Source organism: Lytechinus variegatus, chromosome 2 (assembly GCF_018143015.1).
Source record: "Lytechinus variegatus isolate NC3 chromosome 2, Lvar_3.0, whole genome shotgun sequence".
NCBI classification, from domain to species: Eukaryota; Metazoa; Echinodermata; class Echinoidea; order Temnopleuroida; family Toxopneustidae; genus Lytechinus; species Lytechinus variegatus.
In genome coordinates, this window is record NC_054741.1 from 69,519,597 (window position 1) to 69,591,685 (window position 72,089).

At 35.5% G+C, this 72,089-nt stretch overlaps 3 protein-coding genes and 1 long non-coding RNA gene across 4 annotated transcripts in view; 2 read left to right on the forward strand and 2 right to left on the reverse strand.

Annotated features, from left to right (window-relative positions):
* The window catches only part of LOC121408824 (ankyrin repeat domain-containing protein 13D-like), a 20,493-nt gene extending 11,912 nt beyond the window's left edge, over positions 1-8,581 (reverse strand). The window contains exons 1-4 of the mRNA XM_041600478.1: positions 8,384-8,581; positions 5,526-5,661; positions 4,212-4,382; positions 371-514 (exon numbers count right to left, since the gene is read on the reverse strand). Of these exons, the coding sequence (XP_041456412.1) occupies positions 371-514; positions 4,212-4,382; positions 5,526-5,661; positions 8,384-8,482 (550 nt within the window). The 5' untranslated portion in view covers positions 8,483-8,581. The remainder of the gene's footprint in view (positions 1-370; positions 515-4,211; positions 4,383-5,525; positions 5,662-8,383) is intronic.
* A 181-nt stretch (positions 8,582-8,762) lies between these two features.
* LOC121408825 lies at positions 8,763-12,797 on the forward strand. The gene is made up of 2 exons (XR_005969089.1): positions 8,763-9,031; positions 11,788-12,797. It is a non-coding gene; the product is annotated as an uncharacterized LOC121408825 (long non-coding RNA).
* A 6,848-nt stretch (positions 12,798-19,645) lies between these two features.
* LOC121408827 (structure-specific endonuclease subunit slx1-like) lies at positions 19,646-28,141 on the reverse strand. The gene is made up of 6 exons (XM_041600481.1): positions 27,875-28,141; positions 26,231-26,282; positions 24,653-24,898; positions 23,392-23,553; positions 21,888-22,085; positions 19,646-19,712 (listed from the first exon to the last, which is right to left on the reverse strand). Exons 1-6 carry the CDS (start codon positions 28,045-28,047, stop codon positions 19,650-19,652), a joined length of 894 nt encoding a protein of 297 aa, XP_041456415.1. The 5' UTR covers positions 28,048-28,141; the 3' UTR covers positions 19,646-19,649.
* An 11-nt stretch (positions 28,142-28,152) lies between these two features.
* On the forward strand, positions 28,153-51,479 carry LOC121408826. Its single transcript, XM_041600480.1, has 13 exons — positions 28,153-28,659; positions 34,730-34,826; positions 35,341-35,484; positions 35,972-36,079; positions 36,370-36,504; positions 37,384-37,478; positions 38,881-38,950; positions 39,080-40,882; positions 42,117-42,227; positions 42,546-42,623; positions 43,257-43,314; positions 46,499-46,607; positions 50,848-51,479. Exons 1-13 carry the CDS (start codon positions 28,649-28,651, stop codon positions 51,077-51,079), a joined length of 3,051 nt encoding a protein of 1,016 aa, XP_041456414.1. The 5' UTR covers positions 28,153-28,648; the 3' UTR covers positions 51,080-51,479.
* The last annotated feature ends 20,610 nt before the right edge of the window (positions 51,480-72,089 follow it).

The following is a 72,089-nucleotide window of genomic DNA, read 5'->3' on the forward strand; positions in this document are numbered from 1 at the left end:
GAAAACTAAAAGATTTACATATTCATAAGCATAAACAATTTACCTTAAGAGGTGTCTCTTTGTAATCTTGAAATTAATTATTGTAAATGTTCTTGTTGTTTGTTTAACTATTTTTATTTTGTTATTATGCCTTTTGCTTCTTGTTCAATGTAATCATTTCTCTTTGTTATTTGTCTTAATTCATACATATTTTATGCTATGCGTGGGCGCCTGGTGAGAAGCTCTTAGCTTTTAAGGGGCCCACACCTTATGTATCAATGCTTGATTTAATTTTACACATTGTAAGTATACATTTTTATCATTTTTACACATGAAGGTGAAATAATTGAAATGAAATGAAATGAACAGACAGCTAGAAGTGGCTACCCACCTTCATTCTTGAAGACATAACTCCTGCTACCTCTGACCCAATTCATATTATCAAATCCAATGAGGGTTGTATCAATCCTAACGTTTGGACCACTCTTCCACACACGATAAGTATCACTGGGACACATCCTAGACATCAGAGGAACTGTCAACACCAAAAATATATTTGTTGTTAAAGGAGAATCCAACCCAAATAAAAAGTTACTTTTACTTTTAGAAGGAAAAGAAAAAATCAGAAAGTTCATACATGATAGTTTGAACAATATTGGACAAACTATAAGAAATTTATGAGTTTTTAAAAGCTGTAAAAATCAGTAATCACTATACCCATATAAATTTCAAATTGGCTGCATTTGTGATGTTATAGTCATGTGAGACTAGGACTACCCTTCCACTTCCTCCAACATATAAAATGGCTAAAATGTCATTTTTTCAAAAGTTTTACTTCAAATTATATTTTTCATTCATGAGGACATAAAACGATATGCTATCTGCATTATATTTTGATTACTGCCCTAGGGGAATAGGTACTTAGGAGAAAACCACAAAATCCTGATTATTATTACATGGACTATGGGAAAGTTGTCCTAGCCCCTTGACATAATTTACTTACCCAGTTGCAAATTTGAAAATTTACATAGTCTCAGGGATTTCAATTTTAGAGCAGCGATAACTATCATATTGATGTGGAAGAGGTTCATCGTGGTGAAGGATTGAGTAGAAGAAATAACCAGTTGTCTCACGATGTAGCAAACGTAGTAGGAAAGCGACGTTTCGTCTGCAAGCTGCTAGACTTCGTCAGGCAATGAGCAAAGACGCTGCTGCGCACGGGTTATATAGCGTCGGGAGCTATTGTCTGGCTCCACTCGGGCGTGAGCCGCGCTGTGATTGGCCGAAGCCGCTGGCCAATCAGCGTCCGCGCTGGTGTCAGGCACCCGCTGGTGCGGGCGCCGCGCGCTGTGAACCGTGGATGCAGTATGCCGTCGGATGGTAGGTAACCATTCATCAGGGATCTCAATGCCGCTGTCCCTGTTGATATTGCTCGGGTGCAAACGGATCTGGATCGCTTCCTTAATGCGCCGCGTATACCAATGCTTATCATTAGCGATGCAGCTGACCTCATCCCAGTTAGGTGGATGATCGGAGTCCCAAGCATGTTCTGCAACAGCAGAGCTATCGGTGCGCCTAAGCCGAACATCACGGCGATGTTCCTTCATGCGTTCCCCCACAGGTCTACCAGTCTCACCGATGTAGACTTTGTCGCAGGTCGAGCAAGGGATCTTATAAACAACCCCATCGCGTCTGTCGGGGATCGGGCGGTCTTTCGGACGGACCAGCTGGCTGCGGATGCTGTCGGACTTAAATATAACTCGGATGCCATGCCTCTCCAAGCGCCGGCGGAGAAGATGCGCGATACCATCAACAAACGGGATTACTATAGCGGATTTAAATTGCGCAAGCTGTTCGGACGGGGCGCTCTTCTTAGCGACGCGGTTAACGAAGGAGCGCGGGTAACCGTTAGAAATAAGAGCCGAGGTGATGTGTTGCTTCTCTGTAGCTGTGCAATGGGGCTTAGTAACGATGCGTGAAGCTCTGTCGTAAAGACACTTCACTACCCCGCGCTTAACGGACTTCGGGTGATGCGAATCATAAGCAATGTACTGATCGGTGTGTGAGGGCTTCCTGTATACGGTGGTGTACAGTCGGCCGCTGGTGTCACGGTGCACCAAAGTGTCTAGAAAGGCAATGCGCTCGTTGCACTCCATCTCCATGGTAAAACGGATGGAGGGCTGCTGCGAATTCATGTGGCTCAAAAGGTCATCGGCGGCGGATCTATGCGTGATGATAAACGTGTCATCTACGTATCGCTTCCAAACTCTAGGGGCGCAGTCGGGCGGGCAACTACTCAGCGCACGTTCCTCAAAAGCTTCCATGAACAGGTTAGCGATCACCGCGGAAACAGGGCTGCCCATGGCTGCTCCTTCTTGCTGTTCGTAGAAATTGCCGGCAAACATGAAATACGTAGATTGCAAAACAAAACTCAAAAGCTCAGTTACCTGGGCCGGAGATAACTGTGTGCGCTCGGGTAGGCTCTCATCACGTTCGAGCCTGCTAAGTGCGACCTTGCATGCGGCGTCGATGGGTACATTGGTAAACAATGATACCACATCAAATGAAACCATGACCTCATGTTCCTGTATGGTTTCGCTGCGCAGGAAATCAACAAACGACGCGGAGTTATGGACAGCATGCCCATTGGAACCGACTAAGGGAGCAAGAATATCAGCGAGATACTTAGACGTGTTGTAAGCAAACGAACTCACACATGACACAATCGGACGAAGCGGGATGTCAGCTTTGTGGATCTTATGCAGTCCATAGATCCTGGGCGGTTGCTTCTGCGACGGTTTTAGCTTACGGTAGGTAGAATCATCGATGTCACCATTCTTGTGAAAGCCGCGAAGAATAGTGGAAAGCTTGCGGGAGAGGCGATCGGTCGGGTCCTTCCCGATAGCGTGATAGGGGCCGGATTCGATTAACTCGGACATCTTGGCGCGGTAGACATCGGTGTCCAGAATAACACTGGCGCGGCCTTTGTCTGCTGGCAAAATCATAATAGACTCGTCTTCCTTGAGCGATTTCAAGGCTTTGCGCATGCCGGGAGTAATGTTCGATTTAGGCGGTTCGGCGGAGGAGAGGATAGCATTTATCTCTCTTCTTACGGAGCCGATGGTTTCGGCATCAAGCGAACGGATGGAGGATTCCACCTTCGCAACAATCTCGGTAGCGGGAACACGCTTCGGGGCTACTGAAAAGTTAAGTCCCTTGGCGAGCAGCGCACTCTCATCAGAAGTCAGTTTGCGTTTAGACAAATTGACGACCCGAGAGCTAGAATCGGCACATACGGAAATATCCTTACCCTCTGAACTAATCTTGAGATACTTATCCTGTTGTCGGGACTTGCACTTCTCAAATTCGTGGCGACGCTATATAACCCGTGCGCAGCAGCGTCTTTGCTCATTGCCTGACGAAGTCTAGCAGCTTGCAGACGAAACGTCGCTTTCCTACTACGTTTGCTACATCGTGAGACAACTGGTTATTTCTTCTACTCAACTATCATATTGCTTGTCCAATTTCTTTCAAACTTTCCCCATTCTGATTTATTTTCTCTTTCCCAAACAACATTTTATGACCAAGGTTGGATTTCCCTTTAAAAATTTAATCGTTTTAATTAGTACACAGAGTCTTAACACTATACCAAGATAAAATATCCCCCCCCCCCTCTACGCCATGTAAGGAGCAACATGAAATTTTGCATGAAAGATATTATTTTTGGCAACAATGTTTGTGAAATAATACATGCATTTCAATTCTTATCATATTTCCCAAATTATGTTTATTACTGCTAAATAGTTTGAAAAACTAACTTAGAGGATGACATTTTCATTATCTACATGTACAACATAGTTTACAGCAAAACTATGAATCAATTAAAAATAATTATATCAGTAATTCAATGCAACAATTATATCTCAAAATTATACAGGGTATAAAACCAATTAGATTGTTTTCTAATACAGCAGCGAAATCATTTAATTCAATGCTCATACTTACTTAATGTACAAAGTCATTTCCCATTTCCAAACAAAGTGTCTGCAGGTTCTATGGAAGTGAATTATCTATTTTTTTCTTTATGGTTTTCTGATAGATAGTGTATAACCATGCATTGTAAGATTCTTTTTTTGAAATGTTAATTGTTTGTAGTACCACAAAGATCCATAGGCCTGAATGGGACTACCCTATTTTTCTTACAAAGGAGACATACTGTAAGTTAATCTTACCCCAACTTGTGAATTCCCATCGCATTTCAACATAGAAATCTGGAGCTTGTCTAAGCTTTTCTAGAAGTTCAGGAATCCCTCCTATCCGAGCTGTGGCTCGCTGATGATCTCTATGCTGGAGGATCAACTGGACAAGTTCAGGATCCCCAGTACTCGTGGCTTCCTGGATCACTGAGGGTAAAAATGGTTTTATGAACAAACAATACTAAATAAGAATAGCCATTAGGATGCTAAAGTTAATGTACAGTAGTATGTCTTGCAATAAAGTTTGAAAATTTGCATACATTGCACACTGGCAAACAAGAATCAATGTTCTAATCTGGGGGGGGGGGTGTATTGTAATGTATTGCTGTACAAATGCGTGACCAGATTATTTCCAAACACCCCCTAAATGAGTTTTTCGATGGCTGCAAAATAACCCCCTAAACAAGTTTTTCGCGGGCTTTATTAAACACATTTTGGCCCCTAATCAAGTTGTCGCCAGAATATGACCCCAGGGAGAAACTTGGGGAAAAAACATACCCTAAACACATTTGGCTAGTCTTGAAAAAAAGAAAGCTTTGAAAAAAACTATACCCTAAATACGTTTGACCCCGCGATTGACCATTGACCAGTCTTTCAAAACCACCTTTTTTTCTTAAAAATCTGTGTTTTTTATACCCTTAAAGAGTGCATGTGTGGCCCAAAACTTAAAAAATACCCCTCTAAACAGGTTTTTGTTCTTGGATGTGTACAGCAAAATATTTGACTGCCCCCCCCCCCCCCTCGGCTCCTGGATAATAGATATAATGGTTTGGACAATACAACCCTCTGAAAGTGTATTATATCTTACCCAGCTGGATCCATTGCTGGTTTAGATGTACTGAGCATATATATAGGTATATCAAGGCAGAATGTTATAAGCATTTTTATCATCTCTCCTTAATAATTTCATATCGAAGAAAAATTGTAAATAAATCATGTATCTTCCAGTATACAATGCCAATTAACATTGAAAAAATACATGTCATGACTGAGAATTATATCAAAGGTATGTCTAATCATACTTAATTATTGCTGCTATTGCACAGTAGATTTCACATCTAATTCAATAAATGTTGTTATATAAGCAATATCTAAAAACTGCTGAGAAATTATAATCTAATTGGAGACAATTTGTAAGAGACTTCTAGCATTGTAACTAATAGCCCAGGAGACAAAGTCAATTTAAAAGTCATTATTTTAAAGTGAAGTGAGATTGCTTTTATTCAGAGTATGTTGTCCCTTTTTTGTTCCAATATTTTAGGATCTAATATTCTTCGTTGAGAAACTTACCAGTCCATCCTCCTTTGTTTTCAATTGTAACATCTGCATCATATCTTAGTAAGACTCTAACACATTCTATATGTCCCAGGGTAACAGCTAGATGGAGGGGTGTCCTACCCCGTGGGTCTTTCTTTTCTTTATCATTCTGCAGAGGATGAGATCATGTAGAAACACTGTTACAGTTGATTTTGTAGTATCTGACTGCTATACATTTGATTTCATCACTTCTGTGCATGTGGCATGTTCCATATCATAATCTCACCCCTTCATTCCATCTCAAGCTCTCAACATAGATACTGCATTAAAAACTCACACTCACTACATTTGACCTATCACAGAACATGTTTTCTCCACTCCATATATGCTCCACTGTTTACTGCTTTAAGTACCGTAGGCCTACATGTAGATCTAGACATATCTCATGACATGAGTCAATAGTATGCATTTGGTTTTCGCTTCTAATTCTCGTCTGCTAGTTTGGTTGGTCCATATCGTTGATGGTCGTGCGAACCGTCATATCTCTCAAACGACAGCGCAAGCCCATTTCAGAGAAAATCGACTTCAAAGGTCACTATAATGTGTGTTATAGCTTTTTTCCTGTCTTCTCATAATACATTTCTCATTTTTTTAAATGAATGTTTGCTTAAAAATGAAGTCAATAATTTATAAGTGTCGAAAAGGAAATTCTAGCACATTTACATGATTAAGGGCTAGAAATTTTACAGAGAAAGTAGAATTTGGCATGGTGAAATTTGGAATTTTGCCCGTCCTGTGCACACATGATATAGGTTCAATCCCTGGCTCCATGGAGAGTAAGCAAGTTAACACATCCCTAACATGACGGCAGGTATTCTGAAAACATTGTTATCTGCGTGTTATCTCATTTCATGTTATCTCCAGCTCCTCCACTCTGCATCTATTTAATCCAATGAAAAGCACTGTTAAAGAAAGGATCACACAGAATTTCCAGGGGGGGGGGGGGAAGAGTGCATGCGCATTGAAGCAAAGTCTGCATTGTGACATCATTTAATTAAAGTTAGAGCTACATGTAGAGAGTAATACAATGGGTAGTGTTGATTGTGGAAATTAAGAATTGCTTATTTCAGAAAGCACGAGTATGAAATTATAAGAGACAGAGGCCTTGATCAATTATGAAGGGGACAAGTGGCAATCACCCCATGAAAATATGGGGGAACACATATCTACTCAGGGAATAATTTTCCTGGTATCGCATCACAATTTGCTTCACATTTTTGAAAGACTGTTATGTAAAGTCTTTTGTATAGAATATTTTTACATACATGTAGGACTGTACATTACTTAGTTGAGAGGTCTTCTCTTATAATCAAAAATGCTTTTCAAATTTGTAAGGCAAACCATTCCCTGCTATTTGCCCCGAATAATTTTGAAAACTTGAAAACAAAATTATGCAATGCAAATTTAAGAAGCACAAAAAGCACTTTTAAAAAACATTAAACTTGACATAGAAATATTAACTTTCACACATACAAAATCATAATTTTTTTCGGTGCTCTTCGCATGCAAAATTCTTTATAATTGAGAGTGCAGCTAATGAATAACTATTCACAGAAAACACTATTATGATAACAAAATATATGTCAATTGATCCAAAATGACCTTTGACTTTGATCATGTGACCTAAAGATATGTGCAAAACAATTATCATTCATACTTGATTACCCTTATGTCGATGTTTCAAAAGCTAGATCCATAAACTTTTTAAGTAATGATGCCAATTCAACACATACTCCCAACACAGCCTGAGTTCAATGATCTTTAATTGACCTTTGACCTTAACCATGTTCCTGAAACACGCTAAGGGTATTCAGGGATACATTGCTGCTCTTATGTCCAAGTTTCATGAACTAGATCCATAAACTTTTAAAGTGATATGTATGACAATTCCACTAAATACCCCCAAAATTACCAAAGTTTGTTGACTCTAAACGACCTTTAACATGTTTAACCTTGGTCATACCATCAATCATCGTGTTAGCTCACACCGCTTTTGTGTTGAAGTCACGGTTTTCAATTTCAGCTCAGAAATACTCAAGCCAGGTGCAATCAGAATCGTAACTAGAATTTTAATTCGTCTTGAGGACAAATGTCAATGAGGTGATCTGTCTGTGAATCTCATGATCATGATCACAATCTAATTTTTTATTATGATCATCATGTTAATGCAGATCAATATGACCATCATGATAATAAGCATAGTTTTATTAATGAAAGGACATGTTGAATACTGTTGAAAGACTATATTACTAGTTTGAATACTAACACACAGCCACAGGCGACCAGTTCCCTGTTTTCACAAATAATTGTAGCTCCGAAGCCTGTTCCTCCTTTTTACAATAGAATAACTCAATAAGCCCACTCCACAGCAGAGCCCCCGTTTTTGTCTCGCCCACGGCACATATACCATGTATATATACCCAGTTGCTGGGTGGGTGTCCGGACAGGTTGTGTATCGTCACTCGTGTATCTCTACTCTAGTCTTAAATCATGTTTAGCACAAAAATTAGACAAAATTATTATATAGGGCCCTAGGGGCCTAGAGAACAAATATTAGCACTATTCATGCTAATCAATGCAGTTTTTGTTTAATCCAAAGACATAAAAAGAAGGCTTCATTTTTGTTACGTGTCCGGACACCCAACCCCCCATCCTACCTACCTACCATTTTGGGGTCAAGTACCCCCCCCCCCGACCCCCGTACCGTCAAAAGTCCCCGCCCGGCCCCGCCCCCGCCCCTATGCCGGAATTGCCACCCACAGCATCTCAGCCTCAGCTAAGAGTAAGACTCGGTCTGCAAAATATAGAACCCCCTACTCAAAATACTGTACCTCTTTTTTTGACAGCTCTTTATTCAAATCATCCAAGTTGTTGTGCCAAATGGCCCAATGAATTGGGAATTCCGTAGCTACACTGGGAATATGAGACATCTGGCTAATCTAGAAAAGTACAAGCGCAAGCTTCGTGAATTTGTGACACTATTCACCCTAATTCTAAATTCGATAAATATCGCAAATGCAAAATGATATTGATCATGAGGGCACGACATTAAAAAATTTATCAGTGATAAATTATTGTATTTCACTTATGTTGGTACTTTCTTTGTTATTAAAAATTATTTATGGTATATATTATTTTTATAAATTAAAAATAATCATTAACAAAAAAATTACATAAAAGTTGATAAAACTATATTTTAACTTTATTCTTTGACCTTTATAGACCTTCAACGCAATATAACTCGCCGGTCGATCAACGAGAAGAAGTGAGCAAAGTATCGTTCTTATTTAACAATTTATCCAATAATTTGAAGGTCATTGAAGTTTATTATTGAAAATATGTCACTAACAAAGACTGTCTACAACAATCTCTTCAGGAGATCTTCAACATTTGCACTCACAATCCTTGTTGGAGCATTTTTCTTCGAGAGAGTATTCGACAGGACCGCTGATGGGTTGTTCAATAACCTCAACACAGGGGTAAGAACCAGCAGACACGTTTATCTCCGCCTCCCTAAACTCTCGGGTAACTCCGTGCTCAAGTTACGTTAGGAGCTTACGCGACTGCCGCGGAGCTCAAGATCCAGGACCATAGGCGCTAATGCAGTTTCGCACCGGCCGACTTTGAGAGAATTAATATACCGTCAGAACTTCTTTGCAAATGTCATATGAAATCTCTCAATTACATTATATTCCCACTTCGTACGGTATTGCGATCAGGAACAGCTTCCTGATCCTGGGTATTGCATTTGCAATCCAATGGCATGCGGATGATGTGCTTGCGCCCAAGTTTAATGTCTTTGAAGAAAAAAATAAACTTAAGAGGGTAGGGCCCGCTATGTTATCTCCGCGACATTGATTTCACCAATATGAACCCCAAATCCATGTTGACATGAAAATGAAAAATTATATATTTGAGAATTCCTGTACAATCAGAAAGTATTTCATAAGACTTGTTTTGACTAACATTGTCTTTGAAATGATGCTTGAAAAGATATAGACTTCGAAAAAAGATTAAGAGTATTGTCCTTTTTGTTAAAAAGAAATCTCTGTAAAGACACGCAAGCGTATTTGAAGTCAATAAATTGACGCAATCTCACCCCTTAACCCTTTGCCACACCTGGCGGAATGGATTTGAATTGGTTGAGTGACACCTTTCTAATTGGATATTGATTAAAAAGTAGGTGTGTCTTGTAAATTAAAATGAAGATATGATTGTTCTCAGAATACCAATTCGGAGTGATTTTAAGGGTATTTCATCTCACTGATTATAACGGAGATAAAATATTTTATCTCAGATAAAATGGATCTCAGAATACCACCCAAGGACATTAAATCTTGATGATGGTAAACAGCTGGCATTGTACGACTGCAAATATTAATGTGCTTGATTACAACGAGAGATGGAACTGAGAAGGATTTTTAGAAGAGAGAAAAAAGAGGAATTAATATGTAGGGCCTTACTACTTGGTATAGTGAGTGATTGTATTACCGACAGGCCTTGTATTACCGACAAATGCGTCAGAAATCAATTTCATCACTCAAAACTTTGCAACATCCATCCCAAGGGAACTTGAATAGAAAGATGATGAAGAATGGTCAAAAACACATTTTCAAAGTCTTAATGTTTTAAACATAATAAAATTTGGTCAAAATAGCTCATCAGTGATTTTATTTATGAAAAGTGTTCAGTAATACAATCCACTACCATACTTGAGGCTTGAAATAAATGTTTGAAAAAAGTCATGGATGATCACTCATTCAATGAACAAGGTTATGATATAACCTTGTTCTCAGTTACATCTCCATGTGTGGCAAAATAAGGGTGGCAATATTGGCTTGTTTTCTCTTTTTCTATGGGACAAATGCTTGATTTTTTTACACTGTCGGTTTCCAATACAGCAATTTATCATATAACTTGGCTCTTCTGTAAATTTGATTCTTTAAATTATTTTTTCTTAATTGAAAGTAGAGATTGAAAAAAGAAAATTTTCTTGCATATCACTTTCCATCAATAGAGGGCATACAAAAAAATATGCCCCAAATTCAAGTTTTTGAGCGATTTGGTGAATACAAAAATTATTCCCAATTACTAATGAAAAATAAATCGCAACTGTATGGAAATTAGTAATTTTGGTCACAAAAGTGATATTTTAATGATTTTTTTAAAGTGTGTGCTATGTACAGCATTGGCATACCATAGTCCTACCTGTAGATTCCCCACAGGCAGGAAGGTTGCAGTGAACAAGTGTGGATGATGAGTAATACCATCTAAATTAATCTAAGTAATATTGTATGCTATCTAAGTAGCTTGACATTAAGTCGGCCTGGTATCGGGATAAGGTACTAAAAGAATGACTGCAATACCCTGTCATAAATTTAATCTCATCTTTTGCTTGTATTGGGATTATGCGCTTAAATTATGAAACCACCAGGGGAAAAATACAGGGGGGCTCGGGGTAATTTCACCCCTGAAATGCTTAGAAGCACCCTTGAAAATCTTCAATGATAAAAATTCACCAGTAAATTCCCATCCACTGCAATGTCAAGCTTATCCAATGTTTCAAATCTAGTCAGTAGGTTGTGATAAGTAGCTCCCCCCCCCCATTTTTTTTTTTTTTTGCATGGAGACCATATTCTTGTATGCACTACAGAGAAGAAACAAAAGACAATGTTGATGCCAATAGTTAGTACATCCACCAGAATACAATTCTTTCATATCTCTGAAAAAAGATTAAATTGCGAGAAAAGACATTGTTGAGAATACCACCCCAGGACCCAATATTGTATTACATTTTCAAAAATCATTCCTGCATGACCACCCATGTGTCATTTCGTTTATTTCAAGTCGATTTGCATCTTCATTCTTTTCCTATCTTCTCTTAGCTATTTCTTCCTCTCTTTTACTCGATTATTTTTGCTTTTGGAAAGAGAGTAAACGTTTCAATTAGAAAAAGTGAGGTTTTTTTTACCCGATTGGAAATAGGCTCTCTACATGTACCTTTCATAGATTTATCCTGACCAGCCTTATGAATTGTTATACCTTATGTATTTGTATAAACTTGGCAGATTAAACAAAAATAACAACCATCTCAAGTGGACTTATGATATCCCCAAATACCACGGCCTAGTTTGGGTTAAAAGTAATATTTTGCCCTCATGGTAGTAGGTGATAATGTGGGTCATATTCTGTTTCCTGCACTGACTCTTACCTCTGCCTTTTTTATCCTTTACAGAAACAATGGAATGATGTGAAAGGACCCATTCTAAAGAGACTAGAAGGAGAGGATGATGAAGATTAGACCCTTATTCAGAGCCACCCCCCTTTGACATCAATGCTAGAGATATTTATACATCAGTCGCTCATCACATATTCACATGGCCCCAAAGGTGATTGGAACTCTTGTCCTGGATGATGAAAAACAGAAGAAACTGTCTTGCAGTTGTCCCAACCAGCTATGGACAACTGAGAAAATGCTGTGCTTGTTCTGTCAGTCGTTGGAGTAGTTTGTGCCTTTAAGCTGCCAAGAATCGCACTCAGTTTGATGTTGAACAGGATTTTAAACAACCTTGAAAACAAGTCATCCATGTCCTACATCCATCATTACTTCAAAAGGATAGCATCATATTCCAGAGTTCAACAGTTAATTCAAGAGATGAACCGATTTCAGATGGAGATTCAGTCGATGAAGTTTAGATTTGATGCATGAATCAGAATTTGAAACACACATGCCATATAATAATTTAAAAGAAATAGATTAAGAGGCTATGCAAAAACCTTTTTGCATGGTAATATAACACCATAACACCACCATGAAGTTCTACTTTTGAGGGAGTTGATTCATAAAATGTGTACATATACTCAGTATTTTACATTGAAGAATTATGAAAGATTTAATATAAGATCAAATTGTTAATCTCTTATTATCTCTGTATCCAGAAATTAGCTCCTTTTTTTTAACTTGTCCCAATACTTCCAATTAAGGTTGAGTATACTTTATTGCTATGAAACAAGGAAAAAAGGAGTCAAAACTGGGTAGAAAGGAACCATTTTGTTCTTTTATTGGGGCCATGTTTCTAGATTGGGGCATACTTATCTCTGTGTACAAAAAAATGTGATGCAATGTATTTAGATGAACATGGAGATAAACATTTATTAAAATGATTGTTCGAAATTAGACAAGTTTTCACCAGATGATTTTTGTTGTGTACTTTGTGGTCATGCCAATAAATCTTTTTAAAGGGATGGCTATTGCATGTACTGGTGAAATTTGTTATTTTGAGCTGAGCAAATAAGAAGTATAATGAAGAAACTAGTCAGTGAATGTTATGCAGACTTCTGACTGAAAATGACAAAGGTTTTTGAATAAAAGATGAATTTATTAGCTATTGCATAATCTATAATACAAATTTACCTATATTATCTCCTGTAGATTTTGCATTTTTTAGTAATGAGGGAATGGGAGGTGAGCTCAATGTACAGAGTTGCTATGAATCTGGATATCCAAATTCATAAGTTCCCAAGTTTCAGTCTAAATTTCTGTCAGAAACTTTGCCCAAATTATCTGCACTCTATTAGCTACTGGTACCTCATATTCAAACTATCTTGGTTTGTAGACACCTTCTATGCAGAATTGCAGAGTCGATACTCCTTTGCAGAAAGAGTTGCAAATTGAAATCAAATGCAAATTGATTTTCAATGAATCAGAAGCGTGTTTGAAACTCTCGATTGGTTATTTGAGGTTAAAGTCGGGTTTTTGTCTCACCTGCGAAGCAAAGTGAGACTATAGGCGCCGCTTTTCCGACGGCGTCAACATCAAATCTTAACCTGAGGTTAAGTTTTTGAAATGACGTCATAACTTAGAAAGTATATGGACCTAGTTAATAAAACTTGGCCATAAGGTTAATCAAGTATTACTGAACATCCTAGTAGAGTATCATGTCACATGACCAAGGTCAAAGGTCATTTAGGGTCAATGAAGTTAGACCATGTTGGAGGATTCAACATCAAAATCTTAACCTGAGGTTAAGTTTTTGAAATGTCATCATAACTTAGAAAATATATGGACCTAGTTCATGAAACTTGGACATAAGGTTAATCAAGTATCACTAAACATCCTGCATGAGTTTCACGTCACATGACCAAGGTCAAAGGTCATTTAGGGTCAATGAACTTTGGCCGAATTGGGGATATCTGTTGAATTCCCATCATAACTTTGAAAGTTTATGGATCTGATTCATGAAACTTGGACATAATAGTAATCAAGCATCACTGAAAATTTTGTGCAAGTTTCAGGTCTCATGATTAAGGTCAAAGGTCATTTAGGGTCAATGAACTTTGGCCGAATCGGGGGTATCTGTTGAATTACCATCATAACTTTGAAAGTTTATTGGTCTAGTTCATTAAACTTGGACATTAGAGTAATAAAGTATCACTGAACATCCTGTTTGAGTTTCAGGTCACATGACCAAGGTCAAAGGTCAATGAACTTTGGCCGAATTGGGTGTATCTGTTGAATTACCATCATAACTTTGAAAGTTTATGGATCTGATTCATGAAACTTGTACATAAGAGTAATCAAGTATCACTGAACATCCTGTGCGAGTTTCAGGTCACATGATCAAGGTCAAAGGTCATGTAAGGTCAATGAACTTTGGCCATGTTGGGTTTTTTGTTGAATAACCATCATATCTCTGTAAGTTTATTGGTCTAGTTCATAAAAAGTGGACATAAAAGTAACCATACATCACTGAACATCTTGTGCAAGTTAACAGTAGTTTTCAAAGTCAGCACTGATGCTATATTGAACCGCGTGATGCAGGTGAGACGGCCAGATGCATTCCACTTGTTTTCTCAAAATAACAACTATCAGCAAATACATGTAGGTAAATCATTAAATGTACTAATGTCCATCCGAACAAGTTGAATTAATTGAAAAAAAAGGTAAACCAATCACAAGCCAATAGGCTGAAATCTTCTGAATTTCAGATGAAAGAAAAAAGTTTTCACTCAATTTCATAAAATGGGGCTTACATGATGCTGCCCACTCACTACTGTATTTTCTGTGTTTTGTCATGGAAACTACATGTACAGCATATTAAATGTTATACTATTTTCCCATCATGATATGAAACCTACTTTGATTTCTCCCTAAACGTGGAATTGTCATTGTAACATCGTGATTAAATCAACGACTCAATTTTTAAATCTTCATAAAGTGAAATTTTCTAAATACAAAAGAAACGGTGCATCATCAAATCTATCTTTCAGAGGTCATGTCCACTCCAATATTTTGAAGTTTGACTTTTTTTACAGAACAAATATGTGCACAAAACAAGCAATATATATACAAATGCGAGAGTAAATTGATGTCACTATATTTATTTTGTATTTTGTTGTATGAAATGTAGAACATTTATTTTTGCAGGTATGATAAAAGCTCTTCATTGAACCACGGTACATGTAGATTAAAACAGATGCAATTCCAGGGCGAAATCAAACCGTTTCCATTAGTGAATGCCAGAACCCTTTAATTTTCTCCATCCCCCACCCCTTCTCTCTCTCTCTCTCTGTCTTTCTCTCAATCTCTCTCTTGCCTTCTCCGACTCCCTGTCTCTATCCCCATTGCCTCTTTTTTTCTGTCTCTCTTTGCCTCTCCCTTCATCTGACAAAAATATATACAAATAATCAAGTCAAAGGATAAGTATTTCTAAAAATGTATCATCAGCTGCACAAAATAAAAAAGAACACAGAATAGAAAATTAATATGGACAAAAAGATCAGTGTTTCACTGACAAAACCCAAACAAACTATCAGGTATCAGTACACTACAGCTCAAATATTCTTCCATACCACTAAAACAAATGGTTTAGCATGTCAAACAGCCACTTTGTCTTTGTCGTAATTAGAATGCTACAGTATAAATGCTACTATCAGTTTTAAAGGCCAGTGAAAGCCAGGAAATAATTATTAAGTATTTCTCATCCTTCCAAGTGAAAATATAAACATTCAAAATTAAATGTTTTCTTGAACCACATTTTCATATGAATCTGTGACTGTTCATTCAGATACTTCACTGAATTTATTGAATATAGTGCACTCTTATGTAGAAACCTAGAATAGAACTGTATGTCCAGTTTGTTGCAAGGAGACTGCATTAAAAGCACAGTGAACATTGATGTTCTTACACTCCAATCATGTACATACTGTACTTCTAAATCAATTACCTGGGAAACTCTTGTATACCCTCTAACTATACAGAGGTTTTTGAAAAGCAACAAATTTGGTTGCTGTAATATCATTGTCAACTCCAATGGGAACCTTGATTGTGATTGGCTGTTGAGCCATGGTAGTTGCCGTCTACGTGAAACAGGCCCCAGACCCTAGTCCAACTAACTTAAAGGTCAAGTCCACCTCAGAAAAATGTTGATTTGAATCAATAGAGAAAAATCAGACAAGCACAATGCTGAAGATTTCATCAAAATCGGATGTAAAATAAGAAAGTTATGACATTTCAAAGTTTCGCTTATTTTTAACAAAATAGTTATCTGAACGAGCCAGTTACATCCAAATGAGTTGATGATGTCACTCACTATTTCTTTTGTTTTTTATTGTTTGAATTATACAATATTTCAATTTTTATGAATTCGACGATTAGGACCTCCTTACCTGAAGCACAAAATGTTTAGATAATGGAATTCCACGTGTTCAGGGAGGAATGAAACTTCATTTCACATGACAATGACGAGAAAATCAAAATATTTCATATTTCAAACAATAAAAAACAAAAGAAATAGTGAGTGAATGACATCATCGACTCTCATTTGGATGTAGCTGGCTCGTTCATATAACTGTTTTTGTGAAATGAAGCGAAATTTTGAAATGTCATAACTTTCTTATTTTACATCCGATTTTGATGAAATTTTCAGTGTTATGCTTGTTGAATTTTTCTCTTTTTATTCAAATCAAGTTTTTGTTGGGGTGGACTTGTCCTTTAACTCCCAGAAATCACAGTGATAACATTGCAACAATGTCCAGACAACCCTTATTTTAAGACTCTTGAGATGATACATCTGATAGTTTGACAAGGGATGAATAGAAATTACCTCTTTCAGTTTGACCGAGTCTTATTAACAAATTACATTGCCTTTTTTATAAAGAATAGTCAATCACATAAAACATAGTCAATTTTAAATGGACATCAAAGCTCTGTTTATCCAGCTTTCAAACTAAAGCAAATAGATATAAAATCAGTCATCCTTGATACTTATCGCCAGCCTTTCAGACCACTTTTTAAAACATGCTGTAATAGAGTGTTTGTAAATTTGTGATGTTGATGGCTTTCATTCCATCATCTTTGCATATCTGCACTATTTAGAAGATGCATGATTTCTATTTCTTCCATTTCCAGGCACTCATTAATTGTATATAAATCAAATCAATTTCCCTTCTGCCCCCGGAAGAAGCCATAAATTTCTTCAAAATAATGGTAGATAAGAGAGCGAGAATAAGCCAGTTCATAGTCGGCTCATGATCAACTTTTCCCAAGTAACCTTTCCTATTTTTCATTACCGCAAGCACTAAAACTTTTAAATGAAGATGTTGCATATAAAGCATTCCAAACTTAACATCCTCTGGTGTTCAAATTCAATGAAACAAAGACCACGTGACCAGAATAGTAAGTCAGTGGTCAAGTTTGGAAGTTGTTTCTGGTATTGTTTGCTTATGACATATTGACTATTTAATATTTGGGTTACTGTCAAATACTAATAATTGTGAGTACATTGTTTACCCTTAAGTGGATGTGATGAAAAGAATTTGTTAAAAGGAATATATGAATAATCATCAAATCACAGATGCTTATGTCACCGAATTTGAAAAACACCTTGCTGGTTTATTTCAAACGACCTTTTACTGCTCATGCAAAGTTAGAACTGTGATAAGGCTTATACATAAATCTTTGATGTTATTTTATTCAATTTTCATATTTGATATGCTAATTTTTCATACTATTGTGGACAAAACAAGCATACATGTATTGCATCAGTTACGCATCAGCACACCAACAAAATATTTGTAAATCGTGATGTTTTGCCAAAGCAGCAAAAAATCAGCCAATCCGATGTCTGATCTTTTTATCATTTAAAGGGGAAGTAAAAAAAAAAAGTTTATTGTAAAAATAGCAGAACAAGTGGAATGCCTCTGGCCGTCTCACCTGCATCACGCGGTTCAATATAGCAGCAGTGCTGACTTTGAATACTACTCTAACTCGCACAAGATGTTCAGCGATACATGGTTACTCTTATGTCCACTTTTTATGAACTAGACCAATAAACTTACAGAGATATGATGGTTATTCAACAAAAAACCCCAACATGGCCAAAGTTCATTGACCTTACATGACCTGTGACCTTGATCATGTGACCTGAAACTCGCACAGGATGTTCAGTGATACTTGATTACTCTTATGTACAAGTTTCATGAATCAGATCCATAAACTTTCAAAGTCATGATGGTAATTCAACAGATACACCCAGTTCGGCCAAAGTTCATTGACCTTTGACCTTGGTCATGTGACCTGAAACGCGCACAGGATGTTCAGAGATACTTGATTACTATAATGTCCAAGTTTAATGAACTAGACCAATAAACTTTCAAAGTTATGATGGTAATTCAACAGATACCCCAATTCGGCCAAAGTTCATTGACCCTAAATGACCTTTGACCTTAATCATGAGACCTGAAACTTGCACAAAATGTTCAGTGATGCTTGATTACTATTATGTCCAAGTTTCATGAATCAGATCCATAAACTTTCAAAGTTATGATGGGAATTCAACAGATATCTGCAATTCGGCCAAAGCTCATTGACCCTAAATGACCTTTGACCTTGGTCATGTGACGTGAAACTCGTGCAGGATGTTCAGCGATACTTGATTAACCTTATGTCCAAGTTTCATGAACTAGGTCCATATATTTTCTAAGTTATGATGACATTTCAAAAACTTAACCTCAGGTTAAGATTTCGATGTTGATCCCTCCAACATGGTCTTAGTTCATTGACCCTAAATGACCTTTGACCTTGGTCATGTGACATGAAACTCTAATAGGATGTTCAGTAATACTTGATTAACCTTATGGCCAAGTTTTATTAACTAGGTCCATATACTTTCTAAGTTATGACGTCATTTCAAAAACTTAACCTCAGGTTAAGATTTGATGTTGACGCCGCCGCCGTCGGAAAAGCGGCGCCTATAGTCTCACTCTGCTTCGCAGGTGAGACAAAAAAATATGAAGATATATTGCTGAAGGTTTCAGAAAAATACATCAAAGAATAAAAAAGATAACAGAACTTTAATTATTTGATTTTTTTATGTCACATGTGAGCAGCCTTCCTACATACACTGTATTATATGGTAAAAAAATTAAATTGAATGTCATTTTTTCAGAAAATTGAAAACGGTTATTGCTGTACCTATAGCATATCAATCGACAAATAATTTCACACCCATTAAAAGAAAACAAAACTAAGTCATCACGAACCATAAAAATTGAAATTTATGTATTTTACATTACATAACGTAAGGGGCAGCTGCTTGTTTATGACGTACCTCACATATCCAAAACATAAAATTCTTATAACTTCCTTAAACTTTCATGGATTTTTCTCAAACGTTCACCAATATTTTTTAATTATTTTTATGCTATTTTTACAAAAACTTTTCTTCAGGGCGAACTTCCCCTTTAAGGCCTAATAGTTCATGGGGCTCCAATCCAATAACACCCGAGTTAAGAATGTTACCCTGCCTTTTTTTGCCACAACAATGTCATGATGGTGGCACAGGCCAAACAAGGCCTATGAAAACAGAAAACCCAATGTACCGCCATGTTCAGGAAATCAATACAACCGTTCATAAATAAATGAAGATTGTTAGAGAAAGACAAACGCAGTTCTACAGCACTCTTGCATCACTGAATGGCCCCATACATCACTGGCGTCATCTCCACGCATGACTGAAGGCTCTGCAGTGCAGGTAAATGAGCAAAAGAGCCTCATGTCCCCACAGACCAATGACACATGTGTATTTTTCTTCAGTTTCATGCTGTGTCTGTTGGTCTAAGCTCTTCAGCCCAGTGGTCGGATTCACCCTCTTCTGATATCTGTCATGAATGGATAACAAATAGGTTAATATTAACTTGGTATAAAAGCAGTTGTTCTACTTCTCTATGACACCGTTCTCACTACGTTCCTAAAACTAGTTTACTGGAAACTAGTTTAATGGTGTAGTGAGAACGGTCGAAGCGGTCTTGGAAGCGATTTTCCATACCAGTTCAGAAAACCACCTTGCGATGTAGTTTTCAAGATCGCTCAACCTCGGTAAACTAGTTTTAGTACAAGTGAGGACACAACCGTTCTTAGTGAAGCGATCTTCGCACATTTCAAGCCCGCTACTCCACACGACAGGTGTAGAATGCCTACACCACTGTTTCGAATTTCGCGCGAAACGTGTCACCCCACTAAGAGCATTTCCATTGCAACAAGATCGCTTTAAATGAAATGATTTTGAAAACCACATTTGTATGATCAATTGGGAACGCAAGCAAAGTGGTTTTCCAAACTGTTTTCCTGAACCGGTTTCCAGTAAACTAGTTTTAGGAAGCGCAATGAGAACGACCTCTATGGCTGCATTGACTAAACCCATTTGGTCTTCTATCAACTTGGTTTACCTTATACTTGGTCTTATACCAAATGAGTCTTATACTCATTTAATCTAATTGGTCTACTTTCTGTGTGGTCTTCTTATCTTTTAAATGAATATTTGGTTCATAAACAGTTAATCTTATCATTAGACCAAGTGAAGCAATAAAATCTGATAAATTCCACAAAGGCTTACAGTAAACCATGCATATTGCATGGTCTTGCAAATAATGATCATAAAAAATAATAATTGTCATATCAGATGGTTTTCTTAGTATCATGGGATACCAGATATCTTGCACTCGTTCAGGCCAATATAGCACCACCACATTGGCTCAAAGATCCTAATTCATCAAATATTACCGTCCGACCTCTCTTATCCGGATCTCTCTCTTTTCGAGATTTATTTTTTTCAATTCAATCTAGTACGTGTGAGAAAATGAGGTGGCAATCTAAATTCAATCCTATGCACAAACTTTGATTTTATATATTTTCCAAGATAGTCTACCTAAAACAACATTATTTTTCATGAAAATATCTCACCCAAATCACCGAAAGAACTTAGGTAGGATAATTTTCCAATAAATCAGGGTGCAGTGCAAACATTTCATCACATTCTTTTTTTGTTCCCCAGGAAAAACAACACGTCTCACTAGCTAACACTAGGCCTCAATACGGACAGCGCCATCTATCATGTTTGAGCCTACAGTCAGTATAACAATGGCTGACATTGCGAAGCTGCGATACCCGCCGCAATGATCTAATTGTAAAACTTTGTTTCATCGAGTCATTCTCTTTCTTTCGAGGTATGCTCGATTTATACCTCAATCATTTTAGCAGGTAAATTATCCAACAATTTTGGCCATCGCTCGATTTTATTTCCGTAAAATACAGACTAATTTGCACTGACACTGCAGTGAATATTATCTGTATGCCCACTAAAAATAGATAATGTGAAGCTACCGCCGTTGCGGGGATCAAGGCAGCAGCTGCGTGTATTTAATATTGATTCTCCTAGGTCCGGATAAATCCCTTTTCTGGATTGGTGCTGGTCCCAAGGTGTCCGGAGGTAGGACTGTACTGGTATCCCATTCTTAGGAAGCCATTGTAACATTTATTATCTTAAAATCTTCATTTTGTTTTAAGAAGGAAATAACCAATCACTTTGAGATAAAACTTAACATGCCTTGTTATTGTATTGTTTATTAATTAATTGTTTATTAATTAATTGTTATTTGTATGTTAAACATATGAAATATTTGTTCCAATAAAATTACTAGTATTGAACACCATACTTTGATGAAACTGTCATTAGAGGGGTGGACACCACACTTGTACATGGACATTTAAACAAGTGAAAAATCCTGTCATCTCAGAATATCAGAAGAGTATTTGTCGTATTCTCCCCAACCTAGACAATGTCTCAATGCCTAAATGTAAACTCTACCCTTTTCATGTATCTAGGTTGAAAAGAATATCCTACTTTTCCTGATTTTGGCAATTTTTATACCATTTTCCCTGTACACGCATGTATGCATCACCCAGTCACAAAAAAAACATTTTTTATGTGCTTTTGTAAATGAGTGTGGTGTCCATCTTACATGACAGTGCCCCCATCCCCCAATTTTATTTCTCACCTCTGCCAAGTTTGCATAGCAGCCTTGTTTCTTCCTAATCAGGTCACCCCACAAGACAGTCTCCTTGCAGGATGGACAGGAGCCCTCTACTGGCAAGAGTTGGTCAGGCTCATGTTTCAGGAAGCACTTTGAAAGGCAGGTCATGTGATACTCTGCTTTGCATGATGGGTAAAGACAAGTCAGCATGGTGTCATCATCCTGTGTGACAAAGAAAGACACCTTTGATAATTAAGAAGGAAATTGGTCACAAGGACTACACAACATCCTTGTATCCACAAGATCCTTGTATAAAAATATCACGACTGAACTCTCATAACTCTGAAAACATTAAGAACAAATTGTATGGGGCAATTATCCCTTCTTAGAATATAAGGAAATTAGTGGCTTGCATAATTATATTTGTACTTGCTTATGTAAAGTGCTTTACTTACTTTATCAGAAACCCCTAAGAACTCTACAGTAAATGCAGCATCATTAGTAGTTACCATGGAATAGCATAGCAGATCTACATTTCAAGGAATGAAATCCTGCCAGGTCCCCATTTATTTCCTTTGAGATGATTGCAGCACAATATGGATGACTTTGTTTGAGAATTCAAACTAGCTTTAATTTAAATCAACCAATGACAATAGGCACTAAGAAAAAGAAATCAGTAATCAAATAAAATCAGTAATTTTATTATCATCTATATTGCAACATATACTCTCATCTACCACAGCTTGTTACAATCAAGTACCCAAATAAACCTTGCAACCCTAAAACTCAGTATGATCAATGTATCCAATTATATCAACTTGTTCTTAATTCGATCATACATCCATGCTTCTAACTGTCTTTGAAGCTCTATTGCTATTTTCTCTGACATTTAACCCTTAACTTCACTCTTTTATTAATCTAGATCCCACCTGAACCAGGTGTATTTCAATCACAATAAATTTTTTAAGCCCAATTACATTCAAAGCTGGCTCAAAAGACATTAACAAAAATATCTACATTGTTTTGTCCTGGCCCAAACATGCAACACTCAGGGGAATATTAAACTTTCCTGCTTTATGCATTGCAATTTGCTACACACTTTTTATGACATCAAAAAATGTCATTTGTGTGGCAATTTTTTTACATAGGACTGTACAGAACATAGCTGAAAGCTTTTCTCTTACAACCAGAAATGCTATTCAAATCTGAGAAATAAAATTATTCCCTGTACACATTTATGTTTTCTATTATTTCCCCTTTTTGAAATAACTTTCTATGGAAGAACCTTGTGTGATTACGTAAGTGTAGATTACTGGAGTCAAAGAAATTGTAGGGGTCAGAGGGTCAAGCAAGCTCACGTCATGTGCACACATTCTTTGTTAAATTTGTAATGTGATACATGGATTTACCAATTATTGTTTTATTGACAATCAAAATAGTAGCGATTGTTGCGAGAGCAAATGTCAGGTCCTCAAGACTAGTAATTACATCTATCATCTTTTATACTCATGAAAACATAGATATTCACCATAAATCTCTTTCCACAAATAATGCATCGTTTGCCAGCAGTCTGACTTGAAGGGATTGCTACTACATCATCGTCTTCATCAGGAACCTCCTGAGAATCTGAGCTCTTTTCCTTCTTTCCTTTCCTTTTCTTCATCCGCCTTGGGTTCCCATAGCCACTGACCTAAATAATAGAAGCAAATTATGAGTTAGACAGAAGTGAGAGAAGAGAGAGAGAGAAAAACAGAGACAGAAAGACAAAGACATGGAGGGTTGTATAAATATATATATTATCGGGTTCAGGAGAAGGTTTACTTATTGAAAAGGAAAAACATCAAATGGTAGTCATATATTCTAACAATACATGTATATTGAGTACACAAACAAATATTTATTAGGTTACAAGTAATGAAAAATTTGGTTCTAGGACCCTTGATAGAAGATAGGCTTGTGAGCAGGGGCCCGGGAATAAATAACATGCAGGGTGCTATATAAGCACTTGCCCGATTGCCCGGGGCAAGTAAAAGTTAGAGTCGGGCAAGTATTTTGAAGTAAAGACCAAAACTACTTGCCCGAATTGGGGAACTTTAAACTTTTTTTAAATGATTTTTTTTTCGGGCAAGTGAAATAGATTTTGGGCAAGAATATTCCAACTATTTAAAAATATACTTGCCCGACTGGGCAAGTGCTTAGAAAAAGTTATGTAGCACCCTGAACATGACTGATGGAAGTTACTAATCCACAGAATAAAATAAAATTTAAAAATATCTAAACAAGTAAATAAAAACCACACAGATATGGAGTGAATAGATAATAAGTTACAGAAAGGGGTAGAGAGGGATCACTTGGCCTATTTACAGTAAGATTTGAGGTTTTTAGTAAAACATTGTTTGCCACATTCATCTCTGAGTGACCCTATAGCATCCCATAGACACTCTTCTTCAAACGAATCATTGACCTATCAAAGGCCAACCAATTATTAGATCAGCTTTGGCTCATTTTTACCAATAATGAGAATAACTAAAGATGAACATTACAGGTACGTGGGAGACTATCATCTCAACCTTACAAATCTCATAATTCATAGGAGCCTCAAAGAGACAACAGAAAGTACACAAAGTTGTGCAATAAGTTACTACTAGTATTTAAATATTGCAGAAAAAAGGGAAACACAAGAGAAGGAAAATATCAATTTAAAAAATATAAAATAAAATAAGACCTGAAAAGATAGCAGTGGGGAATAGATTTAGGTGTAATACATATCTAACTTTTCTTTTTTTTACCTTTGTACTGGTCACCTGACCGTACGATATGGGCATGTGACTTGGGGGTTGCAGCCTGACATCAAAGTCTTGCTTGTATTCTTGCATGAGCCACTGAATTGTGAGAGGAAGACGACACCAGGGTCCAACACGAAGCATGTTGGAGACAACCCGGAAGCGGTACTGAAATGCTGTCTCTTTATGGGTCTTACGAGAGATGTGCCGCAGTCGTCTTGACTTTGTTGGATGTTGCCATGCCCATTCAAACTGAAGGTTTTAAAAGGATATGGTATATTTTTGTTCAAAATACACAATAATTTGGTAATTTACAAAAATTGGTACCCAGCTTGTGATACTTTAGATATCCCAGTTGCACTTGAGGATCGACACAGATTAGTTTTTAGAGTACCGAATCTGTCAAGGGGGTAATTACATGTTTCATCCTTCACTAACTAATGACCATATTAAATGTATATTTGCTGCAAATAATAAAAATCTATCAACCTTAAATTTGAAGGTCATTATATTTCAGGATTGCAAGTTAGTCTCCTATTTGGTAAGATCAACTATGGATACACAGATACATTTTGTAAGAGTCCATAACATTCATGTTTATTTGTTAACTCCTTTACATCCAGTGCCAACCACACAGAAACGTTGTTAGCCATTAAACAGTGCTAATCCGCTAACTGTAAGCCCATTCACATCTTTTGGATTGTGAAGTCAAAACTTTTATTTCAATGTGTATGTAATGCATTGTTGAATTCATTTGACATCACTGCCACATAAACAGGGTCTCTGTTAGTGCATCAATAGTTCAATAACATTCTGTGCGGTCAGTACAGGTATATTGTTTCATGATATACCAGTAGGCCTACAATATTAGAGAATATTGTTTTATGGAATTGGAAAGCTCACCCAACGAAACGTTGAATACATACAGGTAGATATGTATTCATTTTTGTTTTTGAGGGCTACTTTATAAACCTACTGCATAAATCTGGAACATAAGATGAGGTTCATCATTTCAGTGAATAGGGATTTGTCAGGGCTCTTTCAAGCATTTCTGGCAAAATTGCTCTCATTTTCCCTGGTATAGACAAATCAAACAAGCTTAACACTGAAATTTTAATGTAAAAACTAGGCCTATTTTAAAGAAAGTTATGTCATAATATCTTACAAATTTTACCCAAAAAAATCTTGGTAAGTACGCAAATATAGGAACTGATAATGTCACCCACTCACTATTTCTTTTTGTACCATATCATAGCTTGTGTTATTCTCATCATTAATTGAACATTTATTTCCCATAAATTGTATTGTTTTCAACCCCATACTATGGAAAATTGATTTTTTTTCTCTCATCATAGTGTGAAACAGAGTTTGATTCCTCTATGAACACTGGAATTGCTGCTGATATATTCTACTGTAAATTAAAGACTCTCCCTAAAGACACTAATGTCTAATATGAATAAAATTGTGAAAATGTATAATTAAATATAAATAATTTCATACAATATAATAAAAAAGAAATATTAAGTGAGTGACATCATCATCTCTCTCCTTTGCATATCACATATAAGAGACACATTAACTTACTCTTAGTGCTGTTATTTCATTTGGAAAGCCAAATATGATCAGTACCATATCCCTAAACAAAAAAGAAAGAAAGTAAATCAAGTTGAAATAGTATTTTCATCATCACTTTATAGAAGTAGTGATGTAGCAGCAGCAGAACTAGTAGTAGTAGTAAAAGTAATAAAAGTGGTAGAATTAGTAGTAGTGGTGGTGGTGGTGGTGGTGGTGGTGGTAGTAGTAGTAGTAGTAGTAGTAGTAGTAGTAGTAGTAGTAGTAGTAGTAGTAGTAGTAGTAGTAGCAGCAGCACCAGCAGCAGTAGTAGTAGTTATAGTAGTCTGGTAAGAAACAGGTCTCTCATTTTTCTTTTTTTTCGGGGGGGAATTGTCATACATTTATACACATTAGGTATATTAAGGTATGCAATTTTAATAAAATTTTAGTCTCAAAATAGGATCGATATTTCAAATGTTAAATATGAAGGGAATTCCCTTCTTGTGTATCATCTTCTCCAGGCACAGTCCCATATGCTTGTCTAGGCTGCATGATGAAATGACAATATCAAAATCATAAAAAATATCACGGAGTCCTCTAGGCTATATCGGGACCAGGGGTGGTATTCTAAAAAAGTTGTTATCTTTGTTCTCATCCATATCTTATCTCATTGAGATAAGAAGACGCTAATGCAAATTGGTATTCTGAAAATCTTCTTAACGCGTTATCTCTGTAAGGACTGCCCCGTTTTAAGATATTACCCAATCAAAATGCCCTTTATATTGGCAGTTTAACCAATCCTTATGTACGCTGCTTGTACACTTTTTCTGGCGCATTGTGCGAAATAGGCATTTTATACGCAATGGCTGATTATTGTTTTGAGACACATGCACAAAATAAAGAAAGTAAAGAAAGAAAGAAAGAAAGTAAAGAAAGAAAGTAAAGAAAGAAAGTAAAGAAAGAAAGAAAGATAGAAAGAAAGAATGAAAGAAGGAAATAAAGCAGGGAATGAACAAATACAACAGGAAGATAGATCTAAGTAAAAAAAAGGTAGAATGAAGCAGAAATAAAAATAATGAAAGGAAAAGAGCAGAAAATAATTAAAGAAAGAAAGAGTAAACAAAAGAAAGCAAGCAGAACAAAAAAGAACTTACAAGAAAGTAAAAAAAATTAAAGGAAGAAACAAAAATGAATAAAAGAAACAAAAAAGAGAAAGAAATAGAATGATTATCAATGATAAAGTGAGGAAGGATAAAAATGAAGAATTTACTCTAGCTATCTTAAATATTGTCATAAGCAGATAAGGAAGGCAAAAGATAAGAACGTTTTCAGAATACCACTTATCTAAAGCGCGCTTTTATATGCACAAGTTATAAATTTACGCACTCACTCGTCTAGTAAGTGACTGACTCAGCGTACTACAACTAGGACTAGAGTAGGATGGAAAGCAAAATAAGAAAAAGATGGGAACAAAAGAAAAGAAAAAGATAAGAAGAACAATGTCAGAATACTAATTGGAGAACGTGACGTAGATAAGAACAAAATTAAGATAAGAACGTTTTCAGAATTCCGCCCCAGATTCTGAGGGAGACGTGCGGCCCCATTACACAGCGTAGCCAAGCTGCGCCTGGGGGGCCGGGCCAGCGCATCCCCGTCATGCCGTACCGTACTCACCACGGACCCTTTCCACTCGTCCTGTACGCTCCTCCAAATTTGGAACCTTTGTTGTGTTGCCCAACTCTCCTTTTTGGGTCCACTGTGTAACCAATATAGGTTCTTCCCTTATATAATGGATTGGTGCTCACTAGGCAATAACAACCATTGAAATTTTCCACCTCTTTTGCCATGTTGTGGTCGTGGATGTGGATTTGAAAATAAAATTCATTTCGTCACGTGACATGTCACCTGATAAATATATCCGGATCGGATCTGTGATTTCTCAATCTCATTGTACTACATGTACATAGTTGGCTCTTTACATGTTAGACTAGAGCCTACTAGAGGTGGAAAAGTTAGAAAACTATACATTACGAGTACTTTTTACTTGTTTGTTAGCATTTCAGGACCACTTCTCTTAATTCAAGAGAGAATCAACTATAAATATCGTGAGTTTCGACCAGTGAAACAGAGACAACAAGTCTGAAGTCATCACATATCACACTGCCAGTCACTGGCACTGCACTGACTGACTGACTCGATCGAGGCGAAGCGCATACCATACGCCAGGGCCCAGGCGAGGCCGGGCTGCCTAAGCTAATTCAGGCTTAGCGCAAGGTAGGCCTTCATTCAAGCCTAGTTTACGCGTGAAGACCTTCCAGCTACCTGCTCACTCGGGATCTTGTCTTTGCCTTCTGTCTTTGCCTGTGACTGTGACTAGCTGTTGGAGACGGGATGCGGCAAGTGGCACACTGCAAAATAATTTGATTTTTTGCCTGTTGCCTTCAAACCATGGATCGAAGGTGAACAAGCAATCATTTCATTTGTTATTATATAAACAAGTTAAGGAGTTACTGAATTTATTTTTACAATTAAACACTTTTACAGTACACTAACAGCAGAGATGCCAAGTTCAGACAAAGACCAGCTATCATGGCTATGCGTGAGATTTTCTGTGAATCTGAGTGAGATCACCGACATTGTGTATATGGGGATAGGCTGTGATAGTTGCGTGAGACAGAGATTTGAGGGGATGAACAAGAGTCCAAAAATAAATGCTTGAGTCTCGCGCATAATGCGTGAGACTTGGTAGCTCAGTAACAGCAATATTAATGATAAAATATAAATTATTCGAATTGATTACAAATACAATACAGATTTTGAAAATCAATTTGAATTTCTCATTTCCTCATGATGAGTCATGTTCTTTTTCTTTCTCAATGTTGGATGTTTAACAAGAAACTTTGTTCAAGTATCAAAGTAATCAAATTTATCTCTCTTTACCCCATTTAAGGATGTTCCACAGTTATGTTTTTGTCAATTGTATGCATACGGTATGCTATGCTCGTTAACACACAATGGATGAACAGTCAACAGGTTATTGATCAGTTCCTAATATAGATCTGCATGTAGGTATGTGCTGATTTTTCACATGATCTGCATGCCCACCACAGATAAGATAGATCGAATCATGTGTTAAAGCTAAATAAACACTGTTTCTTAATGGGTGACTTCAATGCCAATTTGTTGCAGTCCAATTCTCAAGGATTTCCTCACGATTTTCTTGAAATGATTCTTTCGGCTTCTTTTTTACCTACCATAACTAAACCTACGAGAGTAACAGATCGATCTTCCACATTAATTGATAACATTTTTACTAATATGCAAGATATGCCTTTAGAATCAGGAATCGTTATTTCTGATATATCTGACCATTACCCTATTTTCTGTAGAACTACTCTTTTAAACACACGAGATGAAAGTCGTAATTCTAAAATAAAAACTCGATGTTTAAATGCCAGAAATTTAGAGCGCCTGAATGAAAATTTAAGTACAGTTAACTGGCAACAAATTTATGATTCTGAAGACGTGAATGAGGCTTACAATAATTTTATTGATATTTTAAAGGATAAATTTGATATTTGTATACCATTTAGAGAACGAGTGAATAACTATAAAAAATACCCTAGATCTCCATGGGTGACTAAATCTATCTTAAGATCGATAAACCGGAAAAATAATCTGTTTTATAAATACAAAACTAATCCAAATAATAAGACTCGTGAAAAATACACTCGATATAAAAATATTTTGACCAATTTACTACGACAAGCGAAAAAACATTATTATGCAATGCAATTTGAGCTTAATAAAAATAACATGAGAAACACGTGGAAAATAATTAACAGAACATTAAACAGAAACAGTAAAACGCAAAATATTATCAAAATTAAATCAGAGACTAACGAGCTTATTGAAGAACCTCAAGCGATAGCTGAGATTTTTAACTCGTACTTCTCTCAAATTGGAGAAAAACTTGCTGAAAATATTCCGACAACTGGCAGTAAATTTGATAATTATCTGGGGAATAATAACCAATCTTCTTTGTTTTTTGTCCCTACTGACCGTGAGGAAATTATCGGTATAGTGAATAGGTTAGAAGGAAAGAAAAGCTCAGGACACGACGAAATTGATAACTGTCTCCTCAAATCCATAATCTTAACAATAGCGACTCCGCTGGCCCACATTTTTAACCTATCACTCACTAGTGGCATTGTACCAAATAACATTAAAATTGCGAAAGTAATCCCGATATTCAAAAAAGGAGACACATCTGAAACAAAAAACTACAGACCAATATCACTGTTACCATCCTTATCCAAAGTTTTGGAAAGGATCGTATTTATTAGAGTAACAGACTTCTTAAACAAACATAATATTTTTTGCGAATCACAGTTTGGCTTTCGAGCAAATCACAATACAACTCAAGCGGTATTGAAATGCATCGATACATTATCACATGCCGTTGATCAACATTTACATACAATTGCAATATTCCTGGACTTTTCCAAGGCTTTCGATACAATTAACCATGATATCCTATTAGTAAAGTTGTCACACTATGGTGTTAGAGGGAAAGCCTTGGAATGGTTCAGGAATTATTTATCGAATAGAAAACAATTTGTACAAATAGATAATCACAGTTCTGCATTGCGACCAATAAATTGTGGAGTTCCACAGGGTAGTATACTAGGTCCCTTGTTATTTATAATATACATAAATGACTTTTATAAATCCTCAGATGTTCTATCTTTCATTTTATTTGCAGACGATTCGACCTTATTTTATTCCCATGCGAACCAAAATACACTATTGTCTACTATAAATCGTGAACTGAGACATGTAGTTGAATGGGTTAAAGCAAACAAATTATCCCTTAACATCCTGAAGACAAACTTTATGTTATTTAGTAACACTTTGCAAAATCTACTTGGAGACATCCTTTTGGACGATACTGCTCTAAATAGGGTCTCTTCTACTAAATTTTTAGGCCTCATGATAGACGATAAATTGAAATGGAACATTCATATTCAAAATATATCCAAAACTATATCAAGGAACATTGGTATAATGAATAAAATAAGACACTTTTTTCCAAAATCAACACTTTTTACACTATATTCCTCCCTAATACTTCCCTATCTGAATTATGGAATAATGACATGGGGTAACGCCAACAAATATCTTACAGACAAAATTCTCATCTTACAAAAGAACATTATAAGAATTATACATAATGCTCCTCATCGTTCTCATACTAACAATTTATTTTACAAGTCCAATATTTTAAAACTTCCAGATCTATTTCTTTTTCAAACAGGGCAATTTATGTACAAATTGAATTCAAACGAACTCCCAAACATATTAATTAACATGTTTACAAAAAATAACGCCATTCACAATTACCCAACAAGACAATCACTCCGTTTTCACCTTCCCCGTACCCGCACTCAACTCGCACAAAAAACAATTTCCTTTTACGGTCCTAAATACTGGAATACACTCAGTCACGACATCATTAACTCCGTTAGTCTGAACTGTTTTAAAATCAAGCTAAAAAAGCACATTCTCGAATCTTATAGAGTAAGTCCAAATTGAGCGCTCAGGACCCAACTTCTCTCTTTCTCTCTCTCTTCTTTCCTCTATGTCCTTCCCTTTCATCTGCCATCACCCTCATTCCCCCCCCCCCCCCCCTTCATTCTCTTTCATCCACACAGGTGCACCAGTCTTTCTTCTCGGTTATCTATCTTTTCACTTTCATCCATCATTTCCGTACTCCATCCATCACAATAGCTTTCTTACGATTTTTTTTTCTCGTTCTTGCATTTATACTTATACCTACAAACGTGTCTTTTAACTTATTCTTTGAGGAATCCACACTCAACAAGCCCTGCTTTTTAGTGGATCCCTCCATTTCCTCAACATTTATTTAAATAGTAAAGATGAATAAAATAAATCATATGCAAAACTCTTTAACATGAATAGTCTGCAGATTATCTAGTTCATCGTAAATATTATTATTATGATTATATTGTTTCGTGTCTATTGTATATATTTACTTATATATGCTACATTGTCATACTGTATATACTTGCATATTCATTTATATCTTTGTAATGATTTCTTTTGCTGTTAAAATTGATTTGAGTTGAAATGAAATAAACCAAACTGAACTGAACTGAAAAGCTGTATTAGCTAAAAGCAATAAATGGACCAATGCTTTTTTTTATACCACTACAATTTCTTAATACTGTAAAGTGCTGTAAATTATGACGAATGATCTCGAGTTCGAATAGATGGAAGATCGGTTTAGAGTTTTTTTCTCACATAGATACAAAGCCTTTGGTGCATTTTTGGTGCTATAAATATCACACTTGCTCCAACACAAGTCCTAATACTAGTTTGAAAACAAGTACATGAACCCTTATTTTTAACATTTACACCGCTTAAGTACACCTTCCTTTACTAGCCTTTCAAATTTTGGTGAGAATGACATGGATTTTAAATAAAGTGCAGCATTTATTGTACTTCTCAGATTTAATAAATAAAAATGTAGATTTTTTTAGATTATGTTTATGTAATCTTTCACACCATTAGAAAGAAAGATGCTGCTAGCGTAATAAGGGCAAACAAATAGCAATATGAATGAATTCTCCATCTTCAGTTTGCAATTTTGAACTATACTGTAAAATTTACATGGATTCGGAGTTTATAGTAGAGGTTTAACATAGTGATCTTGCGGGGTCTAAAAATGCCAAATTCTTTTGTATGTGCAATTATTGAGAAGACAAGAACTTCCAATTGGTTGAAAATCGGTGCTAAAGTTAACTCAGTGCAAAATTTGGTGAAAATTACATGGATTTAATTTTAACTGTGGAACATCCTTAAACACAATTTTTTTTAAATTCAGTATAAGAATGATTTAGGTTGAATAAAAAACAGAAATTTTTAGAAAATATTGGTAAAGGGTTGATGAAAATCTATAATAGAATAAGAGAGTCCAATTTTAATGAATTTAAAGTTTTTGATTTGTGACATCATTCCGTATTATTCAAATTCTGGAATGGAACATGATTATTAGAAATATATTTCTGAAATGATGAGTCGAATCATATATTCCCTGTGCAAATAAAATCACTTTTTTTTTTAAATGGGGATTCAGGGAGTTTGTATTACACAACATAATGGAGAAGCTGCTCATCTGTGATGTCACAAAAACAAACAAATCATAACTGATATACCGTTTTTATCAAACCTTCACCAATATTTTTTTTTTAAACTTTCAAAGAAACTTATATATTGTTAGAGTGAATTTCCCCTTTAATGTGTCTTCTATCTTTTTTTTATAATTTGCAGAGGAATATTGAAATAATTGGTGCTTAATCTGATGGAAACTCACAGCTCTTGACTGTATTATTCATTTTTTTTTTTGGGGGGGTCTTTATATGTGACAATGATTACCAAAACTAATGATATAAAAAAATTCTGAATGCAGCCACATTTACATGTGGAAAGGCCATACAATGTGTAAACCCTTGCACACATTACCTCTGAACCTGGTGCTAAATGTTTTGTTTTTTTCCCAAGTGAATGATAGACCTGCTTACATTATTTTTCTCACATTTCATTGGTATATTTGAGAAATGTCAGCTATAGCTTTACTTGAAAATTATTTGATTGTGGATAGTATGTAGATAAGAGATGTAGCTCATCATTCATATAATATACAGTACACATGTACATGTAGTACCGTTTGTGAGGAACATCTCCACTTGTTATAAAAGGGTGAAGTTAAACCTGACAAAAAGTTTATTGTAAAAGTAGCAAAAAAATATTGATGAATGTTTGAGGAAAATCCACCAATAATTTAAAAAGATATCAGAATTTAATTTTGTTTGATCTGTTATGTCATATGCGAGCAGCTTCTCCATGTGTCATGTATGGAAAAATCAATGAAATGTTGTTTTTTTTAAAAGGTGAAAATAGTTTTTATTGTTCCTTCAGTATATCAACAGAGTAAACAGACAAAGCATTTCACACACATTCCTGGAAGAAATTTAATAGTTCTCAGGAACCATTACAAACTTAAAATTTATGCATTTTATATGACATAACATATGGGCCAGCAGCACATATATATGATGTCACAAATCAAAAAATTATACTTCTAATTTTCTTAATTATTGATAGATTTTTCTCAAACCTTCAACAATACCTTTTTCATTTCATCTGGTATTTTTCAAGAAATATTTTTTCAGGGTGTCTAGGATGACCTTCCCCTCGTAGACTTAAATGATTTTACTGCTACCGAGATATTACATAAGTATGTCATTCTTAGCCATTCTGTGATTATGCCTCTTAGATTGTGGTCACATGTGGCTACTGTGTACATTTATACTATAAGATAAAATTATCTTTCAATTGAATTCATGCTGATTACACAAATCCATGGATATTAAACTACCATGCATTGGCTCGGCAGCTAAACTTGGGTCATTGATGTGTTTTTTTCCTCCACTTTTTTTATTGCAGACCTTTAGATCGAGTGTTTTTTGTCTACGATCACTCTGTTATTCAGAGGGAAGAAGATGATCCGAAAGATGCCATAGCGTACTTTTATCCTCCAAATGTAAATATCAGCGATACCATTATGACTTCTATGACATTTATCAAAATTTTTGATGTATGTAGAATGATACTTGTTACAGTTATTTTGGCATTGTGACTTGTGTGGTGCTACAGTACACAATTGAAGATTTCAGACCTTCCGTCACATGATTGACTTTTTGTACAGTATAGTTCTGCCTCTATTTAAAAAAAATTGTAATTTGTTGACTTTACATTCCAAGACACTCAACAGAAATGTAACTTGTGATGTTTAATGTAGTTGCTTGACATGTAGTTACAATACATTTTTAAAGGTGTTTTCCCAATTACAACCCTTAAATCTAGTTTATTGATAGAAAAGAACAAAAAACTTTCAAGCATTTTTTCCCAAATATGTAATAATCCTGTTGATGATAGCTTCAGCTACATCAAGTTTTATTTATTCATATTAGTTAGAACATAAAAAAGAAATATGTTTTCACCAATCATGATTTTCTTCAAATAATGAATAATTGTCTAAAATTGACCTTTTATAGTTTCCAATCGACACCCAATGTTTGCTGTGCGGACAACTAATGGGGATGGTCAACTTTTTGAAGATCTTGTGTTCATCAGAGCCTCGTATCTTCAAACTCAGGAAGATGAAAGTCACAACAAAGCATGAAGGAAATTTTACTCTGGTGAGTTGAACATTCTATGATGCAGCTATTATTATGATCAGAATTTGCTAGTATGTTTTAGAAATATGTGTACACATTTGCTTGTCAATGAATATTATGTTTTAATTGGTTTAGAGAGAGGGAAGGTATATCTCTTTGTACGAGATCATATTTAAATGATTGTGAGATTAATGTTGCAGATGAGTGAAAGATTTTGGTAAAATTGGAGACCTGTTTCTAGGTCTTATACACAGATCTACATGTTTTTGACATAATGATTATTTGCTTTCTTTGTTTTTGAAATTCCAGAAAATACATTTGGTCATTTATCAATTTCATTTTATTTGTATTCTTTCATGTATATGTTTGTTTTTAAGTCATCATTCATTTACTTTTTATTGCTCAGTAAATCATATTGATCAAGAAACTGCCATTGTCCCCCACCCCCTCTCTCTTTCTCCTTCTCTCTCTCTCTAACATGCTTGTTCGCTTTACTTTCTTGTTTCAGGCCTTGGCACATGATCCTAAGCTATCAGATACAGTTGCCATAGCAATGGTTAAAAACCTTTACGACTTGTTCTGCATGTACCATGGTTCTCTTACAAGACTCTTAAAGGTAACAGTGAGATCTGCATGATTGTATTGGTCTGATATTTGTATTGTGATATTATAATAGAGATGATATTGATGGTCATTGTGGTGAAAATAATGATAAAGAATAGTAGGTGATGATTTGGGGTGAGGCAGAGGAAGATATTAGCAATGGTGATCAAAAAGTTGTTGATGGTAATTGATGGGGGGGAGGTTGGCAATGGTAATCATGATGATGGTAATTAGACGATATCGGATATGATATCTGTAAGTTATAATTATCATCTAGGTATATATTTTTTTCAATTTGGATAGCACTGTCATGGCAACAGGGAGACATTCTCTTCCCAGATGTCATCAATATGGAATTGTTACTTGCCATTCATACGTCACCATGGAAGCAACATGAAGATGATCTTCCATGCAGTACCGACTATAGAACTACCCAAGGTTAGAATCTTGATATCAATTCATGTTTAGCTGTTCTTTTTCCTTCTTCTCTTCATCTTCTCTTTTTCCTATTCTCTTCTTTATCGCTGTCATTCTCTTCATTCTATTCATCATCATCTTTTTCCCCTTTTCCTTCATTACATTTTATCTATGATGATATAATAATATGTTCCATTCATTTTAGCGCAGTTACTCTATGCATACTATGCTTAATACTTGGTATCATATTATCACCCCGGGTGTAGCTGAGCCATCATGTAGGCGCTAAGGAAATCCTACCAGGTACCAAATCACCTCACTTGGGTCTAATGCAGCGCAATGTTGATCGATTTCCTTCTGAAGGAAAATATGCCATGACTGGGATTCGAACCCATGTCCCTATGGCCCATATTCTGAAGTCGGGTTTAACTTAAACTCGGGTTTAAAGTTGTGGATTAAGTATGGATAGCCAATTGTTACATTTAATCACTAATGGTAGAGATATCATATTTCAGCTCATTTGGTTCTCAAATCATTCATAATTGTCTAGGAGGTATGAATAGATGATTGTCTTCACCATCGATGAATCAGGAAAGAGCACATGTAAACATAAGAAACATACAAGTAAATAAAAATTTTAACATTTTTGGCTTCCCATTATTTTAGCACACAGACCATGGTCTAAGTTAAACCTGACTTCTGAATACGGGCCTCTGTTTCAAAATCTGGAGACTAATCCACTGAACCACAACACACCTTCATATGTATCTGATTGAAATACCAGATACAATGTACATGGCCAGTTAGTTAATAAAGTTGTTTAAGTAAAATGAAAGCGTGATGAACGCGGTTGGACTGTATCATTATCTTTTGAATATTTTCATATTGTTTTATTTTTAGAAATGTGGATGGATTTTTCTCAAGTGTTCCCACCTTCTGCAATGGTTAAAACGGAAACCATGGTTACTAGCTGGTTGTATTCTCTACAAAAATAAGTGAGTTGATTTCTACTTTAATGTTATTTGTGAGAGAAAGCATCAGCCTTTCTTAAAAAAACACAGTTTATTTTAAACTATTTGGGATAAAGTTATTTATTCCTTTGAATATCATTTAATGGTTTTCATACTAGATATAATAGGGTGTGACATGTTTTCTCTTTGTAAACATGAGTATTTTACTTTTGATAATCCAAATATATCCATATTTTTCTCATCATTTATTGGTGGTTAAAAAGCATGATAAAGATTTAGTGCAAAAATCACTGATGAAATTGTTAAACCTGTACATTACATTCATAGTGCTAGGAAATCAGAATGTGATTTATTTTCTTATCTTCCACTTGAGAATCAAAATATTAAAATGAACTTTTCCAATTTAAAGTTTCAAAGTATCTGTGTGATAACACAAAAAAAATGTATTTCATCTTTATTTTATAATAAATATCATATCTTATGATGAAAACATCCGCAGTCAAATTAAGGTATTGGGCCCAAGATATAACAACATGAATACCTGATTAACATCATTAAATTCATTGTGTTATTCTATGGTTCTAAACATTCATGAAATTGACTGAGGACCAAAGTTAGAATTATGTTGAGCTTTGATTCCCCAAATGAAATTTTAAGTGTTTACTTCCATCATGGATTTGTCTTTTGAGCAATGTTGTTAGTACTTGATAAGGATTGTACCTTGTTTTGAAGCTTATCACATTTGCAATAGACCTTTATCACCTTATTTTTTTGCCTAAAGATTCCTAAATCAATGTTTGGTTAGCAAGAAATTTATTTGTTGGCAACAACTCATTTTTCAAAGTTGTGATCTTTCAAAAAATAGCTTGTAAAATTGTATATTTGATATTTTTTCTTATTAAAGTGAAGATGAAATATTGTCTCCCTGTTATGAAATATCAAAATGATGATTATCATGCAATAAGACTCTTTGAATTATAGAGCAGTTAATTCTTCCATGCAACTTTGGCTCCTACGGTTCAAATAAAATAGACAACTTTATTATCAATTGAAATTGATCTTTTTTTGTTCAGTGGTCATTCAAATTAGTATACTCAGTTTAACAATCCTGTTAAATCAACTAATCTTTAAGATAATGGACAAAGTGGGGATGGTTTGATGATCCTTTTTTAGAAATATGTATAAGTTTTGAACCTTAAACATACCCAACATACCATCATGTATTATAATATAAATATTTACTTTGCATCTTCCAAGGTTATTTAGAACTACAGTACACAATGTTGCACAATCATATACTGATTTAATTGTAGATGTGTCGATTATTCAAACTATGTTCTATTCAAATGCAGCATTTTGTCTAGCAACAAAGTAAGGATTCAAAAGTTCTATCTGAATGAAAATGTTTATCTTTTATTTCTCCTAGGGTGTTATGTACTCAGATGACCTCTGACCTTATGAGTAGGTTATTTCTAGTCAAGGCTTCACAAAGCCCTGTAAGTACATGTTTATCCATATTCTATTATAGTACCTAATTTGTACATTTTCTTCGCATATTCTGTGGGGTTTTTTTACCATCCAAGGAAAACTGATCATTTGATCTCATATTTCATTGTATTTGACAGTTTCCAGGAGAAAAGATCACAACAGATTTTGACTTGCCTTTTGGAGTGCGCCTCTTATCCATTTATCTTCGCGACAAGGAGTACAAACTATTCGCAAAGCAGGAGAGTGCAGCCGATATAAGGCATGGACAAGGGGTTGCTATGTCAGAGGGATCTGTTGAAAGTAATGATGAAAGTCATCAAAAAGAGGAATCAGGGTCGGGAGATGGTGATCAAATGTCAGTAACAACTCTACCGTATCCACGACAACTCGAGGAAGATGGGAGCAACAGGTGCAATAGAGACTCTTCTGAGAGTGATGCTGGGCGGAGAACAAGCAGTTCTCCAGAAAGCAGTGATGCCATCAGCCAGTTTACAGAGACCAATGATGCATTGATGGACCCTGGAAGACATCGCTGTCACCATGGTGATGAGGAAGATACTAAATGTTCTTTAACAGATGAGGAGATTGTAGTAACAGAATGCAGAAGAAATATTCCTGAATTCGAGGGTAGGAGACAAGAACATTTAAGTGATGGTGCCAAGACCAGTGAGGATGCCAAGGTCATAGATATTGGGAACCAAGAGGCTGAAGTGACACGAGACATTGACAACTTCAGAGAATCTGGGAAAAGTCAAGATAGAGAAGATATTCATAACAAGTCAAATCATGAACATAGCAAAGTAGAAGCCACTGGCATTGCCTTTGACACAAAAGTTAGTGAGATTAATGGCATCATTCACAATCATGAAGACATTATTTGTGGTTATAACAATAAGCATTTACGTTCTCACATTAGTAGTTCACACTCAAATGAAAGTAAGGACAAGGAAACAGGACTATACCATTCTGGTGAAGAAGAAACCAGCAGCAAGACTGTAATCTCAACAGCAGTATCTGAACTGAATGCAGGTTGCATTGGTGACTTTCTTTTGCCAAAGGTTGAAGTGAACCATGCTGTGGAGAATCTTGAAGATGAACCCTTTGAGATCCATATCAACCCACTAGACAGTGAGTCATCTCCGGAACATTCAGACTCTTCAGGCAATGCAGGAATGGCCAGACGTATGTTGGAGCCATTAGCAGATGACAATGGGAACATTCTCCCCCAGGATGAATTTGCACATTTAGATAGGATGGATGCAGGGGCTGGTGAATATAGTCAGGCAGTTGGATTGAGGAATGGTGGAGATGATAGGATGTTGGGGAATATCCAGGATTCTATTACTCTGAGCAAAAATAACAGCCACAGTAGGGATTCTTTGAGTCAGGAAAGGTTACCTGCGATGCAGCAATTGCCGCAAAGTGGTGGGCAACAGCCTTCTTTGAAGACAACCTTCTCACATTCCTATAGCAATGAACACATTCCACATGGTACTGAGCCAAACTTTGCCAAACATGAAGGAAATGTGGACTATTCTTCAGTTCCTGAATACAGTACTCCCAAGGCTTCAAGGAATCTAAGCAGATCTGGAGCTGATGATGCATCTACAGATTCACTAAGGCAAACCGATCAGACATCTTATTGTGCAAACTCAGCTCTGCTCACTGACAACTCTGATCAAACCAACCATCCCAACTCGAACACTGTTCAACCCACCAGTGACCAAGGATCAGGGTCTATGGCTGTTTCAGTCCAGCATGATTCTGTAGCTTCAGACCAGCCTAAGGATAATCCTCAGTCCCCTACAGGATGCCTTGTCAGAGCAGATGGCACAAGGAGAAAAGGATGGACTCGTTCAAGATCCAGTCTTAGTCTCACATCACCTACTTCAGGAAAGAAAGTGATCTCTCAAGAAGCATCAGAGGAAGAAAGAACAAAGGTAAGAATCTATGTGAATTTCATGTCTTTCATTCCTTACTTCCATATAATACACAATTTTGTTTATCAAATACAAATATCAAGACAGTCTAAACTCTCTTATATATGCTTCTCTTGGGGTAGGATAATAAGCTGGTTTTCTTTATGGACAGGTTTTTAAATATTTTTTTTTTTTGCTGATTTTGTTCAAAAGAGCAGCAACATTCAGGAGTAATGTAAATGGAGACAGATGGTCCTTATATCTACTTAATCTCAAAATCAGATTTGAATGAATTTTTCAGTCTTTTTAGCGACCCAGTACACTGAAAACATGACGGGTTACGTGACATGGCTATGACTCAGGGAAAGTTGTATTTTCCCACATTTCTTTTGAGGAACTGATATCTGATTTAGATTCCTTGATATGGTGGTAATCTATCCAGACTAAGTGGTTTCTTGGCATTCGTTAAACCTACAAATCTATAGAGCTAAACTTTTCTTTATTTTCTTTAGATGTCATCTATTTATAATAGTCACAAGAAGGAATAATTATACTCCATTGTAGCACCTGACCGAATAAATAAACTCACCTTTTGAATTAACTGCTACTAATTTTTATGTCATTTGATAGGCATCAATGTACAATTCTATTGTCTATTAAGTTACTGAATTTAGAAATACATATTTAGGTAATGTGTAGTATTGACATATAAATCCATAGATTTTACATGTGGTTCCACTGGAAATGAATGGATTTCCTTTTCGACCTGGTAGAATTTGTATTTAATCTGATGATCCAACCACACTGGGTTTGATGTCAATCTGTAAGATGAGAGTAATGTCAATGTGGAGATAACAGAAGCTTATGGGTTATTATTTTTAGATGGGAGACGTAATGCATGGTGGAAACATTAAATGCAGGCAACCATGTGATATCAGTTGACCAATTAGAATGGTAGCATGCTTGAACCTGTCTTTTTTTTTTAGAAAATACTACAAAAATCCATGGCAATCAGGAAAAGAAAATTGGATATTAGTACAGAAATCAGGATTCAAAATGGGTTAAAAAATAGGGGATGGAATCGCGTTTTTGATTGTTTGCTCTCTCAAACCATAAACATTTTAAAGCTAAAAATCTGAACTTTGCAACCCAAATAACATTTTCTCATAACAATAAATGTTATTGATTGTAAAAAAAAGAAATATATGTTTTAAGTTATTATTGAACTATTTTATTTTGTATGATCATTTTATAGGTTGAAGGTATGGTCAATGTTTCCCTCTATGTCCAAGCACATTCCGACACGATGCTGATCTTCCTTGGAAAGAAAGATTGGATCCAGGATAGGAAAAGACTTCTAGATATGGTGAGTGGGTTAGTCTTGGATATTAAAGAATAGATTAGTAATGCACTCAGGAGGAGAAGAAGGAGGAGAAGAAGAAGAAAGGAGGAGGAAGAAAAGGAGGAGGAGGGGAGAGTGAGTGAGAGGAAGGAAGAGAAGAAGAAGGACTAGGGAGGAATATCTTTTAGAAGATAATGTTCCTTAGGCTCTGGCTTTCCTGCATTTATAATATTTTGATTTATAATTATTGATATTTATTCAGTATAAGTATTTCCATTGTGTGTTTTATACTGTAAATTTAACTGTTTCATACTTATCCTGTTTACCTATTGTTACCTCCAGTGGCAGTCACTTGTCATGAAGCTCTCAGAGCTAGAACCTGAACTTCAGCAAGTATTGGACGATAAAGTCCCACACCAGGTAGGAATAACATGTTTTATTGGTGTAATGTTGTGTTTTTTCTCTCTTGCCATGAGAACATAGACAGTGCCTATTATTGTTTGTGTATAATAGCTTTGAGTTATGACCTGTCCGATGCAATAAGATTTCAGTGATATTAGGAAGTTCCCTTGAAATGAACTTCAGCAGAACAATTGATGCTAAATAAATCTCTATGAGGATTAAAATTCAGTGGTAGAGCCCCTGCCTCATGATTGGAAGGTTGTGGGTTCAATCCCTGGCTGAGTCAGACTAAAGACCTTTGGCCTTCTTGTCAGGTGATTGACATATTAGAATGGAGAGTGGGAAGAATAACATTAAGTTATGCAGGGCCCATCGGGAATCAGGTTATAAGAGCTGAAATGGCTACCCTGGAAAAATAAGGATTATATTTTTGCTATCTCACAAGGAAAAAAAAATGAAATCTTATTCATGAAATAGAATGATGTACATGTAGGTTGCCATTTGAAGCACACTTTTTCAACTCACTTTGGAGCAAGTGGCCTCCTTCCTTTCCACCCCCCCCCCCTCTCTGATTCTATATCCTTTTTGTTATGAAATCAATCTTTTGGGGGGTGGACAGGTTTATATAATTATTTTATTTTCTCTACCCAGGAGCAAGATCAAGTCTACAACTTTCTTCAGTTTAGTCCTTTTGAGAAATCAGTCAAAAGTAAGCTTTCAATCTTGTATAAGAAAGGGATGTTTACCCTGATATCAAGTTGATTTTATGATTAAAAGCAGAAAGATAAAAAAAAACATTGTGTTGCTTAATGTATTTGTTGAAAAATAAGTCATAGATTTTTGTGTGTTTGTGTGTGTGACATAGTATTTAAGCAGCATTTCCATATGTCATGTAATGTAAATTCTAGTTTCTCTGAAAATGATTCTACCTTTGCATTGGAAATGTCAATCTCAGACACATTTATTTCATTCAAATTTTTATGAGAAAAATCTTTTCAATGGCCATGAACCACTAAAAATGGGAAGTATAATATTTGATATACAGTGCGTCCCAGAAAAAACAAAACCGAGATTTAGCGATGATTTATCATAACTTAATCATAAATAAAATAGACAAATGACCTACCAATGTAAAGCTTAGAATCTCCTCTTTCATCTGGTATTACTAATATTATTCCTCATTCACGCATGAGTGAGCAAAAACAATTTGAAGAAAGGATGCCAAAAACTCATTTGGCGGGGCTGGGGGTATCTGAATTTAAAAAAGAAAATCATATGACTAAAAACTTCAATATCTGCTCTTTCCTTTGATACCTTAATCACAGAAAATGGTAAAGTAGTACATCCGAACAAGTTATGATCCCTTGAAACAATGCTTGTATTTCCATAATTTCATGAAATAGACGTGTTTTCACCGGTTTCCCACAGAAGCTATCGCACTGTAACAAAAGACTTAATGCATGGCTGATCGTCAACAAAACGGAGTGTCGAGTGAGTTTGAACGCTAGCCTGTAAAAATTAAAGAGCATATATTGAACTTTTTTTAAATGTGGTTTTCTTGTTAAAACCCAGATACGGCCCGCCAAGTGACTTTTTGGAATCCCCTTTTCAAATTGCTTTTGCTCACTCATGCGTGAATGAGAAATAATCTAAGAAATTTCGGATGAAAGAGGAGATTCTAAGCTTTTTAAGAATGTAGGTCATTTGTCTATTGTATTTGTGATTAAGTTATGATAAATCATCGATAAATCTCGGTTTCATTTTTTGTGGGACGCACTGTATAGGGCAGCATTTGGCATGTGACATCACAAAACAGGAACTTGAATATCCCATAATAAGTGTGCTATTCCTTGAAGTTTTCTCGAGCCTCCATGATTATTTTATATTTTTCTGCTTTTATTAAAACCAACTTGATGTCAGGATGGATTTCCCTTGCAATTTTATCTTGTATTAACCGTGTGAAATATCCTACTACTACCAAATATGAAAGTGGTATAGCGCCATCTCTTGGCCAGACTTCAGTTACTCCAAGTCAAGTGACTATTTCCTGTATTGTTCAAGATGTCATACTTTGCTCTTTCTTTATTTACTAGTTATAATAATTTGTTATGTCCCTTTTTGGATTTGTATATGTGTAGTGTATCAACCAGCTTTTAATACCATGTGAATTTCAATAATCAATTATTGATTACTTTTTTATTACACCAGTAACCTAAATCATTCTGTACTTGTATTCTTTCAATTTTGTTCATATTTTAGATCCATGTCCTTGTATACCGGTAATCGATGGTCTAATTTCTGTATGGTGTTAGCTTATGCAATTTTTTTTGTTATTTTGTTTTTGTCTCACCTGCGAAGCAGAGTGAGACTATAGGTGCCGCTTTTCCGACGGCAGTGGCGTCAACATCAAATCTTAACCTGAGGTTAAGTTTTTGAAATGACGTCATAACTTAGAAAGTATATGGACCTAGTTAATAAAACTTGGCCATAAGGTTAATCAAGTATTACTGAACATCCTATTAGAGTTTCATGTCACATGACCAAGGTCAAAGGTCATTTAGGGTCAATGAACTTAGACCATGTTGGAGGAATCAACATCGAAATCTTAACCTGAGGTTAAGTTTTTGAAATGTCATAACTTAGAAAATATATGGACCTAGTTCATGAAACTTGGACATAAGGTTAATCAAGTATCACTGAACATCCTGCATGAGTTTCATGTCACATGACCAAGGTCAAAGGTCATTTAGGGTCAATGAACTTTGGCCGAATTGGGGATATCTGTTGAATTCCCATCATAACTTTGAAAGTTTATGGATCAGGGGTCCGTTGCAGAAAGAGTTGCGTTTAAACGCAAGTCAAAAAAATCAATCGCAAGTCCCAAATGCGCGCTGTTGATTGGTTGAAAAACCAGTTGCGCGTGATTTTTAGAGTTGCGATTGATTGCAACTCTTTCTGCAACGGGCCCCTGATTCATGAAACTTGGACATTCATTCATTCATTTCGGTTTATTGTACACAATACTTCCTTGTTAAAACAGTTGGGAGACTGATACAAACAAAGATTACAATGTAAGCATAAATTTCATAGTTACATAAGTGAAATTAAATAGTCAAATAATATAAAGTATAATAGTAATCAAGCATCACTCAACATTTTGAGCAAGTTTCAGGTCTCATGATTAAGGTCAAAGGTCATTTAGGGTCTATGAACTTTGGCCGAATTGGGGGTATCTGTTGAATTACCATCATAACTTTGAAAGTTTATGGATCTGATTCATGAAACTTGGACATTAGAGTAATCAAGTATCACTGAACATCCTGTGCACATTTCAGGTCACATGACCAAGGTCAAAGGTCAATGAACTTTGGCCGAATTGGGTGTATCTGTTGAATTACCATCATAACTTTTAAAGTTTATGGATCTGATTCATGAAACTTGTACATAAGAGTAATCAAGTATCACTGAACATCCTGTGCGAGTTTCAGGTCACATGATCAAGGTCAAAGGTCATGTAAGGTCAATGAACTTTGGCCATGTTGGGTTTTTTTGTTGAATAACCATCATATGTCTGTAAGTTTATTGGTCTAGTTCATAAAAAGTGGACATAAGAGTAACCATGTATCACTGAACATCTTGTGCGAGTTAGAGTAGTATTCAAAGTCAGCATTGCTGCTGCTATATTGAACCGCGTGATGCAGGTGAGACAGCCAGAGGCATTCCACTTGTTTAACTAGCAATCATCTTTAGAATATGGGAATTTTCCTCAAGAGCATGTGATTCTGATTTTTTTTATAAAATGTTTATATAAGTTAAAAAATTTCCACTTTGAAATTCTAATCGGAAGCATTATGATATGAATTGTCTCATAATTCTTTTTCTGCACCCTCCAGCCAATACTGCTAGTGTCCTGACAATGGAGAATAAAGAATTTGGGAATGTTGTTGATGCAATGCATGAAATGTTTGTCTCCAAAGACCAAGTCAACCATCTTGTGATGAGGTATGTGTCATGTAAAAAAAACAATCACCATTTATGAACAATATATATAATATGTAAAAAATGCAACAAAAAAAGCTATAAAATATGGAAGAAATCAACTTTGGTACTATGATTATTTCATTTTCAATTATTAGGAAAGAATATTTACACAAAAATAGCATCCAGTGAGCATAATTCAGTAATTTAGAGCAAAAACTAAGATTTAATGAATAAATTAACATAATTCATATAAAAGAAAATATGTGAATTTAGAATTGTCATTGTGAAATATACCTCTACAATCATGTAGATTACATCATTCTCTACCATTGTGCAAAGCGATCACGCAATCCATGGTGAGATCTTATACCCCTTTCATAAACCCATCCTCCAATTAGCCGCCTAAGAGTAATGCGGATAATTCAATACAAATTGCGTTCACAAACTCTGAAAATAATCCGCACTATTTTTACGAGCGCCCGTCCTGAAAAAGGCGGATAATCATCATGGCAACTGCACACGCCCCCTCCGATAGGGTTGCGTTGGAAAAGGGTGACCTTGTGACCGCACCATGGCAATTATCCGTATTATTCATAAAGTAAAAATCTGGTCCCGATGCCGCTATTATGCGGATAATTGCAGAATCAAAATAATGCGGATAACTCTGGTCCTCTGATTTTACGACCAAATTATGCTGCTATTAGCCGCATAATTGGGTTTATGAAAGGGGTATTAATGGCGGGCCATAGTGCCAAGCCCCCCCCCCCCATGAGTCCTCTCACTGTTGTGCATTTTATGACATTCAATACCTCTCAGCGAGGCACATTCTCTGTGTTTTCTTGTCTACTGAATTTACATGGCAATATGTATAAATACTTGTTACAGGTGTTTAAAAGCACAAAGTTTAATTCATACACAAATGACTTGATGGTCACTATGTTGGATCCTGTTTCATTGTCCTTTTTTTTTCATCTTTCCCACAACCAGAATCCAGGTGTTGTGGAGTTCTGTGCATTCTTAATTGTTCTAAATGGCAACCAGAAAACTTATCTGAAATTATAAATAGCAAGTAAAATAGGCTTATTTACATTCCAAGTACTGCAGTCTATTCATCACGAACAGATGAATGAAATATCTCACTGATAAACCCCTCTGAAAGAGCATTCATGGATTTGAAAACCTTGGTAAAGAAGTCAACAAACATTCACTAATCTCAATGGAGGTTAATTATTCAGAGATATAAATATCTCTTTCCCTGTAGACTGCGTAATGAGGTATTCAGTGACCCTGCAAGTAATGAATGGATGAAAATACTTTGAATTCATTCTGTCTACATTGCTTGTTGCTATGTCTGGCAAACTTCTACCAGACCTATTGTATTGTACTATTGTATTAATGTCTTTTTAGTCCAAGTTTGCTGACCAATTTGGTTTGGATGCTATTTTTTAATGGTAATTTGTAACATGAGGGAGGGGGGCTTTAGGTATGACTAAAAAATGTATGCACTTTCATGTCAACACATATGGCCGATGTCATAATGAATTAAGAGTGCTTTGTTCTTGTGTGGAAGCCCCACTGATGGTTTCTATGAGTTATAGTACTCTGAAGTTAAATTCATATAAATGTCTTGATTTATTTAGTGTAATTTTTTTTTATTGGACTGTTAAATTATATTTCAGGCCATCTCTCAGTAATGTTGATGCCTTCAAAGTCTTGGTTTATAGATTTATTTATCATTTTCATGTATCATTGTTTAATCTCATTCCAAGCTCTAGCCCTTTCCACTTCAAAGTCCAAAGCCTAAGAGTTAATCAGACATTGACATGGCAATAACAATAATGAAAACATAGGGGGTTAGGGGGAGGGTGTGGGGTCATGGCCTTGAAGTCTTTGATATTTTAGAATCAATTTGCTCTTCAGAAAATATTTTTACTTCAATGTTACAATGTTAAATCTGTTTTTTGAAAGGGTAACTTGCACACTAAGTCTAGTCTTTATGGAACTATGAATATTTTACTGTATCATGATTTAAATCAGCCAGAAAATGCCTTTTATGTTTTGATTTATTTTGGGGGGTGGGCACTGGGGTAATTTCCTGAAAACCTGAAAATGCTCATATATGTGATTTTATTTGTTAGCTCTTACCATTGTTTTAACTTTATTTTTATTTTAATGCTCTAGAATAAAATTAGATGATGTAATAGACCGGGGGGGGGGGTATTTCAATTTGGTCCAAGACCTGGGGGGTGTTTCATAAAGCTGTTCGTAAAGTTACGAACAACTTTATGCACGATTGGAACATGTTCTTAGGTCATAACTCAATTACATAGGGATATCACATAGCACAAGAAGGGGTCACCAGTCTTGCGTAAAGTCATTCGTATCTTACAGACAGCTTTATGAAACACCCCCCTGATCGTCTACTTCATGAATTGTCCTACATTTTCATTTTAAAAGAGCAAATTCTGTGTTCTTTTGTTCTAAAATTAAAAGTCCATTTTTTGTCTCACCTGCGAAGCAGAGTGAGACTATAGGCGCTGCTTTTCCGACGGCGGCAGCGGCGGCATCAACATCAAATCTTAACCTGAGGTTAAGTTTTTGAAATGACATCATAACTTAGAAAGTATATGGACCTAGTTCATGAAACTTGGCCATAAGGTTAATCAAGTATTACTGAACATCCTATTAAAGTTTCATGTCACATGACCAAGGTCAAAGGTCATTTAGGGTCAATGAACTTAGACCATGTTGGAGGAATCAACATCGAAATCTTAACCTGAGGTTAAGTTTTTGAAATGTCATCATAACTTAGAAAATATATTGACCTAGTTTATGAAACTTACACATAAGGTTTAATCAAGTATCACTGAACATCCTGCATGAGTTTCACGTCACATGACCAAGGTCAAAGGTCATTTAGGGTCAATGAACTTTGGCCGAATTGGGGATATCTGTTGAATTCCCATCATAACTTTAAAAGTTTATGGATCTAATTCATGAAACTTGGACATAATAGTAATCAAGCATCACTGAATATTTTGTGCAAGTTTCAGGTCTCATGATTAAGGTCAAAGGTCATTTAGGGTCATTGAACTTTGGCCGAATCGGGGGTATCTGTTGAATTACCATCATAACTTTGAAAGTTTATTAGTCTAGTTCATTAAACTTGGACATATGAGTAATCAAATATCACTGAACATCCTGTGCGCGTTTCAGGTCACATGATTAAGGTCAAAGGTCAATGAACTTTGGCCGAATTGGGTGTATCTGTTGAATTACCATCAAAACTTTGAAAGTTTATGGATCTGATTCATGAAACTTGTACATAAGAGTAATCAAGTATCACTGAACATCCTGTGCGAGTTTCAGGTCACATGATCAAGGTCAAAGGTCATGTAAGGTCAATGAACTTTGGCTATGTTGAGGTTTTTGTTGAATAACCATCATATCTCTGTAAGTTTATTAGTCTCGTTCATAAAAAGTGGACATAAGAGTAACCATGTATCACTGAACATCTTGTGCGAGTTAGAGTAGTATTCAAAGTCAGCACTGCTGCTGTATTGAACCGCGTGATGCAGGTGAGATGGCCAGAGGCATTCCACGTGTTTGTGACATAGAGCAATGTTAAGAAGCAAAATCTGCTTTTAGATGGTGATGAAATAACTAAATATTTCTTGATTCAATTTTTACTTGCAAATCTTAACAAAAATACACATTAATAAACATTGCAAAAAGTTTTGATTTATATTTTCTGCTGATGTATTGTTTTGTTTGATTGGATCTTGCATTGTTGCTTTTTTTTTTAAACAATATTTTTGTCCCAGATTTTGTCAAATTCTGTCATTTTGTTGTCCTCCTTTGTCAATTTCTATAAAAACTAGAATAACCTTCCACTATTTTGGTTATACACATTTTGTCTACTATCAGTTTGGTACTCTTCATCATCATTTAGTCCAATATACCCTCCTAAAATCATTTTGTTTTGTCTTATTTGATTAAATTCCACATTCTTTACTTATTTCCATTTTTAAGTAGTGGCCATGTGGTTCATATTACCATTACATCTAATCAGATGTATTACACATAGTGATGTGAGAACCAAATTGGTCTTAGACAAACAATGAGTACACAAGGAAAATGAAATAATATGTGTAAGCGACAATTGATTATTTTGTTTATATGGAGACCAAATGGGATTAGACCATATGGGGATGAGGTGCTATAATTTTTATTTGACCTTTGACCTATTGTTGTATAACAGAGGTCAGCACAGTACAGTGATTGGGAGTCAGAACGACGCTTACCAGACCTACTACCAGCCATTGAGGCCGCAATCCAGTTTTACCACATCGACATCGTCGTCGTCGTCACCATCACCAGGTTCGTCGTCTACCATCATGCATGCAACCTCTGCCATGGCAACAAGACAGGGTAAGCTAGAGGTCCAGGCGGAGAAGATTCTCTTGAGAGATCATGGGATCCGATTTATGTAGCATGTTCTTGTTGTCTTCACCACCATCTACATCACCATCTTCAACATTATCATTGTTGTACATTAGATAACAATATTGTTCATATTGATAGCTTACCTACATAACAACGGTGCTAAAGGGACTCCCATGTTGATCTGGCTTAGCTCAGTTTCATATTTACAGTGTGCATGGGATTCAAGAAAAGTCATTCGTGCTGGGATATGTTACACCTGGATGGAGAGTGGCAAATGTAGATTAATGTCTTGCAAACAGACTTAAGTGTGGCAATGGGATTCAAACCCAGAACTCTTGGTTCAGAGTCTTGGGGACTTGACCACTGGTCCATGACACCACATCATCATCATTGTCATCATCTTTATTATCATTGTCATCATCTTTATCATCATCATTATCAACATCTTCATCCTCATCGTCATCATTTTCATTGTCGTCATCATCCATCATCACCATCCTCCATCGTTAGCATCACTATCATCATCAATCAAATTATGAATATTATCTCAATTTTTGATAAATATATAGGCTCCACACATCAATCATGCCTCAAGGCTGGATACTAGCACTTCAAGATATGTCATTGTGATGTAATGAATCAAATTCATTGTTATGTTGTTATATGAAAAATGTGAAATATGCAGCTAATTAAATCATATGCAATGATATTATATATTGTTAATTTATTGGTGTTGATATAAGAGAAACTGTATGTATTGTAATGTGTGAAGGGTTATATTTCTAACAGCAGTAAGGAAAAGATCTGGTGAAGGTTTATTCAAGTAAACACACAGGATAAACTCTTGCTCCTCTTATGTCAGTTTATTTTCTCTATTCTTCAAAGACATTCAGAAGTTGATTGATTGATTTTATTCGCTGGGTATGATATAACAGGTGCAAGATTAAGATAATCTATAGTAAGTGATGACAAAGTACACTGAAAAACACATTAAGTAACATCGATAAACTACTTCAAACTAGTCTTGAGCACCAAATTAGCCAGATCAATTATTATTTTTGTAGAGGACGGATGATTGTGTTTGAAATGAAATCTCATGTGCAATGGACAACATACTACATAGAGAAAAGATTATGAGAATAATAATTGTAATACATGATTGTTATGTATATAGTTCATAGTTATACGCTTCAAAGCAGTCACATAAATTCATTCCAAGCATTTGGGGAATGATAGCAATAAATTGAGCGGAAAATCAAAGCTTGCCCCAAGGGGGGCATGTAACTGTATAGGTATATATTACTACCATCTATCCCATTTTAGTGATGACAGTTAAAGGCCTATCAAGATTGTTTATATGGCTATACAAGAGCATTATTGTGATATAAACTATATAGTTCGTGAGCAAATTTTCAGTTGTTGGAAGACAGAATGATGTCCAAAACGTCTTTCATGTGGTGTGTAATTATCACATCAAGGGCTATGTATGCTGGGTCTATAACTTTTAGTAATGACGGTTAAAAGCCTATGACAATTTTTATTCAGATGGCTGTTGTAATGTTTTATGCGATATAAACTACTTAATAACATTAAATATAGATGCGAGCAAGTAAGTTTTCAGTTATTTGAAGACAGAATGGTATACAAAAACGTCTTTCAAGGAGTGTGTAATTGTGGAAGAAATGTGGCGAGTTGGCATAGTGGGAGAGCCTTAAAAAATCATTTAAAATTATGTGCACAGTATTACTGAGGAAAATAAGGGTAACTAATCAATAATGAAAACTTCAAATGAAAAGAAAGTTCTTATATGAAAATTGGGAAATAAGGATTTAATAATCAAGAATCAGTTAAGAAATATTTACTCACTAGTTAGAGGTGAGATGAGAATGAAAAAATGGGATGAAGATTATCGGGAACAAGGATTATTAATGAAATGATTGTATGCAATCACAGGCCACAATATAAACTTCAAAAAATGTGGAAATTGCACAATGATGCAAATGAAAAGTAAACGATCGCAGAAAGGAAATATTTTTAATAATCGTTATATTTACTTTCAGATATGATGTAACATTCATGATTTTGAGCAAAATTCATATTTGAAATACTTATTAGATTGTTGTGTTTATGATAAATGTGATTTTAAACAAAGGATGAAATTGTAAAGATATGTGAGAAATATTTCTGTCGTAACATGTTTCAGAAATGGCATTGATTTGATGTCATCAATTACTCATGTTACAGTGAACTTGAAGTATGGGATATTACATAAAGTTGCCATGATATGACCGCCTCCTTACATTCACACCAGTGTATCTAAAGGATGTTTTGATCAAAGTAATAATAAAATTTAAAGGTCAAGTACACCTCAGAAAAATGTTGATTTGAATCAATAGAGAAAAATCAGACAAGCACAATGCTGAAAATTTCATCAAAATCGGATGTAAAATAAGAAAGTTATGACATTTCAAAGTTTCGCTTATTTTCAACAAAATAGTTCTATGAACGAGCCAGTTACATCCAAATGAGAGAGTCGATGATGTCACTCACTCACTATTTCTTTTGTTTTTGTCTCACCTGCGAAGCAAAGTGAGACTATAGGCGCCGCTTTTCCGACGGCGGCGGCGGCGGCGGCGTCAACATCAAATCTTAACCTGAGGTTAAGTTTTTGAAATGACGTCATAACTTAGAAAGTATATGGACCTAGTTAATAAAACTGGGCCATAAGGTTAATCAAGTATTACTGAACATCCTATTAGAGTTTCATGTCACATGACCAAGGTCAAAGGTCATTTAGGGTCAATGAACTTAGACCATGTTGGAGGATTCAACATCGAAATCTTAAACCTGAGGTTAAGTTTTTGAAATGTCATCATAACTTAGAAAATATATGGACCTAGTTCATGAAACTTGGACATAAGGTTAATCAAGTATCACTGAACATCCTGCATGAGTTTCACGTCACATGACCAAGGTCAAAGGTCATTTAGGGTCAATGAACTTTGGCTGAATTGGGGATATCTGTTGAATTCCCATTATAACTTTGAAAGTTTATAGATCTGATTCATGAAACTTGGACATAATAGTAATCAAGCATCACTGAAAATTTTGTGCAAGTTTCAGGTCTCATGATTAAGGTCAAAGGTCATTTAGGGTCAATGAACTTTGGCCGAATCGGGGGTATCTGTTGAATTACCATCATAACTTTGAAAGTTTATTGGTCTAGTTAATTAAACTTGGACATTAGAGTAATCAAGTATCACTGAACATCCTGTGCGCGTTTCAGGTCACATGACCAAGGTCAAAGGTCAATGAACTTTGGCCGAATTGGGTGTATCTGTTGAATTACCATCATAACTTTGAAAGTTTATGGATCTGATTCATGAAACTTGTACATAAGAGTAATCAAGTATCACTGAACATCCTGTTCAAGTTTCAGGTCACATGATTAAGGTCAAAGGTCATGTAAGGTCAATGAACTTTGGCCATGTTGGGTTTTTTTGTTGAATAACCATCATATCTCTGTAAGTTTATTGGTCTAGTTCATAAAAAGTGGACATAAGAGTAACCATGTATCACTGAACATCTTGTGCGAGTTAGAGTAGTATTCAAAGTCAGCACTGCTGCTATATTGAACCGCGTGATGCAGGTGAGACGGCCAGAGGCATTCCACTTGTTTATTGTTTGAATTATACAATATTTCAATTTTTATGAATTTGACGATTAGGACCTCCTTGCCTGAAGCACAAAATATTAAAATAATGGAATTCCACGTGTTCAGGGAGGAATGAAACTTCATTTCACATGACAATGACAAGAAAATAAAAATATTTCATATAATAAAATACATAAGAAATAGTGAGTGAGTGATGTCATCAGTTCCTCATTTGCATACCGACCGAGATGTGCCTATAACTGTTTTGTGAAATGAAGGGAAATTTTAAAATGTCATAACTTTCTTATTTTACATCCGATTTTGATGAAATTTTCAGTGTTATGCTAGTTGAATTTTTCTCTTTTTATTTAAATCAAGTTTTTGTTGGGGTGGACTTGTCCTTTAAAAAGTCATCAGAATCATACAAATCATAAATGGAGCCATTGTAACCATACCCTCATTATGCAGTGGATAATAACCATTTTAAGATTGAGCACATGAGAAATTTTTGCATAATGCAAACTTCGGCAAATAATAGCATTTTGACTGCATTGAAAGATAAATCCACCATTGGTAATAATCAAGTTGAAGATTTAATGAATATGATTTTTGTCTTGAAAAGTGGTTCAATAATTGTACATGCCATCCCCTTCTATGCAAAAAAGGGGGGATATATCGTCCCATCCCAACCCCCAACCCCCCAATTTACGCATGTGCTTGAAAGAAAAGAGAAAGGACGTATGATAAACATTTGAGTTGAAGAGTGGAGACATTCTTTGTATTTTGCTTCAGTACCCTTTAAAAATGTGAACAATTTCTGAATGATTTAACTTCATTAGGGAGGGAATTTCAATATTATATTCAATTAAAATGAAGAGTTTCCAATATGACATTTCCTCTTAGATATAATAAAATCTAACTATTCTTGTTTCATGCCCATGGTCACTTGATGAGTGAGTGGGATTCTCTGATATATATAATGATCTTCGTTTGAGTCAAACATTTTATGAAAATGTGTAGGACAAGTTTTTGCGACTTCAGGTCTGTATGAAGAAGACGAAGATCGCCATTTTAAGTTCACTCTTCCTAACACGTGTCCTTGGGTGTAAGCAATTATTAGTTCAAGGTAAAGTCTATCTTGAACAGCAAGTGGATTCAAATAAACAAAAAAAAAAGCAAGCAAGCATATTACAGAAAATTGTCAGCAGTGTCGATTGTGTGGAAGCGTCATGGCGTAGTTGTTCTGACTCTCGCCTTTTAATCAGAGGGTCGCGGGTTTGAATCCTACTTCAGGCATTATTTTCTTCAGCAATTTATCCACACTGGCTGCACTCAACCCAGGTGAGGTGAATGAGTTTGGTACCTGGTAGGATTTATTCCTTCAATAAATGCCTACAAGGCTCAATTACAGCTGGGGTAATATGATACCAAATACTTAGTGCAATAGAGGATAATGTCTGTGCTATATAATGAACCTATTATGCCAAATAAGAAAGTTATAACATTTTGAATTTTTTCTATTTAAATAGTTATGTGCAAATCCTAATCAGGAGACACCTGAGGGAGCAATAATGACACACATCATCTCTGGTATTATTATCTGAAATGAATGGAATATTTTTTTTTGAATGACAATAAGGAAGTTCTTGATTGATTCTGAACAGGTTAAAACAATGGCAATGCCACATGTTCAAAGAGGAGTCTTAACATTAAGAAAGCACAAGAGAAATTCTTGCAGTTTATTGGTGACATTCATTCCCACACTTGCATATTATCCCATGTTATATCTGTGTTCATTAGATAGGCAAAGTTCATGAAGTTAAAACTTTGCGTTGTTGTTTCTGCTTTGTTGTTTACATCCGATTTTGATGTAATTTTCAGTATTATGCTTTTTATTTCAGTAAAGTTCCTTTAATAATTTCCATTGCTACTCAGTTATCAAATCCATTTCACATTCCTGAAGTTTTTTTCTTACTTGTGATTTATTGGTCATGAGAACAGAAAAAGAGTACCTGGGGGATGTTTCACAAAGATTTAAGTATGACTTAAGTCGCACTTAAATGTCGACGCGTACATGATATGTAACGCACGATTGTATTGATAGATACGCAGTAGTGCGCATCCTCATGACACGATCTGACCAATGCGATCAGGCCTTTCATACCGTACTCAACTCGGTATTTTAAGTGCGACTCTAAGTCATACTTAAATCTTTGTGAAACACCCCACTGGTATGTTCATTTTGATTGTTACATAATTTAACTGTTCTGTCATCTGAAATTAATCAACATGTTATTGAAACCTTCAAAAGATGGTACTTATTTGTCTGAAACTGAAATATGAGTGTTTTTTTTTTTTCACATTTTCTTCTTTGTAAAATACTTGAAATCTGTGGTTCACCCCCCTTCCTCTGGGATGTCAAGGATTTTTTTTAATGACATGGGTATATTTTTATTTAAATGGAATTTTCTGACAAGTAACCCCTTGAAGGTGTTAACTGCCATTGCTACAAATCAAACATGACAGATATGAGGTATTTGCAGATTTGCAGCTAAAAATGATCCATGTCTAATGGGGTGTTGCAAGAAACTTGCAATCAATTGCAAGTCTATTTTTTTGTCCCTGAAATCAATCATACCGGTATATCTTGTAATTAAAGAGAAATGCCAGTAGTTGCAGTAACACTGATTTCATTAGAAAGTCTGCAAAACCAGGCTTAATTGTCAGTATATCATCGAGGATCTAGATCTGGTACAGTTACATAAACTGAACTCTGTGAAATCTTGAAATCTACGCTGAATAATGTTCACACTGCTGAAGATCACCAACACAGATAGGCACACGTGGGACAGTGTATTATTATTGCTGGAATAAAGACCCAACGGAAGCGACCGTATCCGCGCTTATTTTGCTTATTTCTCAGCAATTACACAATTTCTTCCAGAATCCTTTGGCACATATTTTTTATTCATACAAACAGACACTTGGGTGGTCATTGTATTAGATTCTTTAAAAAGTCATTTTGAGATCGTTACCAATACTGGAATTTATCTTTTAATTGCAAATTAGTGATTAATGCTAGCCTGCCCCATGAGACAAGGAGTGTAATCTGATTTGCTACAACTTTTGTTGATCTATTAGTTGTAAAATTGCTACAGAATATTTGCAATTGATTGCAAATATTTTCTTGCAATGCCCCCTAAGAATGACAAAACAACTATTTTTTAGACTTTTGACTTGCAGGCATAGGTTTTTATACACCTAGTAAGAATGAGCAGTACAATATTGTTATGGAAGTGTTGGTCATGTGATGTGTCAATTGTGCATGAATGTGAGGTCACAATTCATGTAAGTAACAATTACAGTTTTGATAATAACTACATAGCAAAGCAAAATATAACAGATTTATAACCATCAATTTGATATTAGTATTGACCCTTTTTCCTGATTTGAGGACACTCTGGAAAAGATAGTAGAATCAGATTAATGAAATTATTGTATTTTGTATAACATATAAGATATAATGTCTAATCATGTCTTAAGAAGATTCAAATACTACTCTGAATACAAAAAGATGTAATATTTCTAGTATGGTAGCTGTCACAAATATTTCTAGTATGGAAGCTTTCACAAATGAACTGTGCCAAATGCATTTATACTGGTGTGTACATTTTTCACATTACGAGTGCATTTGCACAAATACATAAAAAACGGCTGTGTTTTCCAAATGTACATATTTGTCTGTTTTCAAAGTTAAAGAATAGCATATTCACGTTGTTATAATCACTAGTATTATGAACAAGATGAATTTGCCAAACATTTGTATTAGAAACTATACAAATTTCTTGCTTGGAGGAAATTATCAGTGCCAATATCATTCTTCTAAAATGAAATATTTGAAAACATAATTACAAAAAAAACAATTTTCATATACCTTATTTCTCAAAGAGAACCTGTTTACTCCAAAAAAAGGTGCAGTAGGAATATTCTTTAAAACTTCGAATATCAAATTTACTTCATCTCTTTGATTAAAATTTATTCTCAGTCAATTGCATTCATTATCTGGTGTTGATAATTTCATTAATTATAAATACAACTAAGAATATTAGAAATTCAAATTTGGGAATTAATATTTCCCTTTTTCTCATTTTATGCATCAATTGTGTAGTTTTCATCTGTCTTTAAAAAAAGATAAACATTGATAAAATAGAAAATGCTGTTTAAATATATCAAATCTGCAAAGAATAACAAATGCATCAATTGTAGTTTTCTTCTGTCTTTCGAAAAAGTTAACTATTGATAAAATAGAAAATGTTATTTAAATATATCAAATTGCAAAACGTAAAAAGTGTTAAAGACAGTTGAATTAGTTTATATTTGGAAAATCCAAAAGACAATCTATTTGTAATCGCAAGTGCAAAGCATTGTTTTCTAATAAGTTCCTCAGAACCTCACAAGTATTCTTCAGCCTGGTATCATGGATATAGTAGCAATGGAACTGTGATCCATTCACATGCATTCCTTGTTGCTATGTCTGACAAGCTTCTGACTAGCTTTCAGGTTGCCAAGAAATACATTTATTTAAACAAAGTATGCATAAAGTTGATTATCTTAGCACCGCTAATGAAATATGTAGGATCCAGTCTGCATACATGTCTGATAAGTTTCATGTATAGTACAATGGAATATGTTTGTAAGCAGATCTGACCTGGTTTTTGAAAGGTCAACTCTTTCACCTCCCACCATCTTGTTTTCCACAAACTAATTATGAGGAAAATACATTCCTTGCATGTTTCTTTTGTATAGTGTTGGTGGTGGTTGTGTGGTGCCTTTCTTGAAATGTACAAGAGAAAGAAATCAACATGCCAATGTAATCAACATCAGAAATAGACTTGATGTAATTTACATAACAGAGATTTTATGGAGGCCTCAAACAACATTCTATGTGCAGTGTGCAATATTTTATGAGTCCTTTAAAATTTGCTCTTCAGATTTTTTGTCTCACCTGCGAAGCAAAGTGAGACTATAGGCGCCGCTTTTCCGACGGCGGCGGCGGCGGCGTCAACATCAAATCTTAACCTGAGGTTAAGTTTTTGAAATGACATCATAACTTAGAAAGTATATGGACCTAGTTAATAAAACTTGGCCATAAGGTTAATCAAGTATTACTGAACATCCTATTAGAGTTTCATGTCACATGACCAAGGTCAAAGGTCATTTAGGGTCAATGAACTTAGACCATGTTGGAGGAATCAACATCGAAATCTTAACCTGAGGTTAAGTTTTTGAAATGTCATCATAACTTAGAAAATATATGGACCTAGTTCATGAAACTTGGACATAAGGTTAATCAAGTATCAATGAACATCCTGCATGAGTTTCACGTCACATGACCAAGGTCAAAGGTCATTTAGGGTCAATGAACTTTGGACGAATTGGGGATATCTGTTGAATTCCCATCATAACTTTGAAAGTTTATGGATCTGATTCATGAAACTTGGACATAATAGTAATCAAGCATCACTGAACATTTTGTGCAAGTTTCAGGTCACATGATCAAGGTCAAACGTCATTTAGGGTCAATGAACTTTGGCCGAATTGGGGATATCTGTTGAATTCCCATCATAACTTTGAAAGTTTATGGATCTGATTCATGAAACTTGGACATAATAGTAATCAAGCATCACTGAACATTTTGTGCAAGTTTCAGGTCTCATGATTAAGGTCAAAGGTCATTTAGGGTCAATGAACTTTGGCCGAATCGGGGGTATCTGTTGAATTACCATCATAACTTTGAAAGTTTATTGGTCTAGTTCGTTACACTTGGACATTAGAGTAACCAAGTATCACTGAACATCCTGTGCGTGTTTCAGGTCACATGTCCAAGGTCAAAGGTCAATGAACTTTAGCCGAATTGGGTGTATCTGTTGAATTACCATCATAACTTTGAAAGTTTATGGATCTGATTCATGAAACTTGTACATAAGAGTAATCAAGTATCACTGAACATCCTGTTCCAGTTTCAGGTCACATGATCAAGGTCAAAGGTCATGTAAGGTCAATGAACTTTGGCCATGTTGGGTTTTTTTGTTGAATAACCATCATATCTCTGTAAGTTTATTGGTCTAGTTCATAAAAAGAGGACATTAAGAGTAACCATGTATCACTGAACATCTTGTGCGAGTTAGAGTAGTATGCAAAGTCAGCACTGCTGCTATATTGAACCGCGTGATGCAGGTGAGACGGCCAGAGGCATTCCACTTGTTTTATTTATTCATGTATTTTTTCTTCTTGTATGCTACTTTTTCTTTTTTTTAATCTTTATATTTTATTCACTTTTCACACAATCTATTTGTATGAATGGTGTCAGATACGTTGATGGTTTCTAAATTTGGAAGTACTTTCTTCTATTAATAGGGAAAAATGAATACTACAATATTTATATCGAAACAAAGACATACATGTATGCATGATGTACCTCATAATTTAATTTTTAGCATACTTGTATACACAGTTGGTCTGCTTTTTACCCTTTTCATTCATGAAGAGTTGAAGTTCATAAAAACTTTTTTTATATCACAATGAACACTTCCTTTTAAACTAATATGTTTTTAAAACTTTTGTAGTTTGACCTTTTCAGTGTTTGAACTACAATTTTAAGATTTTATACCCAGGTGATCATTTAAAATGTACTGTTCCTTTTTTTTGATGAAATATGTCTTAAAATCAAAGTAAAATGTCAAGATTCATGTTATTCATTCATGCAAATCTAGTCACATATTTTGTTAAAATAACACAATTATCTTTTTGATAAGAAAATTTGTTATATATTTGTTCTGTTATTGTACTTACAGAATCCAAAGACATTTCTTTAACTGACTTTCTGCCTTATTTCAATTTGTTGTAATTATGTTTTCAAGACTGTTCCAAATCAAATGTGGTGTCCATGTTAAATGTGATATTTTTATGCAATTTAGCTTAGACTTAAGCGTTTAAGTGATTCCTTTATCATATAACCACAAGATGAATATCATCAAGTTGGTCAAAGGGATAAGATAGTTTTGACATTTACATTGTGCTTATATTTCCCTACAATAATTGTATCATTGTGCATACATCATTATGTACTGAAAGTGAATGGAATTGTGATTTTTTTTTCTCATGATTTAGCCTGTGCCTTGATTTTTTTTATCTTAAGAAAATGTTTTGTTTAACTGGTCTCTATTGCTATAGGAAACCCTCGACCCCTAAAAGAAATACATTCTTTGGTTTTTATGCATTGAAAAGCTAGGCAGTGTAAAATAAGAAGTATATTTGTTGAAATCGTTGTCACTGTCAAAGAAGTAAAGATCATTCTTGCATTGCAAGCACCTGGAAACAAAAGCAATTGAAAAGTAGTGGTTTAGCATTTGTAGTCATTTCATTATAGCAGAAGTATCAGTAGTAGTAGAAGTAACAGTAGTAGTAGTAGTAGTAGTAGTAGTAGTAGTAGTAGTAGTAGTAGTAGTAGTAGTAGTAGAAGGGGTAGACAGACCAAACCCTACCCTTTTTGTTGCAGTAATATTTCTCAAATATCCACCATTTAATTGTAATGTTTTATAGATGCATTAGTGATCAGCTCTTGTCACTTTGCTCTCTCACTTACAATTTTTATTACATATTTCTGGATAATTATGATAACAGCAATGTCCACATTCATTTCATCATCTTATATGGGGCCTACTATAGTCTGCTATGCAAACCTTAGTCTGAATACACAGCCCCACTTGATGATCAAAGTTTCAATCATAGTCTGTGCCTGCAGACTAGACCAACTGCTCATTATAGTTTACCATTAATTTGGTCATGGTTTTATAACAAAGAATTACAAACTGGGTTGCCAAGAACATAATCTTTAATCTTAAATTTTTTTTCTTATGTGAATGAAAAAAATATAAAACTATTTTTTTAATTTTGCCAATAACAAGGTTTTACATTGTTTCCAGAGGAATGATGTAATCCTGGTGCATTCAAATGACGTTTTATGTTGCTCTAAATAAGTTGTGGTATTATCTTTGCTAATATTATGGTCTGTCTCAAATAATTAGACCTCTACATTTTCAGGTTCACATGCCATTCGTGAAATATAATGCACTATTTACTCTACATATAGCTACATACATGTTGTAATTTGGCAATGAAGACTGACATGATTATTTATTACCTGGTTAACTGTGTAATACATATATATTTATGAAAATATAGTTACTCAAATTTATTTCTGTGCTTAAATACTGCCATGTTCTGAGAATATGTTGCTTTTATTAAAAATGACCATAATCATGCTCGCCAAACCAATTTGTTTTTCAGTATGTATTAATGGAGTGGTAAGAGACTTAAAGAGGTAGTTGCAGTAAACACTGATTTCATGAGAAAGTCTGTAAAACAAGGCTTAATTGTCAGTATATCATCGAGGATCTAGATCTGGTACAGTTACATAAACTTAACTTTGTGAAATCTTGAAATCTACGCTGAAAAACAGATAGGCACACGTGGGACAGTGTAATATTATTGCTGGAATAAAGACCTGACGGAAGTGACCGAATCCGCATTTATTTTGCTTATTTCTCAGCAATTACACAATTTTTCCCAGAATCCTTTGGCACATATTTTTCATTCATACAAACAGACACTTGGGTGGTCATTATATTAGATTCTGTAAAAAGTCATTTTGAGATCGTGACCAAAACTGGAATTTATCTTTAAAGTGGAAGTTCACCTTACAAAAAGGTTGTTGTTAAACTACCAGAAAAAAAAGATAAATGTGAAGGTTGATCATCACTAAGCTAGTCTGGGTCTGATTGTAAAATAAAGGTAAATGAATGGAGTAGCAGTAAACACTGATTTCATGATGAAGTCTGAAACAAAGTTAATTGTCATTTCATATTAAGGGGGATATGTCCTGGGCGTGCAGATTTGCAAATAAAGTGACATTTATAATAAAACAAATGTCATCATAGATCCAGATGGGGTCCAGTTACTTTAACTGAACTTCGTGCAATTTTGAAATCTCAGCTGATAAATGACCACATGCACTAGAACCCATGTGGGACAGTGTATTATTGCTTTGAAAAAGAACCAACCTTATGGGTTGGGATTTCAAATTCATCCTTGTTTGTTCCAAAATTATTTGGCACATGTTTTTATTTATACATACAGGCACCAGGGTGGTCATTTGATAGGATTCTATATCTCACTTTGAAATTGTTACCACAATTGGCATTTATCTTTGAGTAACTTGGCAATATGCTTTAAATGGATGCTCTGAGCTGATAATAATATGATATAAACAGATAAAGAAAAATCATTTAAAACTAAAAAAAGTGATCAAAATCGGATAATGAATAACAAAGTTATGGCATTTTAAAGTTTTTTTTTTTTTTTGCTACCAAGAACTGAAAAAATTGATTTACAACTGATTTAATGCAATAGATATTCATTGCTGCAATTTATTTCATTATAAGGGAGACACATTGTTCACTCATGTACGAAAAAAAGAATTAAGATTACTTTATTTCATAACATAAGAAGGAAAGTGGGGATGTGACATCAGCCCACCCAATGATTTCGTTATTCTTTTTTTTTTTTAAATGTAAACTTGTTGAGAAAAACAAGCAAAAAAACAATTTTTTAATTTTTGACAGCTGATAGTTGTTTTGTTTTTGTTTTGAATTCTTTGCTGGTTTATATTCTACAAACAAATTCTTTGAACAATATAATTCTTTTAATCACATATTCTCTGAATATTAATATATCTGATTCAGAAAGTAGGTTCAGGATTTTTAAGGAATTCCTTTGACCTGTTCGTAAATGAAAGATAATACAGTACTTAAATCCATTTTACAGACAGTACTTGTTGCTACGTCTAGCTTATGACAAGCTTTCTTGATGCGAATGACTTTTGTAAGAACATTTTGCATAGAATTTGAAAATATTGGGAAAAAGGCCCATTATATCTACTGAATTATGTTGAAAATATGAATACATATATTTTTTTTGCCTCCTATTTTTCACAAATAGAGCTTGTCCAAGACTTGAATTGTTTAGCAAAATGTTTGAGAATGGAGATTTAACATAAAATATTATCAAATGAGGATGAATGGTTGCCATAATTGAACGGTTGGGTCTCCTATCCAGTGTGAACAAATCATCTATTCTGAATTCAAATGTTGTCAAAGACATGCCATGCATTTCAATTCATTGATAAAGACGTTGCACAATGTTCTATAAAGGGATGAAACGTGCACATTTTTGTGTGCTTTGCGCTTGTCTGGATTTCTTTCTTTTTTTCTGGCGTAGCAACACCGTTCACTGACATTTTTAAACTCCAATGCTTTTTCAGGTGAACAGCATGTTTTGATGTTTTAGAGAAAAATTCCGAAACATTCGTCACATTATGTGTGAAGTGTGACCTCGGATTTTCTCGATACATTGTACCATGGACCCTATGATTGTACTTTCGCAGACATCGTAGCGCCATCTAGTGTTGTAAGCAATGGGAAGAAAAATACAATCGGGCGACAATGAGCCTCAAGGAATATCCCCAAAAGCCTATTTGATTTTATATGCTTCTTGAACTCGTCAACAGGTATTGAAGTAGAAAAAGAACAGTTAATTATTGGTTTTTATTCTTCGTCAAATAAAGTGTCTTGTCTAGTTTGACTAACAATATTGTACATGGCAGTAATCATTTTGGGGGATATGGGGTTGTTTTGTTCATTAGTTTGAAAGGAATAGCCACCCACACAAAACAACCTAAACTTTCTTCTTACACCCGTGTAGAGATACTTGGGATCTATAGGATTTTACGTTGTTTGACTGAAAAGAAATGTAGTAAATACATTTATCCGAGATGGATGCCAGTCATCATTGAGAACTTAGTGCATGAAGAAAGGATATCGCCGATAATAAAATGTTTAATAAAATTATGAAAGGGGGCATTATAGCTCATCTGGATTTGGGGTTCGGCAGTCCAGGTGAGGTTCCGTAATAATTTAACCATAGAGCTCTATGATTTAATCATAAAGAATAGCTCTATAATATTGAACTATAGCATTTATAAGAATCACACGCATGTCCCTATATTTGTGATTTCCACACAAACCACACTTTAGAACAGTCAAGCTACCACGCCCTCCTAAACTTGCCGCGCTTTATGACGTAACCATGGCATTCGTCTCGTGCTGTGTGAGAAACCACTTGATCATCAACTCCTTGGTGAAATGAAATGTGAGCCTAAAAGTCTAACCCAAGAATTTGGGTCATGAACACCCGCGTACTGGTTGTTATTTCATGGCGGTTAAACGCTTAGATCCCAAATATTCCGTCGCCACGAGGTCGCTGCTAATCGTAAGCTGTTGACGAATTAATTACAAGATCGTAAATTCGGGTTCGAGCCCTGTTAATTCGTGTTTGTGTTCTCTGTTACATTCAGCAGGAATTAACAATCATTTCTTTACAAGGATCGAGAAATATGTTTAGGTCCCAAAAAATGTTGATTTGGATCCATATAGAGAAAAATCAGACATGCATAATGCTGAAAATTCTATCAAAATTGGTTGAAATATAAGAAAATAATGACATTTAAAAGTTTTGCTCATTTTTTATATTTTTCACAAACTGGTTATATGCACAGTTCAGTCACATGCAAATATAGAGTATCGATGATGACCCTCACCATGGACCTACTATAGCAAAGTAGGTCCATGCCCTCACTATTTCTTTTGTGTTTTTTTTATTGTTTGAATTAGGCAATATTTCTATTTTTACAGATTTGACAATAAGGGCCAATTGACCGAACTATAAAATGCTAACAATATTGTCATTCCACATGTTCAGGGAGAAATAAACTTTGTTTCATTTGAAAAAGAGAAGAAAACTAGGATATTTCATATAATAAAATACAAAAGAAATAGTGATGTCATCAGTTCCCTCATTTGCATACCGACCGGGATGTGCCTGATTATACATATAAACTTTTGGTGAAATTAAGCGAAACTGAAAAATGATTTAACTTTCTCATTTTACATCCGATTTTGATGAAATTTTCATTGTTTTGTTTTACATCCGATTTGATGAAATTTTCAGTGTTATGTTTGTTGGATTTTTCTCTTTTTTTTTTCAAATCAACTTTTTGGTGGGGTGGACTTGTCCTTTAGTTATTTTTCTTCTCCCATTCATTATTCTAACGGCACCTCATGACAATCTGTTATTTTACATTATTTTGTTTGGGTGTCTTCTGCCATGCAGGTTTTATTTTGTCGATGATATGGCATGAAAATACAATTGAAAAATATAACCTGCTTATTGCGGGCCAATATACTTGAGGCAGGCGTGACGCCAGTGGCTTGGGCAAGGAGTCGCACAAAATGCCTGAGTGAAATAACAATATGGATACTAATATTTATTATTTCATAAAGGGTTTATTGGGGACTTTGTTCACATTTAATGGAAGGGAAAAATATCCCAAATGAATTGATAAAAACAAAGAAATTAATGTTAGGGAAGGGATTATTCTTCGAGGTTCAAGGAATGTAAACGACAGAACACGAATCTTGTTCCTTCAATTTATTTCTGGAAACTTAAAAACGCGATGCAAGGAATTTAATCTAATGACCCTATAATTGGATTGGATGGTTCCTCCATTCAATAATAAGGGCTGAACTTTTTAAACAGTAGATGATTTCAAAATTGACAATGTTGTGAATAATTTTGATACACTGGTTGAAAATCAGGCTCCTCCCCAGCCTCCCCCCCCCCCTGAAAAAATACATGACGTGAGTCACACACACAAAAATGGCTCACTGGAGCAAAGAAGACTGGAGCCCAATTTCCTTAGTGAAGCTTGTTTATTGAACATGAAACAAAATCCTGATTTGTTTGGCTTTCGCCGCGACCACGTGTGGGAGAAGAGAGGAGGGAGCGAGAGAATCATTACGTAACTATCGGGGTTAGATGGTGGGTGTTCAATGATGTGTTATATATTTGGTAAAGTGAAGCCTGGGGTGCCGAAAGAAATCGCATAAGGAGGACAAACGCCTCGGGGGAGGAGAACAGATATTTTAGACTTTATTTACCTTTCTCGTGAATTGCACCTTTTGATGTCGGTGATTACGATGTTTTGTAGTTTATATTGACTCAATTCATGTTCAATTTGCGATGTAGGTGCTATCAAATACATGAAGTAATGTTCCACCGGGCCATGGGGGCAAGATAAGCAAATTAGTGCAACTTTACAATCCCTGTACAAGTTGTATTTCATTTGAATGTCGGTGGATATTTAGACATTTAGACTTCATATTTTTGTTTAAGAAAATTCTTTATTCCTTTTGTCATGGACGTAGCAATTTTTATTCATTGTTTGTTTTGGATGCGTGAGGAATAACCTCGGTCAATGTGTTTCCTTGCAACCTCTTCGTTTCCTCGCATGCACTTGCATGAACAGCATAGGCGGCGGTGGGGGGACGGGGGGACCTCACCCCCCCCCCCCTAAATTTTAGTTGGGGGGACGGTCCCCCTAAATTTTGTTTCGATAACCTTTTTTCGCTTGCCAAAAAAAATTTGGTTAGCAACTAATAAAATTTAGGTTCAAAACCTTTTTGGGGGGCGCTTGTCAAATTTTTACCTGTGTCCATCCCAAAATTTCAGGTGGACACCCCCTAAATTTTCGGCTTCCGCCGCCAATGATGAACAGTATAAAAATATAACCTGTAGCGAGATGCGGCCAGTAAACACGAGCTAAGTCAATGAAACTGTTCAAAAATGCACATGCACCTGGCTGTCGTGTAAAAATAAAATTCCTTATTCGTTTATTTCACCTGTATCGCCAGGAATTGGTGGTATCACATTCTTGAGGCGCCAAATTCTCGTAAACACATTCCTCTCATCTCTGAACTTCAAATGGTTTCGCGCCTATCCATTGATCTTTCTGTTTTCTTCTGACTTTTTAAAAACTATATTTTTGATACATTTTATAAATATGGTCTAAATACTGGATTCCAACGACCCAGCAGTTCGTAGAATTTACATTCTGCGCGGGAGCAGTTAGACAATAACTGACGTAGCATTTGTGATTCGTTGATTCTTTTCATCGCTTCCACTGATTATTAACCTGGGTCAGTATTTTTAGTCCAAAAAAATGTGTATGCCAAAAGCGGAAAAATACAACGATTTCAAAATTTGATCACAGAGACAAAAGTTGAATTTCATTTGAATGTCGGCGGATCAGTCTTCATATTAGACTTCACATTTCTTTTAAAGAAAATTCTTTATGAGCCATTGAAACATTGAAATTTATGAACGCATTTTATAGCACTTAACATGGGACATCTTCTCGTCTATGACGTCACAAATTACAAATTCATAATTCTACTATAATCTTTAATGGATTTTTCCTCAAATCTTCACCGATATTTTCATTTTTCCTGCTATTTAAAAATTTTCATCAGCGTGAACTTCCCTTTAACGATTGAAAAATCCGAAACTAGATAAACCCTAAACCTAATCTTTACATTGTTCTTTTTCAATCCTTAGACCGGAGCAAATGTCACAGGAGCATGTGTCGTGCCAAGGAGAAACTTGCAAGATAAAAACATTATGATTGACTTGTTTAAACACAGAGAAATTGAGAAAAACCAAAACACTCTTTTTTTCTTTTTAGTCAAATGAGACGGTTGGGTTAACCTTGAATGCACAGGCCCAAGCCAATTCGAATAGCCCATGGTAAATTTTTCCCAAATGACATTTGCCCACTCTTGATTTGGGGGAGCACTATCATACTTTCAAATGCAGATGATTCCAAGCTTTCCCAACATGGTGTTTGAGGCTAGTACCTTCTAGCTAGCTATTTTTCTGTAGGACTGTGTCCGTGTACTCGTACTAGATACTCAGTGCTCGTACCAGGGGCGTCGATCCATTTTTCAGATTGGGGGGGGGGCAAAATCACGAATCAATTTTCCAAAAGCGCTCGATCACACAAAACAAACTCACACACACACCCACACCCACCCATATGCCTATATATATGTGTACATATATATATGTATACACACACACATATATATATACATATATCACCAGCAGATTAATGCGAGCGCGAAGCGCGAGCTGAAAAGTTTGATATTTCGATCTGAAAAAAAAATGAGTTTAATGGACGTTTTTAATAAACAATATAAATTATATATCCAACAAAAGATTATTGCAAGTCGAAGTGGGAGTTCTTTTGAGGTTTAGAACTGAAAACGGGACCATATTCACCTATTTAATCATGGAGAGTTTAGGTTTTTGTTACAGAAATGATGCGAGCGCGAAGCGCGAGCTGAAATTTTTTGATATTCCAATCTGAAAAGTGGACATTTTGAGCACGATTTTAGACGAAGAACGAGTTGTGTATCTTAATCTCGCTTGCTGATTTCCGTGTAACATTACAATCTTATTTTATTTTTAGCACATGCGGAATTATTGGGGGCAAAACGATATGTTTGCCCCCCAATATTTTCATTGGTGGGGCGATCGCCCCCCCATAATCGACGCCTCTGGCTCGTACCATGGACTAGACAGGAGTAACCGTCGTTTTGCGGCAATTCATGATATTTTACCGTCATCGTAAGTGGGGCTAACGTCCTTCAGCGGAACAACCAATTCACGCTTTTGGTTTTTCCTCTCACGTCTATCATGGCATGCTCGTTTGGCATGTATACGAACCTATATCTCTGGCAGTGATATTCTCTGCATTGCAGCATTGGCCTATTTCTTCAGAATCGAATAGGTCTATGGCTCGTAATACTGTCATCTGAAGAATACGTGACTAGAATTTCCGAATACTACTGTACATGGTGTCCAGCATTCAGGACTCAAATGACTCGAGATCAGAAAATGTTTCAATTGACTTCATGCACCGAGGTCCGCATCCAATTCCAGGGAGTTCAGAACTATTCCTCTAGCACTGGCGTAAATCCCGGGGGATGGGGATATATCCATCCACTTTTCGAGGAGGGGGAGATGGCCTGTACAAACATCCCCCCACTTTTTACGGAAGAAATAAAAAAAAAAAACAAGAGATAATTGTTTTGTTGGTGAAAATTCTTCCTAAAATACCGCTTAACAAATAAAACAATATCATTGGATCATAAAATGCAAATAAAGAGCCAGTTCACCATTAGCAAACGAAATACTTTTGTCCTAATTAAAACATTGAAGAGAAACCCCCGTTTCTTCCAATTCATCAATGTTGGCCGGGGTTTGGGGGGAGGGGATGGAATGTCAAACATTTTGAATGTAATCTCTAATAAAACCATTAAACCATCATGGGGTAAAAAAGATAACAATATCGGAGGGGTATTTGCCGTATGGATATACAGTGGCGTAACTACCGGGGGGGCATGGGGCACATGCCCCCCCCCCCAAAAAAAAAAAAAACGGGGAAAAGGAGAAATGAGGGAGAAAGGAAGAGAAACGTAGTGGGAAAGAAGAAAATATAATTCATTATAATGTTACATTATAATTATTTATGTTACATTACATAAGAACATTTTTAATCATAACTGTATGAAACATAATTTGCCCAGGGCCTACGTCTTCATTGTTCCTGGTGCTCGCATTGTCTGTTTAACAAGATACATAATCCTGTTGTACTAAAACATCACGTTTTCAAGTCAATATAAACCAAATATATTTTCTAGCACTTGAGTTATCATATATTGACATATGCTTCTTTTACATGACTCAAAAAGTGATTGCCCCATGTTAAGGTCTCCGTATATAAACATTTCCTTTCCGTGATTACGTTCGCATTAGTGATTGGTGAGACATGTCTGCTCTTCGTGAATTCCTAAAATTAGTCCTTAAAATGTCCCTTCTGATCTGAATATGAAAATTTTTCAGCTTGCGCTTCGCGCTCGCATCATTTGGTTAATGAAATACCTATATGGTCCTAGTTAATTCCTACAAAGAAACCTTAAAATGCCCCACTTCAGGTTTGAATTATCTAAATTTTTGAGCTCGCGCTCGCAATATTTGATTGGTGAGATGCGTATGATAATCATTATTGCAATGACTACAAACAGTGTTTCATGTGTTCAGATGTAATTCTAATAAAATCAGCAAGCGCTTGGCACTCCCATTAGATGACTATGGTGAGATATGCATACTCTTAATGGATTCCTAAAATATATTCCTTCAAATCTCGCTGTTTGTGGTCAAAATATACGAAAATTCCAGCTCGCGCTTCGCGCTCGCATTGTTTAGCAAGATAGGTACCTATCATGATTGCATAGATTTGATTATAATGTCCCTTTTTAGGTGTGAATATAAAAAAACAGCTCGCGCTTCGCGCGCTCACTCAGTGACTCAAAAAAATTTGCTGG

Bases quoted from the DNA above. Each gene is read 5' to 3' on its own strand.
- LOC121408826 (XM_041600480.1), top strand. The intron at 40,883-42,116 runs GTAAGAATCTAT...ATCATTTTATAG, and splicing joins CAGAGGAAGAAAGAACAAAG to GTTGAAGGTATGGTCAATGT. The intron at 42,228-42,545 runs GTGAGTGGGTTA...TGTTACCTCCAG, and splicing joins GGAAAAGACTTCTAGATATG to TGGCAGTCACTTGTCATGAA.
- LOC121408827 (XM_041600481.1), bottom strand. From the start codon at position 28,047: ATGGCAAAAGAGGTGGAAAATTTCAATGGTTGTTATTGCCTAGTGAGC. The intron at 26,283-27,874 runs GTGAGTACGGTA...TTTTTTGTTTAG, and splicing joins ACGAGTGGAAAGGGTCCGTG to GGATATGGTACTGATCATAT. The intron at 23,554-24,652 runs GTAAAAAAAAGA...TCTATTATTTAG, and splicing joins GTCAGGTGACCAGTACAAAG to GTCAGTGGCTATGGGAACCC.